The sequence below is a fragment of the Podarcis raffonei genome, chromosome 4, assembly GCF_027172205.1.
Source record: "Podarcis raffonei isolate rPodRaf1 chromosome 4, rPodRaf1.pri, whole genome shotgun sequence".
NCBI lineage: Eukaryota > Metazoa > Chordata > Lepidosauria > Squamata > Lacertidae > Podarcis > Podarcis raffonei.
This window is the reverse complement of record NC_070605.1, coordinates 36240969-36313057: the sequence shown is the minus strand read 5'-3', so window position 1 is coordinate 36313057 and position 72089 is coordinate 36240969.

Genomic DNA, 72089 nt, shown 5'->3' with positions numbered 1-72089 from the left:
GAACTACAATACCCAGAGTTCCCTGGGAAGAGAGATCAATTGATAATTGACTTGAGAATTGTAGGGAACAACTCAGCAGCCTTTACAAAGTACCATTCCCAGGATTCTTTGGAGGAAGCCCTGAACGTTGTAGGATACTGCTTTAAATCTATAGCTCAGCTAGGGCCAAGCGTGCTGGAGAAGCATAACAAAACTTATGATGCCCTTAAGGTAATATCTGGGAGGAAAGGCAGAGGTGGCAAGGTAATTCAATACAATTTAAAGCCACCTGGCAGACAAAGAAAAAACTCTGAAGCTATTTGCCGAAACTTTGATATCCACCATACTTTACAGGCACCATTGTTGTTGTTTAGTCATTTAGTCGTGTCCGACTCTTCATGACCCCATGGACCAGAGCACGCCAGGCACTCCTGTCTTCCACTGCCTCCCGCAGTTCGGTCAAACTCATGCTGGTAGCTTTGAGAACGCTGTCGAACCATCTCGTCCTCTGTCGTCCCCTTCTCCTTGTGCCCTCCATCTTTCCCAACATCAGGGTCTTTTCCAGGAAGTCTTCTCTTCTCATGAGGTGGCCAAAGTATTGGAGCCTCAGCTTCACGATCTGTCCTTCCACTCAGGGCTGATTTCCTTCAGAATGGATAGGTTTGATCTTCTTGCAGTCCATGGGACTCTCAAGAGTCTCCTCCAGGCACCATACTATGCCTGGAAAAAAACATACAATTCTGCTCTGAAAGAACCCCAACTTTATAGCCAATAGAGTTTTCTTATTACAAAAGTTTGAAAAACAAACTGAAGCAAGTCACTGCCTCAGAACTGAAATGAAGTTGGTCTTGTCCAATTTGGACCAAAGCAAACCCTTAAGCACTGAAGTGAGTCACAAAGCAAATTTGTTTTTTGTATATACAACTACAACATTACACTAAGGCATGTTTTAAAATTAATGTTTTATTTTGCATTTTAACATAATCTGTACACTACCCTGAAAGGCAGTCTAGAAATATGATGAGTAGGTATGTAATTTGGGGGGGGGGTGTTAAAATATATTTTGTTGCTATTAAAAAATTATTCCCTGCTCCTCAGTCTTCCTGTTTTCAGGACAGCCAGCAACTTCATCCAAATGTGCATAAATCTGCATGTACATGAAATAAAAAATTCTGAAGGAAGAACTTTTTTCTTTTTTCTTTTTTTACTTTTAAGATAACATGTGGATGTCTCTGAAGATGGTGTTGGTCTTCTGAAGATTTCAGAAGCACTTTTATTGTAAAAAGAAATTAAACTCCGCTACCCAGTTAATTGAGGGCACCTTTTTAGTGGTTCCTTTTTTAAAAAAAAGAATTGATTAATCTAGCTGTTTAATCTATTAGACATTGCAGTCCTAATAAAAATACATTTGAAACAGCAGGGCCTTTCACTTAGGTAATGAAGAACACTGAGAAAGAAGTCTGAGTGACAGCTGGAGCTACCACCAAGGACGCTGTCAGCGGTGGCCAAGCAGCATGTCAAATGAGGCCAGGTTAAGTAAAAATTAAAATTAAGGTGTGCCTTCTGCTGATAGCTATTGCAGCAATCCACTTGCTCAAAAACAAGTGTTAGTTGCCCTAGGGAGGAGGGCCACACAATCTGTCCTCACAGGTAAATTGCAACCCAAGAGACATGTCTTGTGGACTACCACTGGTGCTAGCCTTAAGTAGACAGCAAAAACAGTACAGTATGATTATTATTTTAGATTTTTGAGGTGCTTAATGAAAGCTGAGCTCAGCTTGAGGGATCACACATTGTGCAGCCTTGCAGTCCAGGTTAATCAAATCTACAGTATATTCAGATACTGCCTTCTCTAGGGATAGATAAATCTGTCCATTCACAGATTCTCTGTTTCTTGTTTTTCCAGTTTTAACTTCAGTTGCCTTCCAGTTCAGTTTACAATATTAAAAAAAAACTCATGAAGATTTGTCAGCATTTTAGTGCATACTTCTCCAGATGCACTTTTCAGACATTTCCCCCTAATATAATGCATTTTGTAAGTTACCCTAACTAATAGATGTATTTTATGTGCCCTTTCTTCAAATATATGCATTTCTGTGCACACTTTTGGTTGGAGAACTACACTGCAAAATTTAGGGAAGTGCAATTTAGAGAAGTTTGAATTAAGTAGGCTTGTGTTAAAATGCAGGGTCTCTTCCAACTCTACAATTCTATGGCAAAAATGTGAGCCAAAACAAATTCCTTTCTTATACCTCTTGATTTATGATGGTGTTGTTGGAATCAGGTATTTCATATGGTGGCACCTTCCCTTTGGAACGCCGTCCCCTTACATATCAGACATGTGTCACCTCTATTGTTTTTTCAGCACCTCTTTCAACAACGCTTCTCTGTGGACATTCTTATCAGCCACCTAAGAGGCTAGCAGACTGCATTTTCATCCTAGCCACCAAAGAGAGAAGCCCTTTCTTCTACAGCCACCATAAAAACACTTGCCTCTTTGTCATTGGAGTATCTATTGAAGGTTCTCTCTCTTTCTACAAACCTTGTTGTAAGTGGATATTTCCATCCCAATTGGTATCTGTATTGGAGTCAACATTTATTTTTTATTTATTTTGTATTTTGTATATAGAGCAGATGCGCAACTTATGTGGGGGTTACGTTATGGGGATAGCACATAAAGCCAAAATCGCTAGGAGTCAAGCGTGCCATGGCGGGTGGATGCAAAAGTTGTTTTTCCCAGACGCCTAACCCCTTTCCGCCCCCTTTTTATTTTTAATTGCCAAATGCATAAAGCGGAATACACAAGCTAAATGTGTGTAAGTTGTGGGTCTGCTGTGCAATTGTTTTAACTGGTTTTAAACTGTTGCTATATATACTAGTATTGTGAAATTGCTTTGAGATACTTATTGGGAAGTGATTCATAAAAGAAATGAATTTATAATAATAAGTATCGAAAGGTATGTGAGGGGAAGATGGAAGAGCTGAATCGAATACTCTATTTTCTTTTGTAAGCTGTGTTTTTCACATCAATACATTATTTTGCTAGAGAGGCATAAGGAATTAGATCAATATGTCATCAGGATAAAGGAATACTATAAATTGTTCTGAGCGTTCGGCATTTCTTTTACCAGTGGACTGAAAATTGAAAGGGTTTTTAATTTGCCTTCTACTCTCTGTTACCATAAGTTTAATTAGAAGGGTGCGAAATGAGTTCTACAAAGAGATAATGACTTCACAAATCATGCTTTTCCCAAAGTATATCAATTCTTTCAAATATCCACAACATGACGTGTTACATTTGAGCAGTCTAATATGTCAGCTACAAATTCTATCTTTCAAAATTCACACTTCTCCAAATTTCGTGATGCAGTTCTTCCAACTCAAAACTATGTTCAAAAAATGCTTATATTAGGGTAAAGCAAAACCGCATAGGTAGGTTAGGGAAAATAATGTCCAAAATTCATTTTATGAATTGGTTTGCAGTACAGTGGTACCTCGGGTTAAGAACTTAATTCATTCCGGAGGTCCGTTCTTAACCTGAAACTGTTCTTAACCTGAGGTACCACTTTAGCTAATGGGGCCTCCCACTGCTGTCGCGCCGCCGCTGCACGATTTCTGTTCTCATCCTGAAGCAAAGTTCTTAACCCGGGGTACTATTTCTGGGTTAGCGGAGTCTGTAACCTGAAGCGTCTGTAACCTGAGGTACCACTGTAATGTCTTAGGCAAAACTGCATATAAAAATTTGTGTGTTGGTAGAAATGCATGCAAAATTATCATGATTTTTTTTTTAAAAAAATCACAAACTGATGTGGAAATCTGGTAAACTGAATTTAAGATTGTGGGGCAAATGAGAAACTGAAAGAAACCAAAATTGATAGAATCCTCTATCACTAGTAAAAGCAAAGAGGGGCATCCTAGAAGACTATAGATTTTTTCATCAGATGTCATTGGTTGGATCATAAATCACTTGGTGCATTTCAGTTCTAAGGGCCCCACCAACACCTTCTTCACATTTTATACGGGTGTTCCCTAACAACAAGCCCTGGCTAAACAGGGATGTGTATCTTCTGCTAAAGGCAAGAAATGCTGCTTTTCACTCTGGTGATGTGCAACAGTATAGAGAAGCCAGAGCCAAATTGAAAAAGGGCATTAGGAACGCCAAAGCTATGTACTGCCGGAGGATTGAAAAACATTTTGAAAGCTCCGACCCTCGTCGAGTATGGCAAGGCCTGCGACAAATTACAGGGCAAAATATTAAAAACGAACTGGCCAGTAGCAGTGTGCACCTGGCTGATCAACTGAATCAATTTTTTAGTCGCTTTGAGGTGGGAACTGGAACTACCGTCACTACAGCATTGGCTACCAGCACATCATCAGAAACTACTACTGATAGACAACCATTTTTATTACAGACCTCTGACGTACAACGTGCCTTTCGGAGCATTAACATTAGGAAGGCAGCTGGACCGGATGGAATCACGGGACGGGTTATTAGGGACTGCGCTGCAGAATTAGCTGGGGTATTTACGGACATTTTTAACCTATCCCTGTTGCAGGGTTCTGTCCCTACCTGCCTGAAGACATCGATTATAGTGCCAGTCCCCAAGCAGTCAGTGGTGGTATCTCTCAATGACTATAGACCAATAGCTCTAACATCTGTTGTTATGAAATGTTTTGAGAGATTGGTGCTAGATCATATTAAGGCTGGTCTTCCATCCACTCTAGACCCGTTCCAGTTTGCATACAGAAGAAACAGATCTACTGATGATGCTATTTCCATCGCTGTCCATACTGTACTGAGTCATCTAGAACGACAGGGAACCTACGCAAGGCTGTTGTTTGTGGACTACAGTTCTGCCTTCAATACAATTCTGCCAGACAGGTTATTTCTTAAAATGACCAACTTGGGTATACATCAGAAGATCTGTCTGTGGGTAAGGAATTTCCTGACTGATAGGCCGCAGACAGTGAGAATGGGACCTCACTATTCTTCTACTCTAGTGTTAAGCACAGGAGCCCCTCAGGGATGTGTGCTAAGTCCCTTTCTCTATTCCCTGTACACATTTGATTGCACCCCACTGTATAAGTCCAACACAATCATCAAATTTGCGGATGATACAACGGTGGTGGGGCTCATTAGTGAGAACAATGAGACTGCTTATAGGAAAGAAGTACAGGGGTTAATTCAATGGTGTAAAGAAAACAATCTTATGCTTAACACCAAAAAAACCAAAGAACTCATAATTGACTTTAGGAGAAAGAAAAGTGTATTTTTACCATTGCACATAAATGGCGAGGAGGTGGAGAGGGTTGGTAGTTTTAAATACCTGGGCATTTATATCTCTGAGGACCTCTCATGGACTGCAAATATTAATATGGTTGTGAGGAAGGTGCAGGGGAGGTTGTATTTCCTGAGAATGCTCAGGGGACTGAATCTATCTCAGCACCTACTTCTGTCCTATTATCACAGTACCATTGAGAGTGTCTTAACTTATAGTGTATTATCGTGGTATGGGAGCAGCTCTGAAACGGATAAAAAAGCTTTACAGAGAATAATTAAAATTGCCCAGAATGTTATTGGGCTCCAACTACCAACCCTGGATGAGATCTTCACGTCTCGCACTTTGAAGAAGTCACACAATATCCTGAGAGATCCCACCCATCCTGCTCACAACTTCTTTGAACTGTTGCCTTCGGGCAGAAGATATAGGACAATGAAAACACGAACCACACGCCTTCTGAATAGTTTCTATCCAAGAGCTCTGATTGCACTAAATAATGATCTTAGGGCCAGTTGCAAGAAATAGCAAGCAGGAAGTAGGAAGGAATGAGATAGGTTTTAGGTTATGTTATGCCTTTAAATAGGTTATGTTATATTCTGGATTATGTTATGTTTTATAGATTATGTCTGAATAGGATGAGAATGTTGGAGATACGTGCAAATGTGTATGTGAACCCGGTCTTTGGGTGGGTGTTTGATTTTCGTTGTTGTGTATACTGTGTATATATGGACAATGACAATAAATTTATCTTTCTCTCTCTTTACAGATACCACATATGTTCCAGTTAACTTTTGTCTCAGATCCATTGCACTATAGCCCCTCCAAGGTGCATTCAAATGTGGAGTTCCATGGAGTATCCTTTGATACAGAGCAGTATGTCTGAAGTTGCCCAAGAATTGGCTTTACCTAGTTTTTCCTGGCTCCTTTTGATTGTCTAAAATAAGCAAAAAAAAAAAAAAATCCCATGCTAGTGAGAAGATAGCATTCTTCCTTTAGTCTTATTCTGAAAGGCATTGAATTATCATTTCATAGAAGTATTATTAAATCTCCCAATATTCTACATAATTTAAAAAGCTTGAGATGTAACAATACTGTAATGATTTTGATGATGACATATCTTAGCTATTAACTTGTAATTACCATAATTACTGAATCAATGGAAATTATCAAAGCCCCAATGAAAGTCGTTTTTGTTTATTTTTAAATGTACTTTTGTGGAACAGAGGACAGCAGCCGCACAATTAATTCTTAAATATTTGTATGATGGATTATGAATGAGATGCATGAAGGAGGAAAAAGAAAGAAATGCCTACTGTTTTTGTTGTCTTATATAACAGATTATGGGGAGATAGCATGAGAGTTTGCTAAGTGTAATGATATAGGCAAAATGCTGTTGTGCAGAATGAAATCATTATAAGCCAATGTGATTAGAGTATCTGTGTTTGAACATCCTTACAATCAAATTTCTCTCTCTGCACCCCCATAGCTCTTAAGCTTACCATATTATTTATTTCTTCAACAGCTTTAATCAAAAAAAGCTCCTTAAAAGTCGCATTTCATTTGCGACAGTCGAGGCCTGATGGTGCAGAAGTAAATCACAATGATTTTCATATCAAAGTGAAACATGGTCTTATAATTACTTAGACTGCAATTCTTAAGCTTCCAGCCCTAAGCTATTCCCATCACTGTTGATATGAATTTCGCGAGGCTGTAAACAAGTGGGCAATGACACAAACCATTGTTTGGGAGAGCCGGTGTGGTGTAGTAGTTAAGAGCGGTGGACTCGTAATCTGGTGAACTGGGTTTGCATCTCCACTCCTCCACATGCAGCTGCTGGGTGACCTTGGGCCAGTCACACTTCTCTGAAGTCTCTCAGCCCCACTCACCTCACAGAGTGTTTGTTGTGGGGGAAGAAGGGAAAGGAGAATGTTAGCCACTTTGAGACTCCTTCGGGTAGTGATAAAGCGGGATATCAAATCCAAACTCCTCTTATCAATGCCTGATGCTTCTCAAAGACTGAGGATGCCTCCAGACAGCGTTTATTGTAAGGTTGGTGCTCCTCATGCACACTTGTGTTTTGCTCTGCTTTGGTTTTCTAACAGCATCCATATGATGTCATTGTCATCAAAATGCCAGTCCCCACCCCCCAAATTAAAGGATTTTCAGGGGGGAACTGTAGTGAGGTGTTATGTGAAGTTGACAAGCAACTACAAGTTGTAGAAATGGGGCAAAAGTTGTCACCGTCCCCAGCGTTATCATTGAGCACATTAATTTGATGTGTTCTTCATTGCAAATATGGTTCTCAGTGAAGTCTCTGAGATGACTCCATCAGTCTTTCCCTGTCCTCTTCTTTTAGTAAATTATTCTTTATACTTGTGACTCTTTCCCAAAGGCAGGATATCTGGTCCATTGAAGATATATGCCTCTATATCGGAAATGTCTATGCTTTGAATGTACCAGCTTCTTTTCTGTAGAATTTTACTGTTGGATCATCTTACATATTTGTAAATCATTTCATGTTATCTTCTGTGTGTTTTAAGCCCAAACATCTGACAACTGAAATCCTCTAGTTCTTCCAGTGATCCTTCCAAATTAAACTTGGATCTTAGTCTTCTTTTCTCCTTTGTAGCTTGGGTGCAGTTTGAAAAGGATGCTTTTTAAAATGTCAAAAATCTCAGTTGCTCACTTCCAAGATATGTCATTCAAATCCTGTGTGAAATACTTGTTTTTCTGAGCTTCCCTATTTTTAAATCTCTCATCTTATCTGTGACAAAATGAGCATTTGCTTTTTGCATTGTGTTGCAGGGAGGTCAGCATTGTGCAAATGGACCAGTAGGAGCACTGGATTGGCTATGCCAGTGGGTTTGCAAGACACCAACCTTTCTGCAACATTCCCCCCCCCCTTCTTCCTGATAAGCAATAATAACCTACCTGCTGGGAAGCTAGCATAGCAGTTTTGGCTTCATCTAGACATGGGAAGGTCTGGGGGGGGAATGGGAAAATGGGGGGGGAGACCAGGTTTTTTCTGGTTTTTTCCCTTTGGGAAAAATGGCTTTGGGGAAAAACAGAAAAAAACCCTGGGGGGTTTCCCATTTTTTCTGGGGGTTTTCCAGACCTTCCCATCTCTACCCTCACCTGGTGAGCCACTTCTGTAAATGTGGTGTAAGTCAGAGGTTCTTAAACAGTGGCCCATAGACCACTGGTGGTCTGAAAGCTCCATTCAGGTGGTCCATAGAAATGTTGCTGAGGAGCCAGAAAAAATGGACACAAGTTCATTGGGAGGGTATGCAAAGGGTTAAGTTTAAAATACAGTGTGTCCAATGTTGGCTGGCAGTTGGTTATTACCAGACCATAACACTGGTCTGGTGAAAGCAATGGATTTTTTATATTCAGTTAGAGGATTATGAGATTGCACTTCTGATTGGTTTGCTAGATAGAAATTCTCAGTCACTTGTTGCATAGAAAAAGTGGTCTGATAAGGAGAAAGAATTCTATGCCCTCAAATCTGATTGGTTGAAGGGTAGGCTGTGTGGAACATAAATTAGTCTTACATGGTGTGAGAGAATTTGACTTGCATACCAAAAGGTCCAAGTTGGCATGTCCAAGTTAGGCTGAAAGAGGACACTGCCTGAAACTAGAGAGATCCATTGCTACTTGCTGTAGACATTACTGAACTAGTTGGACCAATGGCCTGACTCAGTGTCAGCTTCCCATGTTCCTAGTTTGCTTGTTTTAAAATTGTCTGAAAATATGCCTGGGGAAGCTTTCTTGTTTCTTTCATATCTTACCATTCTGAAACTTTATGTTTTTTGAAGGATTTGAAAGGAAATAAAGAAATATAGAAGTTTTCTACGGACTTATAAAAGACATCTGACTGAGCTCCACTGGGAACAAGGCTTATCTGAAAGGTTGCCAAGTGATTGTGGCTTCTACCTGTTTCAGCAGCTGCTATAGCCACCTGTGGAAAGTCCGTTTCCAACCATCTTTCAATGCTGCCAACACCCACCTGCTCCCTCCAGCAGCACTCAGTTTTTGCCTGGTCTGAGCATCCAAGCTGAAGAAGGGATATGTTCATCCAGAAGTTCCCATGTAAACAAGAGCAGAAAGGTTTAAACAAAATTACTTATGTTCTGTAAAAAACGACAACACAGTTTTCTCCCCTTACACACAAATTGCTTTTCCATGCCTGTGTCCTAGCCTTAGGCATGCAATGAAGTCAATGGCCTGTGACCAATAAAAAGAGCAGCAATCCATAATTCAGTAAGATCTTGCTCTCACTGCTCGGTGCTCTACCTTCACAAAGGAGCATAGTAAAGTGATGTTAAATAAGCAATTCATGGCTGAACAGCTACCAGAGTCCTCAAGCACCTGCAAGAATGATGACCACAGAAGACTACGCTTCCAACAGGGGGTTCAAAATGTGACACAGCATTTTTGAACCTGACATTTCATTTCAAAGGATGTGCTGTTCTGGACCCAACCACAACTTAAGCCATTCATAGCTGGCATGTATGTGCTACATATGTGCGGGCAGGTGCAATGAATACAAGCCTTTAAATATTCTGGCAGTTGCATGGGCTACTGTTGCAAGCCAGACCAGCCAGAGCCTTCCTGGTAGTAAAACAAAGGAATTTATGTGCCCATCTTTTGTCAGAACTTCTCAGTCAAACTTGGTTCTCTGGTCTAAACAGTGAAGAGACTAAACTTACTGCTGTTCCCTGCCAGAAATTTCCTCGCCAGTCTTGATGCAGACCTTGCAGTTGCACGTATTTCCCCTCACTCAGCACAAGCCCAGTCTAAAATTTGGTGCATGTTTTTTCTGGCACAAAGCATTTTAAAAGCTATATAATTCTAGTAAATGATCAATAACTGAAATAAGAGCCTGATTCTTCAGCAGAGACCTGCTGCAGCAACATCCCAGCAGGAAGGATCTTGCTGAAAACAGCAGAGAATAGGCTTTACTAATTAAGGAAGCATTACAGCAAGCTCAAGTCTGCTTGTGAATGTCTCCGTCTGTGATTCAATCAGGATCCAGAGTCCTCAGATTGCTTACATCTCTTTTTTATTCCAAACAGAAGACGCAACAGGCCACATTGTTCAGCATATGCCACTGGAAGTTGGGAGGTGGGCAAGAAAAAACCCTCACTAAAAATGGGTCCCAGCACATTCTGACCTTGGTAGGTTCTTTGACACCTACTGAGTTGCCTGCAGAAATCTAATCTTCCCCAGAGGTAAATAAATTTTGCATTGCCGAAGGGAATTGTTATGAGCCTTAAGATAAAGTCATTTCTGGCAGGCGCTGATTTAGCATTACCTCTGAGATGGTTTGATTTCATCAGCTGACAGAAATCAGCTCTTGGGAACTCTCCCCATCAATGCAACATTTCTATGCAATTATGCTCAGGTTCGGAACAGACACTGCAATGTGAGCTTCAAAGTTGATCAGGGTGCAGATAATAAAGACAGATACACACCTTCCCTCGTTACAAGCAGTTGGTACCTACAGGATAAACAACTATTTCAGAGAAGCAAATGGTTGCATTTAATAATTGCTGTTAACGTTTGTGTTGGCAGGAGAGGAATGAAAACTGCAGTGAGAAATGCACCCTTCAAGTGGCAGAAGTAATAAGGGGAAGCAGCAACACGTTTTATCATTTCCTATAAACTGGAGAATATAATCCAATCTTATCAACATAACTTTCTGTTTTTGGGAGCATGTGGTTACTTAACAAATTCAGTGATGGCGATACAGGACTGCAGCCACCAAAATTGTCCCATTAGTGCAAGGACTTTTGTCTGCACAACCTCCTTTCCCTCTTCTCTCACCATGTACAACCCATGCACCCACAAAGAGACATGTACATATGCTCTGGGGATTCCCCCAGCCCTCCAGCGCATATTTGGGGCAGCAGGGGAACACAAGCAGAGGGGAGGAAGAGGGAGACATGTTGTGCAGACAGAAATCCCATAGCTATTGGGATGACATTGATAGCTACAACCCAAAGTATTCTTTGCTCTTATTTACAACCAACTCACCACTCACGCCAGTGTGGTGTAGTGGTTAAGAGTGGTGGACTCATAATCTGGTGAACCAGGTTCGCTTCCCTGCTCCTTCACATGCAGCTGCTGGGTGACCTTGGGCCAGTCACACTTCTCTGAAGTCTCTCAGCCCCACTCACCTCACAGAGTGTTTGTTGTGGGGGAGGAAGGGAAAGGAGATTGTTAGCCACTTTGAGACTCCTTAGGGTAGTGATAAAGTGGGATATCAAATCCAAACTCCTCTTCTTCTTCTTCTTCTTCTTCTTCTTCTTCTTCTTCTTCTTCTTCCCCACAGCCTGACACTTGTTATGTGTGGGAGTATATAGGGGAATAAGGAGGGCAGTTGTACCTCCCCCCCATGACCCATAATCCCCATATTCCGAGCTTTTGTTTTTTATATATATAATTCTAGAATATTTAGAATCTAAGATAAGGATCAAAATGTACAGACATTCTTCTTCTTGATTTTTTGTCAGAAACTATTCTTGCTTGTCTTCTTTGCGCTGGAAAGATTCCTGTAGATGCCCACGATTTTATGGTTCCTTGTCTCTTCAGTCTGTACTAGCCCAAGAGGATTTATAGTAGTTGGTATCCTATACCTCACTGATCAGGATAAATCTGGAATAGGATTGCACTGGTAGCCCTTTGGTTGTCCCAATTCAGGTTCTGGTATCTGCCCAACATAGTCTGCAGTGAAAACTGACAAACAGTTTGTTGAGACTTTGTGAAATCTCTCTATTCTCTTTCAGTTGACCTTTCTCATCATCTGGTTACATGAGCAGGGAAAATCCAAGCAGATGTGGTTCACTGGAAAGGAAATATATTTCTTTATAAATAAATTTCAATTTATCAGTGTTCAGGGTTCTTTACAGAGCAACATAAGCAAAGAAGAGATAGTGTCATAATGGGATTGATTTTATATCATTTTGATCTATGCTTATATGCCCTCTGGGTCTTCAAGGTAGGGCAATCTGTGCATTTATGTCAAATTAATAAAACTGTTGAAAGAGATCAACCTAGCCTTCTTTGGTTTAAATCCAGTTCCTCTATATGGCTTCTCTTCCAAACCTTTTGTTGGACTGGTAGTTTCCAGTTCGGCACCATCCATATTGAAATGTGACAATGAAAACCAAACACAGTAGTATTCAGAGAGGGTCCATGGGCACGACAGCTGGTGCTCCGTGGAAAGAAGAGGTAAAGGGGTGAGGAGGGAAGAGAAAGGTGCCTTAAGACTCCTGCACCAAGTGGGAAAGGCACTTTCAATTTCTTAAGGACCTGAAAGTTATGCGCAGACCTCACTCCCTATCAAAGGCGTGGAAGGAGCTGCTGCTCACCCATCAGTGATGCCAAGAGTCTGTCCTGACTCATTAAGAACAATGAAAAGGGTGTAAGGACTGAAGGGAGTTCTCCACATAGCCCTGTAGTTCATGATCCGTTGCTGATGCGTGAAAGATTTATGAGCAAAACTCCCCGCTGACTGAGAATAAAACAGAATCTGGCTGGCTCCCAAGTACAAAATTGCTTCCTCCTCTCCGGAGACATATACGTAAAACAGATTCTTGTCAGATGGGAAATAACGCTGCATTTCTCCAGTTATTAGTATTTTGAAACAACAACAACAATGAAATAATTAATTACAGCAGTATTTTGGTTTTGAAAGACTGGGTAGCTTAATTTTAAGGCATTCATTCATTTGTCATTATTTTACAACTGAGTTCCAGTAATGTCTTTAATCTGTTGTCATTGAGCGGATAGTGAGCCACAAAAAAGACAGCTTCTGTTCAGCGAAGGCCAGATGCCATATTTGTTTATTTGTATGTCTAGCTTTTTCACAAATAAAGCAGGAGTGACAGGTCTAATATTTACATAAGAAAGTAAGGGGTCGTGAGCCCTGAGCTCTTCTTTACCTTACTTTCCCATTCATATGTATCTGCACAAATAATTTTGCTCTCTACCATCATATTGGTAGGTCCATAGAACATTACAATACTCTGTCATACGTGTATGTGGAGGAAAAACTTAAACACGGTGCAGCAGAGTTTCCAAAAAAATAGACCAGAGGCAATATTTCATCCAGCAGAGCTTTTACTTGTGCTGAAGGCAAATGAGTATAATGGTCAATAATCTAGTACATTCAGGATTGGCACAGTCCATAAAAAATCCAGTTGCAGCACTTACAAAAACTTATAAACTTAAGTTAACTGTACACCAGACCAGAAGGAAGAGAGAGAAGGAGAAAGTAAAACCCAGGCTCCTTCTGGCCTATATTTATAGTCAGCATGACCTTAGTTGCAAGAGATAAGAGAACCAGTTCAAACCAGCTTCCCAGAAGGTATAACCCAAACAATCATTAACCCTTCTGCGTGCTTCTCTCACACAGAGAAGCTTCTAGTAGCTTCTCGAATCCTCTTGTATTAATCAGAAAAGGAATGATCTCCACACATCAGATCAATACTTTCTGCACTAAGAAATGCAAACTGACATACTCAAGTTGAAAAGTTATCCAAAAGAAAAGAAAAGGGGGGCGGATCAGCAGTAGCCAAGACTTTAGAAAGGAACTCAGCTGGAGAATCATCCAAAGACTTTAGAAAGGAACTCAGCTGGAGAATCATCCAAAGTTGAAAGAATGTAGGCCTTGCCAAGCTAGGCAGGGCTGCTTCCTACCATTAGGCAGAGTTAGGCAGTCACTCCAGACTGCAGGTTGTGTGTGGCATGGAGTGACAGGAAAGAGGTTAGACCTGTGTTTGCCACATGACCTGTCCCAGGTGAAGGATGCTGTCCCTTCACCAGTGCTGACAGAAGATTCAACCGCCAATTCCATTGGCTTCTGTATGTGAAATAAGGGTGGGGGCAGCAACATGTCTTGGGTTTGCCCTGATCTAAAAAGGCAGATCCAGGAGCATTCGCAAATGTGAGCCTGTCTGTAAGTGACAGTGTGACATGGTTGTCCCTTGGTGATAATCTGGAGCCAGTAACCCAAAAGTCTCTCCATATTGTATGGATTACATTTCACTTTATCTACCTTCATTCATCTCATTATCGATCTCAGGCAGCCATTCACAGGGAATTCTAACCGCATCTGATGCTAAGGGAGACAAAAGAAGTACTTGTGAGTTGCTGACACCAAACTGTGAACTCTCAGCTGACCAAGAGACAAGATGGAGCACCGTGGAGCCCCACAGTACAAATCCAATGGGAAACAATTCTTCTTCCTTGGCGATCACTTGTAGCCGAGTAAGATTGTCTTCCATAAACACGGTTTTAACAATGAGTCTGTAAGTGACTGTGGAGGCCAATTCTGGATCCACACGTCCTTCCACAATGGGGACATTGGTTTCCAGGCGGGAGTTGATCATGGTGTGGATTTGCCAAGCGTGCCTTCCTCTTAGCACGTTTCTCCCTTGTGTCCTGAGTTCAAGTGTCTTCAAATTGGAGCGCTTGCAGGCCAGTGTTTCCCAATTGTTGGTGCTTATACTACATTTTTTAGATTTGCCTTGAGACAGTCTTTAAACCTCTTAGCAGGGTATCTACACACACATAAAAATGCTGTGGAAATGGTGTTTTTTTTTAAAAAAATGAAAAATACATTGAATTTGCCATAGCTCACTGTTACCATCTAGTGTCACATTTGTATATTGCACTTTACAACACACTTAAAATGTTTTATTTGTAGCTGTATAGCTGAGTCCTGGGTTTAGGAGTACAGCCTTAATCAAGTAATGAATTAAAAGTAATACAATTAGTCAACTAAAAGAAATATAATTGGGTGACAGCCTTCATTTTCTGGCATAGCAGTAGTGTGCACTGTTATTTTGCTAAAAAAGACATTTGAAAAGCTGAGCCTTTAGAAAGCTTTGTGCTTCTACCATTTTACTTATATTCTCATATAACAGCTGCTGCAATGTAAAGCTAGCTTGGGTTCTGTCTTTTCAATTGCAAATGATTATATCTGATAACGATTTTGTGTTTTTCTTAATGACTTCTAATTAGAAAATAGTTATAAATATGTGATTAAGTGTACTCACACTATTAAAATAATTATGCAAATTATGTAAGTGCAGCCCAGTCAGGGAAAAATTTGCATGAGGCAATTAATACAACACATCAACATTTATTCTATGCATGGGCAGCACTCTCTGTTTCATGAAATCTCATTGGAGAGATTTGAGAGGAAAACAAGGATTAATAAGGTACACTGAAAGAGATGTCACTTTTCTGGCCATAAGTAAAACAGATGCATAAGTATGAAAAAGGATACATGGAAGTGGGAGAGAATCATGAAGCCATGAAGCAGTTGAGGAAATTACAAGGCCAATTCACACTATCCCAGTGTGAAGGCAATGTGGGGATGAGAAAAAGAGAAACAAGTATGCTACTATATTGAAGCACTTGCATTACTGCTTCATTGGCCCAGCTTAGATGTGAAACTCTTGCCACACTTCTCCTAAGAGCCATGCTGGAAAACCTCTAGGATTTGTTAAACCACAATTTAGTGTTACATCTCAACAGGAAAACTGTGTCTTGATCTCCTACTACAAACTAGGACAGGCTTCCTCAAACTCGGCCCTCCAGATGTTTTGAGACTACAGTTCCCATCATGGCTAGGGATCATGGGAGTTGTAGGCCAAGGAGGGCCAAGTTTGAGGAAGCCTGAACTAGGATATCAAACCACAGTTTGATCCTGGTTTGTAGACCAGGATTAAGCAGCTATTTCCCAATTCAGATGTAATGGGAAACTGTGGCTTTACAAACCCCAGAGGTTTGTATTACAGCATACAAGAGAGAAGAGGAGAGGGAAGTGTGCAGGCAAGATGTTAATCTGAGTCTAATAAACTGGGCCACTGTGTGTTCAAGTCCTGTTGTTTTTTTAAGCGTAAAAATTTACTTCATTACCAAAGAGCTGCTCTTCTCAGGCCTTGGTGAAGCCTAAATAAAAGAGTTTGTTCATTTCATTTCAGTGGCATTTTCTATTCTGTACTTTTTGTTTTCTTTAGAAATCAGTGCCAGAGTGGAAAAAGTGGATACAGAGATGCTCTTCCCTCATTTGTCTAGTACTTCTCATAATACTAGCACCTGAGGTCACCCAATGAAGCTGATTGTAAAAAGATACAGTACAGACAGAAACTACTATTTCACACAGTGCTTCATTAACCTATGGAATTAGCTCCCTCAAGATGTAATAACAGCCACCAACTTGGATGGCTTTATGAGAAGATGAGACAGAGTAATGGAGGATTAAGCTATTGATGGTCACTGGCCACAAAGGCTATGCTCTACCTCCACTGTTGTGGAGTGTGGAGTTGCTGGGAATCACAAGTGGAAACAGTGCTGTTGCACTCAGTAGCTTTGGGACATCTCATAGGAATCTGGTTGGCTACTGTGAGAACAGCATAGTGGACTACATGGACCTTTAGCTTTGGAGTGAGGGAACAGCTTAACCTTACACTTTAAAGGAACAATAAGTCAAGTATTATTTTTTAAAGTCTCCCATCATGCCTTTCTTTATTTATTTTTTTAAATAGATTTTTATTGGTTTTTTCCACACATAATACAAGACAATACAACACAATACGAGACATACAAACATATAAACACGTATAATTTCTTAACCTTTCATTTCTTAAGCCTTCTTTCAGCGACTTCCCCTTACCTCCCCTTTCTGCATCCCTGTTATCAATTTTTTCAGCATCCCCTAATTTCAGTATAATACTTTCTTTCGATCTTATTTCTCATATCCAATTACTAATTACTGCAATTCTTTTTTGCATTACCCAAGACATTTTAGCATTCATTAATTTTACAACAGTTCTTGAGATAAATTTTAAACTTCTTCCAGTCTTCTTCCACCGTCTCTTTCCCTTGGTCACGGATTCTGCCGGTCATCTCAGCCAGTCCCATATAGTCTATTACCTTAGTCTGCCATTCTTCCAGTGTGGGTAGTTCTTGTGTCTTCCAATACTTCGCTAATAGTACTCTTGCTGCTGTTGTGGCGTACATAAAAAACGTCCTATCTTTCCTTGACACCAATTGGCCTACCATGCCCAGGAGAAAGGCTTCTGGTTTCTTCACAAACGTGCATTTAAGCACCTTTTTCATTTCATTATAAATCATTTCCCAGAATACCTTGATCCTTGGGCACGTCCACCAAAGGTGGTAGAAAGTACCTTCAGTTTCCTTACATTTCCAGCATTTATTATCGGGCATGTGATAAATTTTTGCAAGCTTGACTGGGGTCATGTACCACCTGTAAATCATTTTCATAATGTTCTCTCTCAAGGCATTACATGCCGTAAACTTTATACCGGTGGTCCATAACTGTTCCCAGTCAGCAAACATAATGTTATGACCAATATCTTGCGCCCATTTAATCATAGCTGATTTAACCGTCTCATCCTGTGTATTCCATTTCAACAGCAGGTTATACATTCTTGACAAGTTCTTAGTATTGGGTTCCAATAGCTCTGATTCTAATTTTGACCTCTCCACCTGGAAGCCAATTTTCCTGTCCCCATCATGCCTTTCTTTAAGCACCATGCAATGTTGCTGGAGAGGTGCCTGCAGCTCTTCCTGAATGGAAAAATAACAAGTCCCCAAGGCTTGACCCATGCAGAGGTTCTTGCTTCCCCTGTCTCCGTACTTCCAGATCTGCTCCACAAGGATGGACAGACCATCAGGCAAATGTGCAGACTTCCTTGGGAGGCTGGAAAAGCTAGTGAACAGAGTCATCGCAACCTCCCTGAGCATCCCAAAGGCTCCATAGATCCGTCTCGGTTTTCCCTATGACCTTTTAATATAAGTGTTTCTGCAACAATAGACCTCTTCATGTTTCATAGAAGTGCATTTTTACATTCTGCTCCTATTTAGTAATTACAGCCACAGCTATAAATGAGACAAGAAACAATTGCCCAGACCACAAGAAAAATTATGCTCCCTACACTGTAATCCAAAATGCACACAAGGAAACAAAGTTCCAAATGGGCTGAATTCCATTTCAATCCATCAATATGCTTCCAGTGCCTTCACAGTGGGAAGTTCCACCAAGCTCCTCTAACACATTTTTATTGTTATTGTTATGGCACCTTTCCTCCAGCCAGGACACAGAAGGCAGCGCTACGGAGATAAATGAGATTGCTTAGACTATCAAACAGAGAGGTGACAGGTTTGTTGCGAGCCGGGCAGCCAACCAGCAATGACGCAGCTTTTTCTCTAGGTTTTTAAAATCCGGGATGCATAACAATACAAATGAGCTATGCTTGTAGTATAAAGAGCTCTTCACTCTCCCCCGGTCTTCTGCTTGCTTCCTTAGGTAGCAAGACTGGCAATTGGAGCAATAAAAAGTGCTGAGGTAGAAAAACAACTCACTCTGCCACTGGGATGCTTTGCAGGTTACGACTGGCAAGATAAATTCTACAATATAACACAATACACCAAGCAGCAAATGACCCTCCTCTCTTCCCTTCCTCCCAGCCATAACAAACATAAAACAGCTTAATAGTTTTGTAGGGCTTTTCCTTGACGCCATATGCAACATGTTTCCTAAACAAGACTGGCAAAGCAAGGCCATTTTTTTTATTAAAGAAGCCCAGAGCTCAGTCATCTTTGTACACCCATGTATTTATTTATTTAGAAATGTTACGCCCTTTATTTCTATCTCTAGTGTCTAGTTCAGAGGTGGTGGGCAGCCCATTGCCTGCAGGCCACCCATCGTCTAATTTTATGTCATTTTGTTTCCCCTCCTGCTGAGCAACTGCACATCACAATTATGTGGCATCAGCCTCCTTTCCTGCATTGTTCAGCTGTTCCCAGAAGATCAACAACATGAGGGAAGGTTGAACCTTGAAAGGGGAAGAGCTGCATATCAAGTTACATCTTCATTCACAGTGGAGCTCAATTCATAAACACCACCCATCCATGCATACATACATACATACCCAAACAGCATGTGTGTGACTGACGGAAAGGGATGTGGGCTGAAAAAAAAGTGTGGAGTGATTGTATCCATTCAAACACACAAAAACCACACACACTGTGAATACACAAAGTCTGTGCAGTGTGTGAATGGATAAATGAATGAATGAATGAATGAATGAATGAATGAATGTGTATATGTAAGGCTTGGGAAGCCTTTGACTCATAGGAGACCTGTGAAGGCATTTTCCCCAAGTCATGGACCCCTGCCCCTCTCCATATTACATCAGGTGTTGGGCAAGTAAGCCACAACTGCAAAGAAGCAATGCTGATCAGCTGTTCCAAAAGGGAACAGATGAGCAGCCACACCCTCTTTTCCTCACTGCTGGATCATCAGGAGGGAACACCCTAAACCACAGACAATTAGGCAGTGGGCTGCATGTATTCAGTGGGCAACGGCTTGTCCAGTTCTTAAGTAGAATCAGAAACAAAGGGCATGTTTGTTGGACAGTATACCTCTTTACTGGGAAATGTGAATACTTCCTGGAAAATGTCCAAAATGTCATTGTGTACATTCCCCAAGACATACTGGAGAATGTGGAGAATGCCTGGAGAATGAACAAAATGCAATAAGATATGAACATTCCCCAATGAAGATTATTATATTGACTGAGAAATGTTCACAATTGATAAACCAACCATTGTTGTTATTATACAAATTAGCAACTCAACACACATTACCACAATCAAATGATTACACATATGCACTTACTATCTCACACTGTAACTAGCCTCAAAATGGCTTACCGTAATAGTATAAAACAACAAAATAGTATACAATAAATGACCATGAACCCTGTTTTTTGCAAAAAAAAGTCTATATAGATTGACTGAGCACAACAAAATGATCCCGTTTGGAGGGGTCTTATCCATAGTATTTCAGTTACTGTGTCACTTGCCTGAGATAGCGTGTCTGCTTTCAGGATGGAAAACTCGTTCCCTATGTGACAGTAAGAGGTTTCCTACAAACTCCATATTATTGATGGGAAACGCAGACTTACAGCAATTTCTTTCAGACCGTTGAAACTGATGACCTAAACTAAAGCACCCACTTCAGATGCATTAAGTATTGACAGAAACATAAACTGACAATACAATTTAGAGTGGATTTTCTTTACAATGCAGTTTAATGACAATTGGCCTTTCTATGCTAGTATTAAGAAAGATGGATATCTGAATTTTTGGGAAAGGTCATGAAGAATGTTCTATGGACAAAAAATCTGTGCATTCAAAATTGCATATTTGGAGCGTACCCAAATGCTTATTTTCCTGATGCTGGCATGTTGCTACCTTTCTGCCAGTTGTAACAAATGAGTAAGGATGAGCAGGTTTCCTTTGTGTCAGCACTGCATCCATACCTTGATTTGCCATCCTTCTGCTTCAAACAATGTCAGCCATTTCAGAACTAGAAGAAATTGCTCGGTTTTTAACTGGGCCAAAGTGGCTTGAGGCAACACTGTCCCAATACCACTTTCTGTGAGATTCTATTATAGGAGCCAAACACTATTCAGAGCTACGAACTGTACGTTTGAGCACTCAGCCCTGGGGAGAGGTTCCCAAAGCAGGCTATTAAGCTGCAAAGTTCAAGCTGTTTACTTTTATGAGATAGGGTGACCATGTGTCCTACTTTAAATAAGATAGTCCTCCACTTTAAGACACCTTCTGTTTGAAGGTCTGTCTGTTCCTCCTCTTCCCCTTTCTTTATTCCCTGTGTTTGAAAGCCTTTCTCTGCCATGGCAAGCTACGGCTGTTGTGCAGGCATTCTGCCTTGGCATTTTAGGGGGCAGTGTCATCATTGGGCTGATGACATTTCCACCAGCAATCACAACACATTTCAATTAATAGTAATTGACATACAGTGGTACCTTAGTTTTCGAACATCTCTGTTGACAAACATTTCAGTTTCCGAACGCCGTAAACCTGGAAGTAAATGCTTCGGTTTTCGAACACGCCCCGGAAGCCGAACATTCCACAAGGCTTCCATATTGAGATTTCCGTATTGAGGCTTCCATATTGAATTTTTGGTTTTCAAACATTTCAGAACACAAACAGTCTTCCTGAATGGATTACATTTGAAAACCAAGGTACCACTGTATCGTATTATTGAGCATACCATAAAATTAAACAAACCCACTAATAATTTGTGCTAAGGTCCAACAATTTAAGAGTTTTGGAATTCTGATGAAAACAATAAAAGATATTAAATAGAACATTTAAGAAGGCAGAAACCCCTGCTAGACCATGCAGCCATGTGCCAGAGAGAAAAGCTAGGGCCAGGGGTGCTTCCACACCTGAGTGTGGATTTGCCATGCTTTGTTCACTCACTTACTTGAAAGGTAATAAGCAGCTCTTTCAATTTATTCTTGATCTCAATGAGAAACTCAATACTAAGACCCATCTTGATGAGTGCAAAATAAACACCCTTTTATTCACCATTTGGTCACTGGGCTGGTGGCTGATTGCCAGATTGTTTCATGAGCAAAACCCGACACTGAAAAATAGTGCTGTAAGTATTTTAAGCTTACAAAAATATCAGGCTCACATTCATTCAAAGGCACGGTTATTCTCGCAAATTCCCACCTTGCCTTAACTTTTGATTTCATTTTCACATGCTATCCCTGCCCCAGCATTGGATGGTGCTCATGTAAATGCAGAGAGAGAGAGAGAGAGAGAGAGAGAGAGAGAGAGAGAGCGCAGATCTACTCCAACCACGCAAGGCCTCTAACAAAAACCCAGGTCTGGTCATCATGACTGAATAGAATTCCAAATGGACCGTCACTTGTAATGTGATAACAAAATCAGTTCCTCAGTCAAAAGGTCCTTTTTGCATCCCTTCTTCTATTCCTTTTGTACATGGATATAAAGATCAGAGCCATCTGTCTGAAAGAGATTTGGAATTCTGATGAAAACAATAAAAAGATATTAAACACTTTCTATCCCTCCCAAGTTTGTATTCAGTCTCTCCTTTTGTCAGGGCTGTAATCACACTCCCATCTGTATCCAAAGGATTTACGCAAACAAGGCTTCCTCTGTCAAGAAATCATAGCCAGCAAACGCAGTCACAGACTGCTTAGTCGTGTCAATTATTGTCCCTGAAAGAAGATGCAAGCTAGTATTTAGACATGTGTCAGTTTTATTTATGGATCAGACAGTCTTGCTGGAGTTTGGTATCATCCCAGTTACTGAAGCATACGGTATTGTACTTGTGTTCAATTGAGGGGGGAAATGGGAGGGAAGGCAAAGGAATAAAACAAAGTCTATGTGAACGGTAGAATAATAAAGAAATTCCTAGATGAAAATGAAAAGGCAAACTTTCGCTTTCGTGCAAATGGAGCATCAAGTGTATCTTGTGTCATGGGACTCCCTTGTTTGTATAGGAGCAGAGGCCAACATCTGCCTTCCATCTATATTTCTTTGGGGTCTTTTGTCATGGGTTGCTCAGTAGCCTTTTGTGCCCGACTCAGGAATTATCTTAGCCTCCTACAGAAACTAATCCTTTTATTCAAGCTGAAGAAGAGACTTCCCCAACCTGAAGCCCTCCTGGTGTTTTGGATTCCCATAATTCCCATAATTCTTGACCGCTGGCTATGCTGACCAGGGCTGATGTGACCCACCAAACCAAATGAAATCTTCCATCTACATGTTATGGTCAGTTGAGAAGTTGACAACTCTCTGTTTCATAGTCCTAGGCTCGTGGTGGGCTGCCATTCATGGAAGAAGGATTCTAATCGGCTCGGCAGGTCACAACTTGTACAAGGTTGATAGGCATACATCAGGCTTGCGTCACAAACACTCTTCCCAGAATATACACAGTCAGAATATATGTCCCCTGTGCCTATTCTTGCTTCTCCAACAAGCTCTCCCCCTCCCCCGATGCCACACAGTATTTCCTGTATCAAGCACACAGAGCAAGAAACCGCTTGTTTGCATTTGCTGACCACAGTGAGTTACTCACAACAGGTACATGTCCCAACATGGAAGCTCCAGAACATGCAAATAACTTTCTCCATCCACCTAACCTCTAAGTCAGGGGTAGGCAACCTAAGGCCCATGGGCCAGACGCAGCCCAATCGCCTTCTCAAGCCAGCCCATGGATGGTCTGGGAATCAGTGTGTTTTTACATGAGTAGAATGTGTCCTTTTATTTAAAATGCATCTCTGGGTTATTTGTGGGGCATAGGAATTGGTTCATTATTTTTTTTCAAAATATAGTCCGGCCCACCACATGGTCTGAGGGACGGTGGACTGGCCCACGGCTGAAAAAGGTTGCTGACCCCTGCTCTAAACTAAGTCACACCAGGTGCTTCCTCATTCAGTCCTTTTAGTGCCCCAAAGGAGGAAGCTGCATGCCTAAAAGCAGTGCAAGCATGGTTAGACATGTTAGCACCCTGTAGTATAATTTAAAGTTAAGCAGATATCTGCATGTGGTACTCTGCTTTCATTCAATGCAGGAAACTCGAACCCTAAGGGCATGCACACTTGGGTTTTCTCTACATGGTTTAGATCTACAGCCCCATTTCTTCTAGCTTAAGACCTGACAATAAATGTGTTGCCTGGGTACATGTGCATACCTGTACATCTGTTGAGAAGGACACATGATAACACCTTGGTTCCTACTTATACATTCTCACAGTGCCGTTTCCAGTAAAGTTCTAGGCGTGTCTACCCCAAATTCCAATGAGTTCAGTAATGCTTACACTCCAATATATGGACACAGAGTTGCAGGTTCATCTCTACCTTTTCTATCCGGCTTTCCTACTTCTCCAATTCAGAGTGAAGCCATGCACACACACACACACACACACAATCAAGAAAGTGCCTTGATTCATTATAGACCTACTACTACTACTACGATTTGCAAAGTTGCCTCCTCCCCACAAGAGTTCCATTCCCATCTAGAGGAGCCCCACTCCAGCCTGAAATGCACATCTCTAAAATGAAATTCATAGGTGCCACAGGCTAGAAGTCGATTTATGTGGAGCACTGTGGAGATTTGTTAGTCCACCACATTGCAAGAAGATTTACAGTCATCCTGGTTGTAATGTTTTTAGCACCATCAGTATATGCCTGGAAATTGAACATTCATTTAGTGCTAAGAGCAAAAACAAATTTCTAACAAGGAGCTCCAGAGACAAATGGACACTTTACGCTGAAATATTGAGCTCTTAGAAACACTTTGGCTTCCTCACAGTGGACTACGTATGTTGTGTTATCATTGTACTCTAAAAGGAAAAGAATCATAAGCTTTGTGATAATGTTTTGACAGGGAAAGGTAAATGTACATGAGTGTATTGGATGCTGTTGAATTCCATAAAAATGTGAATTTTCATGACAGTTTAGGAGATTAATTTTTAAAATGTAGTCTAAAAGCTGGAGCTGAAAACAGCATTCTGCCCCTCAATGAGCTTTTCCCTTTAGAGCTACTCAGTGGTTTCAGGGGCTGCTTAACTCCTGCCTTCTAACATGTGTCTTGGCTTGTTTGCGCAAATCTCACAGAACAATTTAGTGTTCAGGAAGCTGTCTAGGTGCATCAGCATTTTCTTTATGGCACGCTATGGTCTTGATAAACTAGGGCCATCCACCAAATCTGAATAGTGGGCGCTTCAAGGAAAACAAAAAGAATGACTTTTCACATAGTGTGTTCTTCAATTATTGCAATGGGATTGGTCTGGAGGTTGCATTTGGTACAGAACATGGCAGCTAGGTTGCTTGTGGGGCTGAACTACCACCAGCATATATCTCCTAGCTTGCAGGGTTCACATTGGGTGCCAATTTACTATCAAGGTGTTGGTGCTAACATATAATCCATGTACATTTCCATACCAGCTTATCCCTGAAACATTCAGTAAATTGCTGAGGTCTGTATGCTTGCCCTGTTCTATAGAATTGTATTCCCACTGAGATACAGCAGGCTCCTGCTATCTGCACTTTCTGGAAACAGTTGAGGTTTTTGACAGTTTTTGACCCAACGGGCTTTCCCAGCTGGATAAATGGGTCTTTACCATGAGTGTCCACTTGTTAGGGTTTTAGATTGAGGTTGAATCCTGACAAGACAGAAGTACTGTTTTGGGGGGACAGGGGGCTGGCAGGTGTGGGGGATTCCTGGTCCTGAATGGGGTAACTGTGCCCCTGAAGGAGTAGGTGTGCAGCCTGGGAGTCATTTTGGACTCACAGCTGTCCATGGTGGCGCAGGTTAATTCTGTGTCCAGGGCGGCTATCTACCAGCTCCACCTGGTACGCAAGCTAAGATCCTAACTGTAATTAATCCAGAATGTGGCAGCTAGACTGGTGACTGGGAGTGGACGCCGGAACCACATAACTCCGGTCCTGAAAGATCTGCATTGGCTCCCAGTACATTTCTGAGCACAATTCAAAGTGTTGGTGCTGACCTTTAAAGCCCTAAATGGCCTCGGTCCTGTATACCCCCATCGTTCAGCCCGGACACTGAGATCCAGCACCGAGGGCCTTCTGGTGGTTCCCTCATTGCGAGAAGTGAGGTTACAGGGAATCTGACAGAGGGCCTTCTCGGTAGTGGCACCCACCCTATGGAACACCCTCCCTTCAGATGTGAAGGAAATAAGCAGCTATCCTATCTTTAAAAGATATTTGAAAGCAGCCCTGTTTAGGGAAGTTTTTAATATTTAATGCTGTATTGTTTTTAACACTTGATTGGGAGCCGCCCAGAGTGCCTGGGGAAACTCAGCCAGATGGGCGGGGTATAAATAAATTATTATTATTATTATTATTATTATTATTATTATTATTATTATTATTATTATTTTATTTAGCCTTGTTTTAAATTTGTTGTATTTGTTGTATTTGCGGTTTTAACTGTTTTCAATTAATTTATGTGTATATTGCCTTAAGACAGTGGTTTAGAAGGCAATTAATAAACTAATTGTATAACTTCAACAACAATTAACCTATGAAACTTCCTACCACAAGGTGTGATGATGGCTTTAAATGGAAATTAGGCAAATTAACAGATGATAAGGCTATTAATCAGACGCAGACAGATACCAGCAACAGTCTTGATGACTCTACTATATCCAGGATCAAATGCACCAGTCTTCTGAATCCCGCTTTCTGGTGAACAACAGAAGAAAGACCTACATTGGCTCCCAGTACGTTTCCAAGCACAATTCAAAGTGTTGGTGCTGACCTTTAAAGTCCTAAATGGCCTCGGCCCAGTGTAACTGAAGGAGCTCCCCCCCAGACCCATTGTTCAGCTAGGACACTGAGGTCCAGCTCTGAAGGCCTTCTGGCCGTTCCCTCACTGCGAGAAGCAAAGTTACAGGGAACCAGGCAGAGGGCCTTCTTGGTTGTGGCGCCCATCCTGTGGAATGCCCTCCCATTAGATGTCAAGGAAATAATATTCAAGGAAATAAACAACTAGACTTTTAGAAGACATCTGAAGGCAGCCCTGTTTAGGGAAGCTTTTAATGTTTGATGTTTTATCGTGTTTTTAATGTTCTGTTGGGAGCTGCCCAGGGTGGATAGGGAAACCCAGTCAGATGGGTGGGGTGTAAATAAATTAATTATTATTATTATTATTATTATTATTATTATTATTATTATTATTAAAGGCAACATGTCTTGCAGGGGCTACATTCCAACTTGGTGAATCACAACTAGTGCTCAAGCAATGTGAACTTTTCCTAATTTCACCCAATCAGCACCTACACTTACAGGATGACGTCCCACAGGCTTCAAGAACACGATGCCTCACTGCAAAGTCATACAGCTAATATAGAACCTTTAAAAATAATAGAAATATGTAATAAAAAGGTAAAGGTACCCCTGCCCGTACGGGCCAGTCGTGTCCGACTCTAGGGTTGTGCGCTCATGTCACTTAAGAGGCTGGGAGCCAGCGCTGTCCGGAGACACTTCCGGGTCACGTGGCCAGCGTGACGAAGCTGCTCTGGCGAGCCAGCACCAGCGCAGCACACGGAAACGCCGTTTACCTTCCTGCTATAAAGCGGTACCTATTTATCTACTTGCACTTAGGGGTGCTTTCGAACTGCTAGGTGGGCAGGAGCTGGGACCGAAAAACGGGAGCTCACCCCGCCGCGGGGATTCGAACCGCCGACCATGCGATCGGCAAGTCCTAGGCACTGAGGTTTTACCCACAGCGCCACCCGCATCCCGAAATATGTAATACTATTGACCTATTCTTCATTCTGTATTAGATCTAAAGTACCTTAGAGACATGTGCTGACCCTGACTTTAATTTAGCCAATAGTTACCTCTCCAGTCGATAAATCGTGATGCTGAGTTCAATGCCAGTCAATATCTGCTTATTACTTTTAGAGTAAGAAGTACTGAGCATGAATTTGATTAATGGAGAAAAGCCTGTGGATTCTGCTATAGTTCTGTTAACATTGCAATTTTTACAGTGTGTGTAGGAGGGAGGGCTTTTCCAAATCTTCAGAGAAGCACTGGTTTGGAATGGGGGAGATTACATTTTATAATGACAATTTTTCAAAAATTAAAGATAAGCCTTTAGGATTCCCGCCAGATAATAGAACTGTAAGTGGGAAAAGCACACTAAATGTGGCATCTCTCTCCAACTGTAAATTCAGTTCCCTGCATTTCTGCAGCAAAAATTAATAATAATCCTGAAGAAAATCTGCCAGCCTTTTAGTGTGAAGTTCTCCTAGTAATCACATTTCTGTGTGCAGTTTTGACAAATCTACAACCTATGCTGCAAAATTTGAAGAGCAAATTTCAAACAATGGCTGGGTTTCGGTTCGCGTATTGTTTCGCAAAATGCGGCTTTGTAGTAGTAGTAGTAATAGTAGTTTGGATTTGATATCCCGCTTTATCACTACCCGAAGGAGTCTCAAAGCGGCTAACACTCTCCTTTCCCTTCCTCCCCCACAACAAACACTCTACGAGGTGAGTGGGGCTGAGAGACTTCAGAGAAGTGTGACTGGCCCAAGGTCACCCAGCAGCTGCATGTGGAGGAACGGAGACACGAACCCGGTTCACCAGATTACGAGACTACTGCTCTTAACCACTACACCACACTGGCTTTGGTGAGTTCACCTTTAAATGGGAGCCAAATCAAATTTATTCTCCATCTCTAACGCCTTTGCAGGATCCCACTTCTCATTTTGTTACTTGCTGGTTCTGTGGTTTTAATTTTTGTAACTCTCCTGGGACCATTCAGTGAAGGATTGGAGTATTATTATTATTATTATTATTATTATTATTATTATTATTATTAAACTACTTGCAAAATATGGTAGAATCTTATGAACGGGGGGGAAATTATAATGTTTCCTACCAATTGAGGGTGCTTTTGAAGCAGATTGTCACCGATTTTCAGAACTGCTTGTTATGGTTAAACATTTTTAAAAAACAAACCTTCTGAATAGACTTTCCTACTCAGTTAACCATATTCTTGAGGGAAAACATAAGGCAGTAGAATTATTAAAGAGCATGTCAGTAATGCACACATCTTTGTTATGTCAGCCCTTTGCCAAAAAAATGGGGGGGAGAGAGATTGATAGTAAAAGCCACTTAACTTTTTTCTTCTTTTGCAGAAATACACCATCTGCTACAGATAGTCTATCTGCCTGTGTTTGATGAATTCACACATATTTTAAAGCCCCAGAGTACCCATTTGAATGGAAATTGAACACTGCTTGTCACTTGAAAAGCTTTTCTTTCCCTTTTTTCCTGGATAGGTTTCACATTTGTTCAATTAAGTGTGTGTATAAGCAATACACTTTACAAAATTTATCCGCAAAATAGAGAGGACCAAAATAATTTTGGTGGCAGATGGCGCAGCTGCTGCTTTTGCAAAGCGATGTGCGGAAGGTGAGGGGACTGGAAATATTGCAGTACTAAGAATATCTGCAGTTTTCAAGCTCCTCTTTCATAATCCAGCTGTGCACAGGTAGAATTTATAGATCTGATCGAAGCAGGAAAGACAGTTGCTGAAATATTTATAAAAGTGCACTTTGCAACAAGTGAATGAATCACTGGCCCCCATCTCTGGATACATTACGTAACCAGTGAGCAAAATGAAACTTACATCCCAGCCTTAAGCATGCTTACCTGGAAGCAAGTTCCAGAGAGCTGGACAGAACATCTTTCCTGCTAAGATATTTGAGAATGCATCTGTGCTTGGAAGAAAATTGAATTCAGTTGAGTTTAACAAGGTGGCATCCCTAGTCACATATGTTGGCTGTGATTAGGGCTGATGTGTTTAGGATCAGGGTCTGAAGGGATCTGGACTTATGCTCTTATGTGCTTCATGGGGGGGGGGGGAACAACACACAGCAAGCCATTCCTTGCAATGCAAAAACTGAAATAAAAAGCACAATGTCTGAGAGTTGACTCTGGCAGAATCTGTTAGGGTAAGCCATTGTAGCACCCTGCTTGTGGTTAACGCTTAGCTGGAATGAAATATTCAACGCAGCAATAGAGAAATTAAAATAATAATTTATTTGTCAGACAAATAAATGATAGGCACAGTGGTATATGGTTACCAAAGCTCTGCCCATGCTCCAGCCCTGATGGCCAGCACTAATATTTCCTCAACCCAGACCCCTTGCTCCTCCTTTGGCTGCCTCTGTCCAATCAGCCTGGTTGAAATTCCTATTGGCTGTTTGCTAGAACCAATCATAAAAGATACACCCATTTCCTATTACCTTTTATGGGAGACAAAGAGCTATATTTCCTTCTATCTATAAATGGCAAACAAGTAGCCATATATCTTACATTTGCCTCAACAAGGCACCTTAATTACCAGATCACCTTTTGCCCTTGTTGCCCCTCCATTCCAAAATAGATGGCTAAAACAGATGCTCATTCTGTCTTACATTTTGTCTTAAACAGAGATCTTGGGTTCACATTCTCACACACCATCAATGAAATAAGAATCTAACATAAGAATCTAACATTTCTTACTTTCTAAATCCTTTGCATCATTACATTTAAGCCAACAAATCTCATACATTAACATAGATCCTTTTCAAAGTAAAACCTCTTCAATTTACACCCCCCTTTCCTGGCCAGCTGCTTTTCCCATTAGCTCTTGCCCTTTAACCTTAGGAAAATGTGGCTAAAGCCTCTAATGGGAGGCACATGGTATTATATTTTGTTAAACAATAAATCCTACTATTTACCAACTCTTAATTAGTGCTTTTGCAGCTTGATTGTATTCTGTTAATATGTAGGGTCAATAACCTTTTGCTCCCAGCCTGTAATTCCCTTTTACAACTTTGAGAATTTTGGCTCCTGCTATAAATCAGGGGGGCCCTTGTCCAGGAGGATAAACATCTGCCAAAGTCCTTAGCCAGCTGGTTTTTCTGCCTGGCATAAAAACATTTGCAAATCTTTAAGCTCATTTTAAAATACAGGCCTTGATCAGATGCCTCACCATGAGGACCATGTATTGCAAGTATTACTATATTGTGTTTTCGTCTCTGGTCTACGCTGTCATACCATATATTGTTATTGTGTAAGTATCATTATATAGTTTGCAGTAAATTTGTTTGTAAAGCTGCTTTTCTGGGTTCAAAAGTGGCCACTAAACCTCCGCTACACACCATTTGCAAGTCATGTTTGCAAGCCCTGATGAGAGCAAACTAAAACATACCCTCCAACATTTCTCCAATGAAAATAGGGACATCCCATTCCATAATGATAATTTTACTATTTATACCCCACACATAATTCATCATCATCATCATTTATACTCCACCCATCTGGCTGGGTTTCCCCAGCCACTCTGGGCAGCTTCCAACAAGATATCAAAATACAGTGGTCTGTTAAACATTAAAAGCTTCCCTAAACAGAGCTGCCTTCAGATGTCTTCTAAAAGTCTGGTAGTTGTTCTCTTTGACAACTAGTGGGAGGGCTCTGGCAGTGTCTTTTCTGTATCATGGTCTAACATAAACAGACCTTTTCAGGGCTGTTCCGAGACAGATCCCAAGGTGTTGGCTGCTATTAGAATACATTTCCTTGGATCTCCGGGTTCTGATCAATTTTAATACATTTCAGTGGAAGGAAAATGTCAAAAACAGTGCAGGAAATTATGCAGTTTTTATGTAATTTAAAAAAAAAAAGACAACTAGTGGGAGGGCATTCCACAGGGCGGGAGCCACTACCGAGAAGACCCTCTGCCTGGTTCCCTGTAACTTGGCTTCTCGCAGCGAGGGAACCACCAGAAGGCCCTCAGCACTGGACCTCAGTGTCCGGGCAGAACAATGGGGTGTAGACGCTCCTTCAGGTATACTGGACCGAGGCCATTTAGGGCTTTAAAAGTCAGCAGCAAAACTTTGAATTGTGCTTGGAAACATACTGGGAGCCAATGTAGATCTTTCAAGACCGATGTTATGGGGTCTTGGTGACCGCTCTCAGTCACCAGTCTAGCTGCCGCATTCTGGATTAGTTGAAGTTTCCGGGTCACCTTCAAAGGTAGCCCCACGTAGAGCACATTGCAGTAGTCCAAGCAGGAGATAACTAGAGTATGCACCACTCTGGCGAGATAGTCCGTGGGCAGGTAGGGTCTTAGCCTGCATAGCAGATGGAGCTGGTAAACAGCCGCCCTGGCCACAGAATTAACCTGCGCCTCCATGGACAGCTGTGTGTCCAAAATGACTCCCAGGCTGCGCACCTGGTCCTTCGGGGCACAGTTACCCCACTCAGGACCAGGGAGTCCTCCACACCTGCCCACCTCCTGTCCCCCCAAAACAGTACAAAAACACATCTTACTGCTTCCAACATATATAAAAACATAATAAAACATTTTTAAAACTTCCCTATACAGGATTGACTTCAGTCGATCCGGGAGTTGGATAACTCCCCACACCCTCCAATATTTCTCCAATGAAAATAGGAAGTGGGGGGCATTCTGGGATCAAATCAGAAACTGGGATGGCTTCTCTAAATCAGGGACATCCCTGGAAAATTGGGACACTTGGAGGGTCAGCTAAAATGGGTGTGCTGCTGACTGCTGAAGCATGGCAATAAGGGTAATGGCAGCAAGCCACTTTCAATAGATTCAGTGGTTGCTGGGAAATTTGGTACAGATTCTGCTAAATATCTGTCTCAAAAAGCCCCAAATTGCTGTGTGAAATATGAACACGATGAACTCATTTTGACCCCTCTCTCACCTCTTGACCATATAAGCATAGCCATATAAGTAAGGTATAATGCCAGGGTAATTGGCACCGTAAATGAGCTGCAGATGAAGCTGAGATATAGACTCTGTTCAGGGCACCATATAGCTAAGGCACCATATATCTACTTATGTCCAGAAACTGCAAACCTGAAGTGTGTTGCAAGTGCATAGCAAGTAATAAATTGTTTGAGCTGAGAGTAGCTTTTGCTTTTTATAAAAGAGAAACATCTTTCTGTTCCAATAATTCTGTATCAAGTGACTGATGTAATTGGGCTGATTTCAGGTGGCCTGCAAAAACTGCTAAGTGGTGTTAACGGCCTCATACACTTGATTAGTGAAGGCAAATTTTAATCAGTGGAACTGAAAATTGAGGTCACATTTTTTTATTTTTGAGACTATTTTGGTCTTCCGGTGCTATTGCAACAGGGAATGAAAAAGTACTAAACTTTCCTAACTATGTGTAAAGGTAAACTAAAGGTAAAAGGACCCCTGACCATTAGGTCCAGTCGTGGCCGACTCTGGGGTTGCAGCGCTCATCTCACTTTATTGGCTGAGGGAGCCGGCATACAGCTTCCGGGTCATGTGGCCAGCATAACTAAGCCATTTCTGGAGAACCAGAGCAGCGCACGGAAACGCCGTTTACCTTCCCGCCAGAGCGGTACCTATTTTATTTACTTGCACTTTGATGTGCTTTCAAACTGCTAGGTTGGCAGGAGCAGGGACCGAGCAATGGAAGCTCACCCCGTCGCAGGGATTTGAACCACCAACCTTCTGATCGGCAAGTCCTAGGCTCTGTGGTTTAACCCACAGCACCACCCGTGTCCCTAACTATGTGTAGTAACTTTTATTTATTAAATTGCATGTTTTCTCACCCTTCCTTCAGTATCTCAGAAAGACACCTATTTGCTTTTTGGGTGTGCACATTTATTTACATCTGCAATGCAATCCTATACATGACTACTCAGAAGGAAGGCAGGATAGCTCAGTCAATAAAAGCATGAGACTCTTAATCTCAGGGTTGAGGGTTCAAGCCTCACATCAGGCAAAAAAAATCCTGCATTGTAGGGGGTTGAACTAAATGACCCTCGTGGTCCCTTCCAACTCTACAATTCTGTTGAGTGTTTGGATTGTAGCCAGTAAACCAAAAAGATCAACAAAAAATGAGTAAACAATTATAAATTATTTAATTGGTAGAAAGACTTAATTTGTCCTTTGTGAACAAACTTACAATAAAGACCAAAACTCTTATCCATATTTTTATGGAGAGAGAGAGAGAGAGAGAGAGAGAGAGAGAGAGAGAGAGAGAGATTGAGAGACTGACTTGGTGGCCTAAATCAATCTGACTTGTAAAATTTATGTCGCCTAAGAGCAGTAGCATATATTATGAAGCAAATAAATAATGGGAGGTGGCATCTGCAGGACAGAATTGCAATCCTACACACATGCTTACCTGGGGGTAAGCTCCATTTAAAACACTAAGACTTGCTTTTGAGTAGAAATGTATAGAATTGCACTAAATGGTCGCTGAATCCTGCCTAGCTGACTGACTGTACCCAGGACCGGATTTAGGTTTGATGAGGCCCTAACCTATTGAAGGTAATGGGGCCCTTTATATGGCCAGCTGTCCTTTGTCAACAACAAATGGTCACTGTTGAATATATGCTATATGGTAATTTATGGACCTAATAGGTATCAAAAGCTATTTGCACATAACAAAATATGTATTTTATCAAAGTAATTGCTGAACTGAAATACAATTAAGAAGAAGTATATGAATAGTGAAATACAACAAAACACTGTTGCTATATGTAGGTTTTATTTTAAATTTTTTATATTATATTTTTGGAAATGTACAGTCTTTTTTTCCCTTTAAATTTTTTTGTGGGGCCCAAGAGAATGGGGCCCTAAACTATAACTTGTTTAGCTTATGTGTACCCTGACTGTACCTCGCAAATGCCCTCCAGCTAGAAATCCCTTGGGGGCATTTGCTGCAAAAAGAACAGTCTGCGTGCAAAGGGTAAACCCTCCCAAATACTGATTACACCAACCCCTTGACCTCATGCTCACAATATCTCAGTAAGCAGATTGGGGGAGCATACATTTGGCAAGTAATCCATGGCTGTGTCCTAGCTTTCTTTGGGATTGCGACCAAAATCTGCACACCAGCTGAGCTCTGATAGTTCATTTCATTTTATAGCATTAAAGATACACTCTAGATTTTCCAGAGTAGGTTACAAACAAAAATCATTTTTCTGCCCTATATGATTTGTACACTATTGCTTTCTTCCATTGTTCTATCCTGAGTCCCTCCCTTTTCCTGCCCCCTTCTTTTGCTCTGTCGCTGTGTTATAAGATACGCCTCAAGGGACAAGTTTCTAATAACATCCCCCTCTTATTCTCCAAGCATTTATATCAATTGCAACAGCAATTTTCAAATAATAAAAAAGTAAATTCACAGGACTGAACTTTATCTGAAGGGAACTCTGACTGTGGTAGAATTATTGCAAACTCTTATCACCTCCAGGAAATGTCTTTCGTTCCTAACTATCATCTCCTCATAAGTCATAAACATGCGTTGTCGTAAACACTACAATGTTTTAGAACTCCAGACAAGTCATGAAAAGTAAGTGTCTCGCCTTACTGTTTTTATGTCAAAGCATAATTCCATCTACACCTAAACTGCTGATAACTGCAGAGAGCCACTAGCAAATCACATAGATCAGCTCGGCCTGTTAAGATATGCTGCGGCTAATGTAGAGAGTGAAGAGATTAGTGTGGTTGTGTGACTCAGGCTACTCTCCTAGCTAGGGATGGGGAGAAGTTCAACATTTCAGTTCACATTTCAAGGTGAATCTGTCGAATTTGCTCTTTTCAAAACAACATGAGAACTTCATCACAGCCATCTTCCGAAATACACCCTTATCCAAATTTTGCAATGTAGTTCTCCAACCAAGCAATGCGCACAAAATGGCATATATTAGGGAAAACATTTATTGAGAAGTGGGTCCATTTGTTGTTGTGTGTTTGTTTTTTAATTTGAAGGCCTAGAACTCTGTGTAACTAATTAAGGTATTTGGTGCAATTTAAGAATCTTGTGGAAAATGTTGACCACTCTTTTTGTTGATTTGTGAGAATGTAACATTTGTCTTTCCTTTCATTGAAAGCTGTAAAGATGTAGTTGTTTGAAAGCATAATATTGTTTCCCATCTACTCTAATCTTTGAGCAGTGAGAGACTCAAGGGGTTCCAGCATTTACTCAGGGTTTGGCTTCCTTGGAATGAAGGTCAGCAGAGACTGTGGTGTTAGGCTATATGGTTAGGCTATATGGTTTTATTTACACAACGTGAAAAAGATCTTGTTTCTCCATTAGTCACAACTTTGGACCCAGTACAGATCAAAAACATGTCTCTCTGTCTGCAGCTTCAAGCATTCAGCTTTTCAACTCACACATACCCTCCACACCTCTGGCTATTGTTCTCCCACATAGCAGCTAGGTAAGGGGAAGCACCATTTATTTGTTATGTGACAACTTCTTTGGTTAGGCATGGTACTTAGCTACCCAGCCAAAACCATTAACTTGACAAAGGAACTGGTATGACAAGCTTGCTCTCCAACGTCCTCCCCCCACAGATACAGGATCCCAAGAATTGGAATGGACCCAGAGTACCATTCAGATGGACACACCCACCCATGCTCATAACAGTATGTAGGTTTATTTAAGGCTATGCATTCTTATCACCAGGGCTTTTTTTCAGGCAGAACTCACCAGAACTCAGTTCCGGCACCTCTCAGGCAGGTTCCGTTGCCATTCTAAGAATACGAGGGAGGTGTTTATGGTAAGTTCTGGCACCTCTTTTTCTAGAAAAATAGCACTGCTTATAATGTCTGTGTATTCTTGTAAAATATTCTCCTTCCTGCACCTGAGTCTGTCAGGTGTTGGAACAGGGAGAGGGGTAGCATAGGCAGAGGTCTGAGGTACACCCCTTCACAAATGCATCTTATAATTTGAGATTGCAGCTGGCAATAATTTCTTGACCTTCCTCTTATCACTGTTTTCCTTCCCTTGCTTCTGTAGAGAAAAGCTCTGAAAACTCCCCTGCCTCCCAGTCGTGCATCTCAAACTGTTAGTCCAACACATTAAACCAGCTAGGACTTTATTTTGACCAGCAGAAACATGAGGGCAAAGGTGTGTGACTCCAAATGGTTTGCTTCTGACCCTAATTTTTCACCTTCTTTTTGGCTAATCGCAGTTTTAATTATCTACAAATTTGTACTTACTCAAAGGCTAACATTCAATTTATCTATGGAAATGCAAGGCACCCCATGTAAAAAAGAGATTTGTCAAACCTTAATGAGATCATTATTATTCATGCTAAATGTAGTTGGAAATGCATTAATAGCAAAACGTTTCTCTCCATTTCCAGAATGCCAGGGGACAGAGGTGACAAAAATATCTGAGTGTGGGTAATAGCTTTGTCATTTATGCCGGAGCTTTTCATACAAAACAAAAAGGAAACAACTTTTCACTACCTTTTGGGGTGCAGGGGAGGCGGGGAGAAAATCTGGATGCACCAGAGCAAGTTACAAATCATTAAAAAGCCCTACACTCTATATGTAATGCTAAATGCAAGTGTTTAATGTGCACAATTTTAATTCCTTAAATGACAGCTACAGGGAGGAGCATAATCTAGACCACAGCATGTGAGGAAAAGGGTTTTTTTAACTCTTTCCCCCTGAGCTGCATTCCCTCCAACCAACCCCCCTCCTCAGAAGCAGCTAGACAACCCAGGATTATATTTATAGTAAATTGTGATTATCACCGGCACAAAGGCTCTAAAAGCATTTCGCATTATCACTTCCTCTAAAAGCAAACTCAGGCAGTGAGCGCTGACAGAAACAAAATAGGAGCATTGAGAAACACAACGGAGGTGTCAGCATGTTCAGGAGAACCCTGAGATTTGCTTGCTTAGAAAGAAAAAAATGTTTTAAGAAAATAAGGAAAGGTGAATGCCCAGTGAGTACTGCACATTCTGAAAGCCATTGAATTTAAGTGGGGCAGGTCATGGGAGTTGAATGCCCTGCTCAGAGCAAATAACTGGGTGGAACTCTGAAGAGGATCACTCTGTTAAAAAGGGAAGATATAGGCCAATGTTTTGTTGCTCATCCCATTTGCAGATCAAAGGTGGCAGCTTACAAGGTTGATGGTTGTTTGTATGATATTGCAACATCCCGGTGTCACACACGTAGCATCCCAACGTTATGTGCATGATGTCAGGACGTTGAGAGGAGCTAGGGCAGGGCGGCGGCATGGCTGGTGGCTCCTGCTCCACCTCCTCCTGGTGTCACCACCAGTGGGAGGCTGCTTTGACCTGCCTTCCCCTCTGTGGCAGGAGGAGAAGGAGGAGAAGTAGCTGGCCACTGGAGCTGCACTCCAACCGGCTCCCTGCTTCATCTCCATGCTTTTGGAACATTGGGAGAGCAGCCCCAACCCATAAAATATAGGGGTGGCCCCTCCTGCAGCTAGTTATCAACTCATTAGGTGGCCTTAACCAAGTCTCTGAACTTCAGCTACACTCTATAACTTGGGGGTAGTTGTTGTAGGGATTACTGAGAGTGTATCTGAATCACTTTCAACATACAGAAGCAATATGCTACTGAATAGCAGAATCTGCATGAGAACAGTGTGGCAGAGCTGTTGCCTTCATGTCTTCTTGGGGGGCTTCCAGGAAGCTTCTGTGAAACAGCTTTCAAGACTAGATGGCCTAATCTGTCAGGGTTCTTTTTATGTTCTCAACTACTACATAGATGCTAAATCAATCTGAAAATAATGGGGGGGAAAAGACTAATGGTTTTAGGCTAAACAAAATAAAAAAATTTCCTTAGAGAACAGCTAAGTTTGTTATTGGTATGGGCTTTCGTGTGCATGCACACTTCTTCAGATACACTGAAACAGAAGTCACCAGACCCATATATATATATATATATATATATATATATATATATATATAGTGAGAGGGTGGGGAGGGGTATTACTCAGAAGGGTGGTGGGAATGGGTGATTGGCTGATAGGTGTGGTAAACCCGTTGACGGCTGTTAACGACGGCAATTGGTCTTACAGGAAAAAGCAAGGGGTGAGATGGTTTTAGGCTGCAACCCTATACATGCTTGCTTGGTTCAGTCACCACTCTGATTGCTTGGGTTGGCCTGGAATTGTCCCAGGTCAGACTGGAGCCATTCCCTAGCACCAGACTGGACTCTGAATCACAGGGGGGCAAGCACAGCCCTGGTTCTCACCTCTGAGTAGATATGCATAGAAATGCATTGTTAGCCATTATTAATAAAATCCATAGCAACTTACATATTGGACTGCTGCATTTCAAAATACCCCACAACATGGAAATGTGGCATGTCATGCTGCAAAATCCCAAATTCTAGATAGATGGATGTCATATGGTCTACCTTTTTCCCTTTTAAACCATTTTCAGCAGATCCTTCTGTGTTTAAAACTACCCACAGAAGCATAGCTGTCCAGACATCAATTCCCTGTCAAATCAAGTGGTGAAAACACCATTATTTGTCTACTGAACACATCTAGAAAAGTTTGCCATTTCTTTGAATGAGTCGCAAATGAGTTTTGACAGCATTTTGCAAAGAAAAGTTGATGGGCCAGCCCTCTGCTTTTGCGGGGAGGGACTGCCACCTGTTGGAAATGAACACAAACTACAAAAACAGCCTGTTTGCACTGTCCTTACGGCAGCAAGCATTGCTGCATATTCCCTTGAACAGCTGCTGCCTTCTGGAGTAGGAAATAATGTGGTACATGGACTAATAATCTGTAAAGCAGTTTCCTCTGGGATAAGTGCTGCTCTCAGGGCAATAGAGGGAGTTATGGCCAATGTCGCTTTTGTCAAAGGGCAGCTCCACATATCATCGCTGCAGAAAACACAGAATATGTGGACACCATACTTGCATGTACATGCATCCTTAAATACCTCTGTATAAACATCTAAGCACCTTGGCCCATTCAGGTTTCTAAACATGCGTAGAGTTTTAAAGATGTGTGTAAATGAAAGTATGAAAACTACGCATTCTGTGTTTACTACAGACAACATGGCTGTAACACTGGTAATCATAATGTATGGAGGTCTCCTTAAACATCTTTTTTCTGTTTATTTGCACATGAATTTAGATTTTAGAGGGAATGCACACTTGTTTAACAACAAACCCACACATTTCCCCCATCCCCAAAGATAATGGACTGTATCTAACCCCCACAGTAGGCACAATTAGGCACAGTAGGCACATCTTAACAGATGTCAGTTAGCAAAGTCCATTAATTTCAATGAGTCTACTCTGAGTATCAGCAACATTGGATTCAACCTAAAATCTCTATTGCATAATTAAATTTGAAGACTTAAGAGCCAGGATATGAATGCGGCAAAATATACTGGACCTCCACTGCTATGTCTTAATTAAAAGACTTTAATTAGCACACAACATCTGAGAGGAAGGCACTACCATAATAAAACAAATTCTCTTACAAAGTAAAAATACAGAATTAACAGAACTAAATGGCACAAAAAGGGGCCAAATTGCCAAGATGGTGTTGATCGCAAAGAATCAGATCCTCAGTTCGGAGGAATGCCTTTCTTCACGCAAATCTTCAGATCTGTTTTATTGTTCAGTGTGCCTAATAAAGCAGTAGGCTGCCTTCCCACTTACGTCTCATGGCAATTGCCTGAAAGTATAAGCAGAATCATTGGTTTCACCCCCAAATAGAGTGAAGTGGAGCCTTAAGATTCCGCCCACTTGCTGTGTTCAATTGCCCATCCTTCAAGATGTTACGGACTCCCACCTGCACGTGTGTGAGAAAGGATTAGTTTTCTTAATCCTGCTGAAGAACAGTTGCTTTGCAAGGATGGTATCTCTCTTACACAGTAGATTTATTTTGAACTACAGGAGCTTTATCAATCTATTGCTGTGGGTATATCACCCAAACGCAAACAGTTAATAATATCTAGACAGGATGGCCATGTGCCCTGCTTTCAGGAGAAGGGCTATTCAGTCCTCTATCTGAAGTCTTCCTGGTCCAAGTCCCTTTCAGAAGAAGCAACCATAACAAGGGCCTCAAAGTTGCTCATTGATGGACACCAGCTAGATCATCTGATCACGCTCTTCCCCACTATGTGAGATGAAATATGTTTCTATTTAATTTATAGAGATTATTTCTAAATCTGCATGGAAATTTTATGTGAACCCATGTCCACTTTTCAGCTCTTTTGGAGCAATTTCTGCTTTTTTGATTATGCTTAAATGGTTGCCCTACATACAGCAAGTGCCATAGTCATTTATTGTGTGCAATTTCTCCTCTCCCTACAGCTTCATAGAATCGCTGCATTCACCTGCTATCTGAATTCATTGTAGGAGCAGGTCTCTGGTCAAGCTGCATTGTGTGATTCATATAAAGCAGCACCAGGCAAGCCTTTCAAAACTCACTTGTTGTATCTGAAGAAGTGTGCATGCTCACTTCTGTATCTGAAGAAGTGTGCATGCACACGAAAGCTCATACCAAGAACTAACTTAGTTGGTCTTTAAGGTGCTACTGGAAGGAAAAAAAATTTTTGTTTTGACTAAAAACTTACTAACTTGGAATCTTGTTTTTCAGCTTGGTTCAGGATTCCAGCATTATTTGGTGCTGTTCTGCTGCCATCCAGTGGTCAACATCTCAATTGCATCAATTTCAGGTAGATAAACTTGGGTGACATTCACACCACCCGTTTTTAAAGCACGTTTATATTATTTTAGAGGTCGTGGCTTCCCACAAAGAATCATGGGGACTGTAGCTTGCCCCACACAGAACTACACATCCCAGCATCCTTAGCAAACCGTAGTTCCAAAGATTTCTTTGGGGAAGCCATGTGCTTTAAAGTTATGGTACAGATGTGACCTTAGTTATAGGTGCCATTGGAAAAATAACTCTTGTTGCTGTTATGCTTCCAAGCCATTGTAAAATCAGAACTCTTAAAGCTAATATGAAGATCTGCTGGTATATTACTCACACAAGAATGCACCCTCCCATTTTTAATTGTATTGCTCTCAACCAAAGTATTTGTCCGAAGCCCCAGGTGTCTGCCACGATACCATGCTGATAAAATCACAGTAGTGAACGACTCCCTTCTCTGTGTCCTCTGAAACTGCTAGCAAAGGGCTACATAGTGTAAATCCTATGAATTGCTTCTGTGGTCCGTAGCTAAGAAGAACACACACAGCTGATTCTGAGCAGTTTTCATGTCATCTTGCATTTGCTGCTCACTGATATCTTGACAAAGGAGGGAAACTGCTGGCAGAAGATATTGAGTAGGGACCAGATCTTGTCTCTCTGAGCAGATAAGGAGGTCATTTGGCCATGAGCAGGAGCAATGATTCAATGAATCAAACCTAGAATTTGCCAGGTAAGATGGCTGAGTTAACAAATGTGTGCTGTCACAACTATAAGAAACGACGCCTCTCTTAAAAGCATGTGCAACTGTGGTATATAATTCTCAGAAGGTCAGGATTGCTGCCAGTTTCTCTTCAGCCTGTTAGCAGGTTCATATTTCACTGCAGACATTTCCGATTTTCACACTAGGTGATCTTTTGACCCAACCTTTCTTCTTCTCAGCTATGAAGTCGTGGACATCATCTCATCACCTGTATTTCTCAATAGGCTTGACAATGATGACCAGAACCTTATTCCTTTGGTCTCTATGTTGAATTATTGTTTGGAAATTACATGTTCTGCCTTGATCCGAATTACAAACTGGCACATTGACATCCTCCTTATATTTTCACTTACCTGTACTCAGGCATCAGCTCCTGATCGCAGATGCTGACATCACACCTAAAGTAATTAAAAGAAGAAACCACCCACTCCAGATATTAGTATCTGTGCATCTGCCCTTATCTTGAAAGGGATATTTTATGGATCTGCTGTTGGTTTCCTTTTAATGCATTTCATGCCTGCCATTCCATTTCCTCTTTTAAATATGAATCTTAATGCTATTTTTCTTAATTATTGTTTACCTTGTTTACCTTGAGTGAGAACTGGCAGGAGGGTGCTATATAGAGTTGTAAAATATAATATTGTTTGTTTAGTTTTGTATCTCCCCCTTCCTCCTGCAGGTGCCCAGGTTGCCAAACAACAAATGATAAGAATAAATTCTACATCAGTTCTCTTCCGACCTTCAGCTGAGGTTGGGTTTTCTCCACTCCAATGAGGAAAAGTATCTCACTGGCTTTCTTCTGAGGGAAGGGGTCATCTCCTCCTCCCATATGTGGCCTGTTTGGGGCCAATAGCCTTGGTGGAGGATGTCAGGAGTTCAGCCTACACTCGAGTAGGACCCTGGCAGAGACACATGCCCAACTGGCATGTTCTCTTCCTCCTGGTCAATCGTTCAGGAGCTTCAAAAGCTTTCTTCAGCCTGAACATCACAGCGACTGATGCCAACCGACACCGGCACACTTAGGGATCCGCAGAGTTTGCGCATCATGCGTAACAGACCTCAGCAGCTCAGCATTTTGGCTAATCTACTTTATTTACATATAAACACACACGGAGCACTGCAACATGGCTCCCTCTCTCTTTAGCATCAGGCAGCAAAGAGAAAAAGAACGAAGGACAATAGTCCCACTTCATGGAACACAGTAACACAAACATCCTGTCTCTGTCACTTCCCACTCTGTGGAGTCAAAACATACACCATCATGTGATAGACAAAAATCCCATGACTGCAATCATAGAGCAAGAATTCTAACAGAGGAAGCTTGCATAATAATATATTGCACATAATGCTCTTCTCCTGAGACTTTCTTTTCTGCTTTGTGGTGGCACCTTACCCTCCCACCCTTGAGCAGAGTGGGCTTAACCAATTGCCAGATGGGACTGAGTAGGAATTGTTTAAGTGCACTCTGATGTTTAGGTGCTCCTTTTCTCCCTACTTCATTCTCCCCCAAATTTGATTGGGTGGGGCTTAATTTGGCTGTTAGGTTTAATTGGCATTTAGTGTGTGTAAGGGAAACCAAAATGCTTGTTTACAAAGCTATTGTACTACCAACCTTACTGTATGCTTGTGAAATGTGGGCCACTTATAAGCACCATCTCCATAGTCCATAAACGGTGTCTCCAAAAAAATTTATACATCACCTGGGAAGACAGGCAAACTAATACCACTGTACTGGAAGAAGCAAAGATCACCAGTGTTGAAGCAATGATTCTTCAACATCAACTTCGTTGGACTGGTCATGTTGTGTGGATGCCTGATGATCGTCTTCCAAAGCAACTACTCTATTCCGAACTTAAAAATGGAAAGCGTAATGCTGGTGGTCAACAGAAGAGGTTTAAAGACTGTCTCAAGGCAAATCTTTAAAAAATGTAGTATAAACACCAACAATTGGTTGTTGCTATGGCAAATTCAATGTATTTTTCAAAACGTTTTTTTAAAAAAGCATTTTCACAGCGTTTTTTATATGTGTGTAGATTCCACCCTGCTAAGAGGTTTAAAGACTGTCTCAAGGCAAATCTTTAAAAATGTAGTATAAACACCAACGATTGGGAAACACTGGCCTGCGAGCACTCCAGTTGGAGAACAGTCTTTACCAAAGGTGTCATGGGGTTTGAAGACACTCGAACTCAGGCCACAAGGGAGAAATGTGCTAAGAGGAAGGCACGCTTGGCAAATCCACACCATGATCAGCTCCTGCCCGGAAACCAATGTCCCCACTGTGGAAGGACGTGTGGATCTAGAATTGGCCTCCACAGTCACTTACGGACTCATTGTTAATGTTAGGATATTTCCGTTCCACCTTAAACAGGGAGCAGGCTGTTGTTTGTCACAAGCCTGCGTACTTCCGACGCACAGGAAGTTTCTGTTTTGTATATAGCTTTTGTTTTCTCTCTGCTGCCTCGACACGCAGGCAGGCAGTCATGTTTTCCTTTGTTCTGACCAACGCTGAATAAATCTGTAAGATATGCTCTCCTGGGTGAATCTTTCATTGTGGAAACTCTGCGAAAAGGGCGTGCATGAGTCCTGGAATATGGACAGCTATTTCTGAGGCTCGTGTCGCTAATTGACCGATACTGTTTCCACGGGAGACTGGGAGACGACGTGGAGGCACGATGGCCTTTGTCTCCCTGGCAGTATCCCAACAGTTAAAACCATGTTTATGGAAGACAATCTTACTCGGCTACGAGTGATTGCCAAAGAGGAAGAAGCGTGTGAGTAAGCACTTTAGATAATGACCAGCGCCTTGAGGCATGTTGGGTAAAAGGCTCTTCACTAACTTAGTGTGACTTAGGTACTTTCTCATTCAAGTATAAACAAACCCATCTCTCATCCCTCATCCTAGTCCAGGAATTGTCATGGCTGCTGAACAAAGTGGGGGAAATTTGATTCAGTTCTCACTGAAAAGTGAACCGGCCTAAATCACACTTTCCAAAATGATATACAAACTGAAACCCAATCATCTCTGAAATTCACTCTCCTCCATATTCTGCAATGTAGTCCTCCAGCCAGGCAATGTGTGCAAAAATGCATGTACTAGGGTAATATAGGCATATAAATGCATATGTTGGTGAAATAACATACAAAAATGGATTGAATGAGGGCCGAATCAGAAACCTAGAAAGACACAGGCCTGGCACCTTTTACCATATGTGGTGGACATGCCCTAAGGATAAGGACTTCTGGGAAAAGATCTATAATGAGTTAAAAAAAATGTTGAAATATACATTTGTAAATAAACCAGAAGCCTTTTTACTTAGAATAATTAGGATTGGAATTGCCCAAAAAAGTTGTTAGATTATTTTTGTATGCCACTACAGCGGCAAGACTGCTATTAGCAAAAAATTGGAAATCTCAACAGTATGAACGGTACCAACGGTAGAAGAATGGCAAATGAAGATGTTGGAGTTTTGGGAGCTGGCTGACCTGACTGGAAGAATCCGCGAACAGAAAAAAGAGGAATACCAAGAAGATTGGATGAAATTTAAAGAATAGCCAAATACAGTGGTACCTCTAGATACAAACGGGATCCGTTCCGGAGCCCCATTCGCATCTAGAGGTAAACATATCTAGTGACGGCACGTCTCCACACTGACGCGTCGCTTTTCGTTGCTTCTGCGCATGCACGTGACGTCATTTTGAGTGTCTGCGCATGCGCAAGCTTCAAAACCCGACGCGCTCTGTTACTTCCGGGTTGCCATTGAGCACAAGTCGAACGCGCTCAACTTGAAGCAAATTTAACCCGAGGTATGACTGTATTGTAATATAAGATAATTAAGAAGATACTTGAAAGTATTAAACAGGCCTAGGATTATAATATGAATGTTGTATAGTAAGATGGAGTTAAGACAATAAGAAAAGAGATGAAGATAGTAAATGGAAGGAACTGATTGTAATAGAAATATGTTTGGGAGAACTGTTACAAGGGAACATAATGAAATTCACTTAGGGGGGATTTGAGGAAGTCACGTAATAATGGAATTTAAAATGAATATAAGAAAGAATATGTGTTTTTATTTTTATTTTTCTTGTAGTATTGTAATGTGTTTTGTTTTGTATGTTTTATATGTTATATTTGTTATAGACGTAAAAAATCAATAAAATTTTTGAAAAAGAAAAAGACAGAGGCCTTGTGGATGGGTGCATTTTGTATCTGAGAGATAAGCCAGTTGCCTGACTTCTGATGCAGTTGCACTCCCTCTGAGGAAGCAGATAGGTAGTTTGGGGATATTCCTGTTGTCACTTGAGCCTCATGTGGCATCTGTGGCTAGGAGTGCCTTTTATCAGCTTCAGCTGGTATGACATTCCCAGATAGGAATAACCTGACCACTGTGGTCAGGGCTGAATTAACCATTAAGCAACATAAGCGTGTGTGTGTGTGTGTGTGTGTGTGTGTGTGTATTATAGGCACCAAAACCTTTTAAGTGCTCAGGGCCTCTAAAGGTCTTAATCCAGCCCTGATGGTAGTTCATGCATTGGTAACCTCAAGACTGGGTTGTTCCAATGTGCTCTGTGAGGGACTGTCTGGAAGCTTCAGCTCATGCAGAATAAGAAGACTAGAAGAGCTTGGATTTGATATCCTGCTTTATCACTACCCTAAGGAGTCTCAAAGCAGCTAACAATCTCCTTTTCCCTTCCTCCCCCACAACAAATACTCTGTGAGGTGAGTGAGCCTGAGAGACTTTAGAGAAGTGTGACTAGCCCAAGGTCACCCAGCAGCTCCATGAGAAGGAGCAGGGAAGCAAACCCGGTTCACCCTATTATGAGTCCACCTCTCTTAACCACTACACCACACTGGCTCTCAGCTATCAGAAGGATGTGACTAGACTGGTGACGGAAATGAACTGCTACCAATCTGTGACATCGGTGTTAAAAGACCTGCACTGGCTACCTGTCTGCTATTGGGGCAGGTTCAAGGTGCCTGTACAAAGCTTTAAATGCCTTTGGCCCAGGATACCTTAAGGACACCTTTGCCCTGTACACGCAAGTTCATTGAGGGCACATTATTTGTGTTTTGCTATGTGCCGGAAGCATGGCTCATGTCACCAAGGAGTCATGCTATCGGTGTTGTGGGACCAACACTGCAGAACTGACAGTGCACAAGACAGGCACCATCCCTACTGTGTTTCAGACACCTGCTCAAAACTGCTTTATGTCAGGGGGCCTTTGCATTGCTACACCCTCACCCTTTCCGCACAGATGTGCTTCTGTTCCCCATGATTCGCCCTTGCAAACAGCAGGAAAGAACCGCGTATACCGCCCCAAATTTTGCCACTTTACCCCCATGATTTTCTGAGCAAATGGACTTGCCAAGGGGTCTTTTCCTGTAAGGGATTAGCTCAGAAATGAGGGCTGAAATTCTGCTACATTCTGCTAGGTTTCTGGAACTTGAAGACCCTGCGGCACTCTGGTAGCAGCTGTGTAGGTCAGAGCAGAGCCACTGCGATACAGTGCCTCCTGCTCCTAATCCACAGTGCCTCGCCAGGAGGGTACTGTACTCAATGGCATCAAAAACAGCTGAGAAATCAAGACGAATCAATACGGTCACACTCCCTCCATCTTTTTCACAATAAAGCTCATCAGTCAGGGTGGCTAATGCTATTTCATGTACCATTTCCAGGCCTCCAGCCTCTTCTCCTTCTCCTAATATGCACTGCTCTGTCTTCCTTGCTCTCAGCCATCCACCAGAGGGCATGCAAACTCCACCTGCCTTTATTAGATCAATGTGGAGAGTAACAAAACTAGCAATCCCCCAACTATTTCCAAAAGCTCTTGCTAAATTTCCATCTTTGTAATTATAATAGGAAAACAACCATGCAGCTCTAATCTTACGTTAATGGGGGGCACTATTGCTGGGTTCATTTTTCTGTTTCTAGAAAGGAATGGTTTTCTGACTGCCAAAGCTTCACTTGGGTTTTGTTGTTATTGCATTTCCGGCCTCCAAGTGGGGGTATGTAAGTAATATTGCATTTTATTATTCAGCCTTTAAGCTGAGCATTGGTCCATCAAGCTCAGTGTTGTCTACACTGATTGACAGCCATTTGAGTTTCAGACAGGAGCTGTCCCTCCATGCGTGGAGATGCCAGGGGTTAAAGGTGGCACTTTTTGCATGCAAATAAAGTATCTGCTCTACTCTGAAGCCGCCTCTATAATATCAGTATTTTGCAGGAGGGATTCAAGCACACATCAGAACTTTAGGTTTGTGTATTTGAAGTGGGATTAAAGTCCTCTGTCACCCTAGCCCACACAAAAATCCACTTTTTCTATTAAAAAAAAGACTTTTTGCAGTTTGTAAAGGAAATGCAATGAAAAGTGTGGGGTGAATGGGAAAACATTTAAACACTCTGCAAGCAAATCGGGATAGATGCAGGATGAATGTTTATTGTAATATAAACCACCCCAAAACAAAGGCTCAAGAAATGCTCAATGAAATATGATACTTGGAGGGACTCTGAGCCTCAGAACTTCTCAGATGTCTACACAGGCTTCATCCCAGCACATGCAATTTACACATTACCTGGCTGGAGAACTGCATCAGAAAATCCAGAGAGAAGTGTGAACGTTGACAGGTAGCTGTATTTTGGTTCTCCTGTTGTTTCTGGATGTGTGGCTTGCATAGGTTTAAAAATGAACAGAGCTGATTTTTCCCCCTATCCCTAATCACTGCCTAAGACTAGACTAGCCTTCCTTCCATAAGGATCATATGCCAGCCTAGGCAAGACCTGCCCTCCAACACCACAGGCCAATACCACTCCTGCAGACGACGTAGCTCCTGCTTTGAAGAAAGTACCAGAGCTCCACTTCCCCAAATCCCTGTCCCTCTACACCCCTGAAATTGACCTTTTGTCCATTGACCTTTGTCACTTCCAAATCAAAACAGCTCAACATTCCTCATAGTTTTGCCTGATCTGCTTTGCTAATTACACGCAGGGTTGCTCCCCGTTATATCGTCTATCAGGAGCCCTTGGCCCTCTTCTCTACAAAAGCAGGAAAAACGTTCGCTTCCAGAGCAGGACTTTGTTTATGCTCTTTTCCAGAACACCCCACCCCATCGACCTTTATAGTCGTTCAATTAGAGCATTCATACCCTTCAAGTATTATTGCTTTGGATTAGTAAATCATACACAGTGGAGCACTTTCGTAGGTACAATGTGTGATAGGTAAATACCTTCTTGGTACACATACCTTGGCATTCAGAGCATGTAATCTGATTAGTTCTTTTTGTAAACGTGCTGGCAGCAATTATGGGCAACTCTTACCGGAATACCCACCTACAAAGCAATTATATAATCTGTGCCACTTGCTTCACCTGTTGGGCTTGTTCCGAGATATGCTCTGCTTCCAGCTAAGCAAGGGATTGAAGAGACATACTCTTTGGCTTCGTTTTAATTAAGCATCTCAATTAATCGGGAGTATTAAAAGGCCTAAAACTATACAAAGCTTCACCAGTAAACCATAACAATGCAGTCATTAGCCGATCAAGTATGCAGAACAACAATTCTGGGTGGATTTGCAAAACAACATTTTCATGTGCTGATGTGGGCTGTTACAAGAAAGCCTGTTTGTGTGATACTTCCATGTAGGTTGACAAACTGCCGTATAGGAGATAGACTGCCAATATGTGCAGGTGGCAGGCATCAAAAGTAGAGATCGATGCTTCTGAGGAGTTCGTCAGACCTGTATTGGATGATGGCTAGCAGATCAAAGCAAATCTAAACAACACTGAGAAATAGATTAAACATGTATTCAGTACATGTTTGTATTGAATAGGTGATAGATTTCTAGAGTTATTATCTGTGAATGCCTCTTGTTCTGATGTGCCCATTCTGTGGATGTGCCACACTGAGGTCTAGGCTGAGAAGATGGAGTTGGGTGCCAGTGATTCTATCTTACGGGCAGGGGACTGGGCTAGATAGGGTGTAGATTTATGTGACTCAGTGAAACAGCTCATTCATTATGACTAAGTCATTTGCTAAACCACCTTCAACTTTGGTTTTCCATTATGCAAGAGGGGAATGTTTTTTGTTGTTTTTTTGTTTGTTTTGTTTTTACTTTGGCAATGTGGTGTCACAGGTCCCCGGAGTTGGTAGTATTCATTTCATTCATTCTTGCAATCTTTTTTCAGTTGACTCCACTCAAAGATAGGTTTACAGAGCAGGAATTGTCAACCTTTTTTTGTACCAGGAGACACATCTTAAATTTGAAGAGAGTGTTTGGAGTCCCAGTCACAAAACGGAGGTTGTAGACTCTCCTTCCTTGGAGATTTTAAAGCAGAGGTTGGATGGCTATATGTCATGGACGCTCTAGCTGAGAGTTCTGTATTGCAGGGGGCTGGACTAGAAGACCCTCAAGGCCCCTTCCAACTCTACAGTTCTTTGATTCTGTTATCTGTATTTTAATATATATATATATTATATTGCTTTTAGCTTTTCTGGTTTTAATTTCTGTAAGCAGCCTTGATTCCTGGTCCAGGAGAAAGGCAGGATATAATAAATATATTATCACTACTGCTACTATTATTTTCCCACCCCACTGGCAAACTACACACCCGTGGGAAAGCCACAAGTGTGGCATGAACACCAGAGCTGTCTCTTAGTCATGATTCCCAGCAGCTGGTATGTAGAAGCACAGTACCTTTAATCCTAGGGGGAAGGGAGGAGATGAAACAGCCATCACGACTTCACCCATATAAGTGAATTGCAAGAGGTAGTTCTCCGGCCAACGGGTGTTGTCCTCAGGGAGTCTCTCTCCACCCAGTGTCTGCCTGACGCAATGATGGAATTTGCTAGTACAGATCTACACTCTGATGGGCTGGAGCTCAAAGGCAGAGCACAAAGTTCAATCTGCAGCATTTCCAGGTAGTGCTGGAAAACACACCTGCCTGAGAGCTGCTCTTCTGTTCTTATGAGGATGTTATGGGATGTGCTTTAAGATACCAAGCGGGTGGTGGCTGAATCTGTTCCTGGTAGCCTGTTTTGTGTGTGTGTGTGTTTGCAGGGATGGGGAGGCCAAGATGCATGTTTTCCTCCTATCCAGTCTGTTTTCTTTCTTTCTTTCTTTCTTTCTTTCGAAGTCATATAAAACACTTGATCAACAAAAAGCTCTCCAGGCAGTGTATGAGCCCCAGTCCAATTAAAAAACAAGATGCATGAAACTATCACCACTGAAAACAAATATAAATAAAGGCCAATATACAGTACATAGAAGAGGGCCTTTTTAAATGAGCAATGCAAAGAAATAGAGGGAAACAATAGAATGGGGGGAAACAGAGATCTGTTCATGAAAACTGGAGATATGAAAGGAATATTTTGTGCAAAGATTACCATAATAAAGGACAAAAGTGGTAAGGGCCTAACAGAAGCAGAAGACATCAAGAAGAGGTGGCAAGAATACACAGAGGAATTATACCAGAAAGATATGGATGCCTCGTACAACCCAGGCAGTGTGGTTGCTGACCTTGAGCCAGACACCCTGGAGAGTGAAGTCAAATGGGCCTTAGAAAGCACTGCTAATAACAAGGCCAGTGGAAGTGATGGCATTCCAGTTGAACTATTTAAAATCTTAAAAGATGATGCTGTTAAGGTGCTACACTCAATATGCCAGCAGGTTTGGAAAACTCATCAGTGGCCAAAGGATTGGAGAAGATCAGTGTACATCCCAAACCTAAAGAAGGGCAGTGCCAAAGAATGCTCCAACTACCGAACAATTGCACTTGTTTCACATGCTAGCAAATATATGCTTAAAATTCTACAAAGCAGGCTAAAGGGTATTGTCAGGGAACTGCCATCGGAACTAGAGGAGGAGGCGAGGCCCCACAACGATGCTGGAGAGGGGCCAAGCAGGGAGAGAGGCAAGTCTCTTGTTGGGGAAGAAAATCAGCGCTACACCAGGGATAGAGGGGAGCCAATGGGGGAAGCAGAGAGCAGGCTCCGGGACTCTTCACTGGACACCAGCGGGGAGAGCACAGGTCCTCCGCTACCCACGCCCTCCCTGCGCAGAAGACTTCCGCGCAGGGAGAGTAGGAGGAGACTGGGCGTCAAACAACTTTTATGTTGGAAAAGGTTTAAGAAACGCCCACTGACGGATTCTGCCAGCGACTGAACAGCCACGGAGTGGATGGCTGTCCAGCGAGAAATGGTTTAACCAGCCAACCTAGCCCAGAGCGGTGGCTATTTACACACAAGCAACCCCTAAAGCCATTACAGGTATGTGGACCAAGAACTCCCAGAAGTACAAGCTGGATTTCGAAGGGGCAGAGGAACCAGACACCAAATTGCAAACATGTGCTGGATTATGGAGAAAGCTAGAGAGTTCCAGAAAAACATCTACTTCTGCTTTATTGACTACGCAAAAGTCCTTGACTTTGTCAACCACAGCAAACTATGGCAAGTTCTTAAAGAAATGGGAGTGCCTGATCACCTCATCTGTCTCCTGAGAAATCTCTATGTGGGACAAGAAGCTACAGTTAGAACTGGATATGGAACAACTGATTAGTTCAAAATTGGGAAAGGACTACGACAAGGCTGTGTATTGTCTTCCTGCTTATTTAACTTATATGCAGAATTCATCATGTGAAAGGCTGAACTGGATGAATCCCAAGCCAGAATTAAGATTGCCGAAAGAAATATCAACAACCTCAGATATGCAGATGACACAACATTGATGGCAGAAAGTGAGGAAGAATTAAAGAACCTCTTAATGAGGGTGAAAGAGGAGAGTGCAAATTATGGTCTGAAGCTCAACATCAAAAAAACGAAGATCATGGCCACTGGTCCCATCACCTCCTGGCAAATAGAGGGGGAAGAAATAGAGGCAGTGAGAGATTTTACTTTCTTGGGCTCCGTGATCACTGCAGATGGTGACAACAGTCACAAAATTAAAAGACACCTGCTTCTTGGGAGAAAAGCGATGGCAAACCTAGACAGGATCTTAAAAAGCAGAGACATCACCTTGCCGACAAAGGTCTGTATAGTTAAAGCTATGGTTTTCCCAGTAGTGTATGGAAGTGAGAGCTGGACCATAAAGAAGGCTGATTGCCAAAGAATTGATGCTTTTGAATTATGGTGCTGGAGGAGACTCTTGAGAGTCCCATGGACTGCAAGAAGATCAAACCTATCCATTCTGAAGGAAATCAGCCCTGAGTGCTCACTGGAAGGACAGATCCTGAAGCTGAGGCTCCAATACTTTGGCCACCTCATGAGAAGAGAAGACTCCCTGGAGTCTTCCCTGATGTTGGGAAAGATGGAGGGCACAAGGAGAAGGGGACGACAGAGGACGAGATGGTTGGACAGTGTTCTCGAAGCTACAAACATGAGTCTGACCAAACTGCGGGAGGCAGTGGAAGACAGGAGTGCCTGGCATGCTCTGGTCCATGGGATCACGAAGAGTCAGACACGACTAAACAACTAAACAACAACAATACATAGAACTGCCATTATTAAAAACAAAGATAAAGTTAGTAAAACTTTTAACAGATATGGTAACTAAATTATGTATCTGTTGAAACAAAGACATTTTCAGCAGGCCTCTAAAACAGTATAGGATGCCTACCTAATGTCAATAGGCAGAGATAATGTATTCACCCCATAGTACTTAATGATAGCCCCCAAGGATCAAGCTGCTTTTCCCCACAAAGTGGCTGTAGCTCAAGCTAGACTCACCCTTTTCAGAGTTCTGACTGATGGCACAGTGTGACAACATGACTGCAGAACTGAGGAACTGGCTTTTATATATAAGATTATTGTGTGACCATAGCTCTCATCCACTGAGCGGGTCTATAGAAAGGAAACAAACATTGAGAGACAACAGATGGGCAGCATCACTGCAGATGCTACAGATGATATACAAGGAAAGCCGCTGAAAATAAACTTAGCTCTGTTTTGGTGTCTGATTCACAATTTCTCTGGCTGGCTAACATTTGGCAACCGATTTCCAGCTGACATGTTTGTGATGGCTGAAAATATATATGCACCAGGTTCTGCTCCTCATGGTAAATGAATAACACTGCTGGTTACAAGTTTCACAAACTTTGTTCTTATCTGTTCCATGTTTTCCATCTTTGTTTTGATATATTTTGGAACATGCCTGGTCAATAAATCCAGACTTCAAAACACACATTGCCCCTGTTAAAGATTACTGTGCTACTTTAGGGTTGTACTGCAAGCAGAAGAGGACTCGAATCAGAAAATTGTGAATCGTAATAGACTAGCTAGACTGATAGTGCATTTGCTTTCTCAAAAATTATTCCATCTCTTTTTCCTTTGCTTTTTTAGGTTGCTCCAGTTTTCTTGCTAAGATGGTAGGAAAGGATCTACCAGCCTCCAAACGGTCTGTTAAAATGCACATCTTGAAACTCCAGAGCTGTCTCTCCCTACATTCTGTTGGAAATTCCACGTGCTTTATTTATAGCCCTTGGTTGCAACACTTCGGACAAGCTTCAGCCAAACAGTACTGAACTTCAGCTGAGCAAATCCAGCTCGGCAGTCAGCTAGGAACCAGAGTGAGCAGGATATTCATTGCGTTGCGGTGGTACCTGTTCAGCCTGTCCTTCAAACCTTTTGTACCCACTCTGTAAATAAGTGCTTTGGATACCACAGAGACCTTGTGCAAATACAGATTTACAGTGTAATTGTGAGCAAGAACTGGGGACAAAAAGTACTGAAGGCAAATCTCTGCAAGCACTATGGGACCAGAGAACTGCTCCCCCTGTACCCTTGGGTTCAGAGTGCCTTTTTCTATGCCAGTTGTTGCCGGTCCAGATGGAATAGCAGGATCATTTGGCAATGATAAGCTACTATCTCGCCAAAATAGAATCATTATCTCCGGGCTCCCAGAATAGGAAGTACATCCTTTTCCTGTTGTGTTTTTGCCTTCAGTGCTACCATTGCTGTTGGAGGCTGGAGGAACACACCATAATAAGACAGAAATGGGGAACCTCCAGATGTCTGGGATTCCATCTCCCATCAGTCCTCTGCCAGCATGGGCCATGGTGGGAGTTAAAGTCTGGTTACATGTGGAGGACCACAAGTTCCCCATCCCTGCCCTAAGACATTACAACTCTTTAACTGTTGCTAGTGTCCAAGCCATCTTGTTTTTCCCCTCCAGAGTGGACACACCAAGATTCTCAAGGCCCATTTATTGAGCCTTCATCTTGATTAGTTTGTGCATAGTTGCCATGGAGGATATACAGTGTTGCTGTTTATTGAACGTTCATTGAGCAGGGTGTTGTTTGATTTATTTGGACAGAGTTTGCACGGAGGTTATGCAATGTTGTTGTTCAATGAGCATGCATGCTGATTTGTTTGTGCAGGTGTTATATGATATTGTCCAGTGTCACTGTTATCCCACTCTTTTCGATACATTTTGCCATCACTTTTCTTACCACACACACACAAAAAAGTCGTCCCCCCTTTTTCCTTTGGAAGTGGGCTTGTTTTGCAAGAGGACAAGATCCACTTTAGTGGGGCAATCTAAATTTGTCCTGCAAAATAGAGACAGTCTGGAAACGGCTCGAGGTTTAGGATGAATAGTCAGGGCCTGCTGCTCCTATGTAGCTGCTCCTTGAAGTGATTGCCTAATGATAGGGCCAGCCCTTCTCCTAGCATATTTACACACACACACACACACACACACACACACACACAGAGAGAGAGAGAGAGAGAGAGAGAGAGAGAGAGAGAGAGTAGCTGCAGAAGGCTGAGTGGGTGACCAGCGAAGCTGTGACCAGTGATTTCTCCTCTCCAAATCACCACTGCTGCCAACCACCAGCTGCATTCCTCCCTGCAAGAGAAAAGTTGTGGCGTTCCAGGCAGAAGAGTAGATTTTGAGCAAATGCAGAAAATAGAGGCTTTAAGCAAGCCCTCCCCTCACCCCCAGCTGGCCTTTGGCTCAAAATTTTATCTTCTCTTGGCTGCTGCTTTTAAAAAGTCAATAGGAAGAATTGTGGAACTGTCCATCATGTATTGTTTGCCTCAGACACGGCAAATAGGAAAACCAGAATCCAGGCAGAGTTGGCAATACATCCCAGACACCGGAACACAAATGAACTATAGAACGCCAGCCCTATTTCCAGCTGGTTAATGGGCTACTAAACAAACTGAGCAGCTTCTGGGAAAGTGTAATATAAAATAGTTAGCACATACTGTTATCAGCCTTGAGCCAAATCTATTGATAGAATAGAGATTCTACCACCTCATCTGGGGTGGGGTTCATAATAAAGCTTTTCCTTGGAATGGAATAAATACTGCTGATCTGTGTAAGGGGGGAAATCCAACATTACCGTTTACAAGCTAACAGTTTCTGTGTGGTAGAACAAGAAGCTGCTCTCATTTCTCCTTTAACTACAGCCAATTTCTTCAAGCCACAAATGTGACTGGGCAAGCCAGCCTTCTCAGCTCAATGCCTCAAGATGTTTTGGACTACAACTCCCATGCTGGCCTGAAGCCCCATCTTGGGGAAGGTTATGCTAAGTTAGTGTTTGCTGGGGAATTTCATACCACCCCCCAACAACCGTACTTACTATGTGGCCAAGGCTTTTAGAGGGTCAGACTAGACATGGTATTAAATGTGTTTTTTGCATTTAAGGCAGAGGGCTTGTAGTTTTTTAAAGGGAAAATAGCTTCAGCTGAGGGGTTGTGATAATTATTGTGATGGAAGCAGTAGCAGAGGCGGGATTTTACCCTTTTCTCCCCTGCTTCAGATCTGTAATTGGAATTTGCATGCAGAGGAAATACCCATTGGCAGAAGTACCTGCTTCAGGGGAAGGGGTCTCCTTCAGATCACAGCAATGTGGAAAGGGTAAAATTTCACAAACTGCCACAAATCCTGTTCAATGGCAGAGCATCCGTTCTGCATGTAGAATGTTCTAGGTATAATTCTTTGGTGGAATTGATTTATTATTTTAATTATGTACAGATTTTATAAGTTAACCACATTTTGGCAAGTAATTAATTAATAAATCATCATATAATTAATAAATAAATCAATAAATCATATAATTAATAAAGCATCATCATTATTCCTGGCATCTCCAGATAGGACTGGAAGACACTCCAGCCAGAAACCCTGCCAGTCACTATAGACATTAATAAACTGGCTGCAACATTGGTAGGACTTGGAATAAGGCAACTGTCTACATTGCTTCCTATCAGCCCCCCGCCCCAGCAGATGCTAGTGTTTTCCCTTTTCGTTTTTATTTTTAAAAACATCCATGTTAAATGAAAGTGTGCATTTAACACCACATTTTATCTGGTCCTTACCTGTTATTGAATACATCTTAATTTTTAAGGGATGCCTTACTATAGGGTTGATTTAACATGGCATTGAGGAATGCAAAGAAAAAGCCATGCATTCGGTAATAAAAGAGGCATTAGCTTGGCCAGATTGGAGATGGCCCAAGGCATTTTGGTGTCATTAAATCCAAATGGTGCCCCATGGAATAAGAGAACTGAAAATAATGTCAATACATTTCACATCTGGCAACCAATATGCCCCTTTGGTTTCAGATAGTACAAGGGCAAACAAGTCTAAAAAGTCCAGGCACTGGCGGAGGAAAGGGGGGCGGGGGAGCGCACTGCCCTGGCACAATCAGGGAGGGGGTACCATCACAGCTGCCCCCCTGGACATGTGCCATACACACCCCACCACACCGGGTGCCACGCCTTTGCAGGCGGAGCATCACGCCCCCAGGAAACGCACCACGCCCCCACGGGCGGGATGTCACACCCTCGGGATGCGTGCCAGCCACGCCCCTGCCTGCTCTCTGCCCCCAGTGCCAGAGCATGCAGCTTCACCACTGAGCCCAGGACACAATTTTAACAGCCCTCTAGCAGCTATGGTGGCTCATTTACCAGAAGTAATGTATTTAGCGTTTCCTCTGGAAGTGTATACTCAATTCTCACCAAACTAAGCCTCCTGGTGTATATTTTGCTCTAAGAGGCTTAGTTTGGTCAGAATCGAGTATAGTCATACCTTGGAAGTCGAATGGAAGTCCATTCGTGTAGAGATGTTCTCTTTATGTGCCAGTATAGTAAAACACTGGTTCTTTTCTGTGGCATTCTGGGAAACTTTCCTTAGCTACTTTCTTAAGCTTCTGAACCTTAAAATCTTTCTCTGCTTCTCTCTCTCATAGACACGCTGTGTAAAGATGTGCCAGGCACACACAAATTCCATTCTTTGCATTCCACTCTTTTTTCACTCAGGTCACATTAAGTTTACAATGATCTGTTTTCCTTCAGTGTATAATTAATTAGTTGTTCTGTTTTCCTTCAGTGTATAATTAATTATTTGTTTTTATATTCTGATCATAACATTAGTAATTGATTTAGACATAATATAATCAATCATAAATCTAGGTGGATTAAAAGCTTAGATACTTGTCAAAGGTCCATTAGCAAAAGACCCTTTGAAGAATTGGAGATTAATGGATTTTGGGTAACCCCTCCTTATACCTATGTTAACCAATAAGGAACTAGCCTCTTTGTTTGTATTTTAACCAATCAGCCACTAACATATGAGTGGCCATGCTTTTGTAAGATTCAATAAAAGAGAGACACAGATGGGTTTCAGGAACGCTCTCTCAAAAGGCAGCCTTGGAGCTCAGCTGAGGATCTCAAAAACACCATCCGCTTGTTTGCCTTGATTCGAACGCAATTCAACATCTGGTGACCCCGACGTGATTTCGACGAAGTAAGGTACCAGGTCCCTTGCAGAGCTAGGAAACCTCATACTTACCCGACTGGAAAAAAGTCTCAGCGCGCTATTTCATAAGTATGGGAGGGAATCTGACTAAAGGTCAAAAAGCTCACGCAAATGAATTATTTAAATTAGTCAAGCAAAAGGGGGATGGTGTTCAAATTTCCTTAAAAGAAATTGAACAAATGTTAATGGAAATAACGTTCCAATGTCCATTTTATGTAGACAAAGGGTCTCTGGACATAGAGACCTGGCAAAAAATTGGAAAAACGCTTTTTTCTGAGCCAAGGGCTCCGATCAATTGCCTGCTCACTTGGCAAAAATGTGCAAATGCTATTGGTAAATTAGGATTGTCGTCTTCCTTACTTTCTACACCCCTTGCTTCAGCACCTAATCCTCCACCGTACCCACAAATCTTGCCTCCTTTGACTTCACCCTCCTCCTTCCCCCCTCATCTCGAAGCAGCTCCGTGTCAGATTACTACAATCCCCCTCTCTCCCCCTTCTCTGCCTGCCACTCCTCTGCCGATGCCTGTGAGATCTGCAGAAGCTGCATCTCAGCCTGTCGTTTTTCCTTCTCCCCCCCCCCGGTGCATTCTGTTGTTCCAAATGTTTCTGGGGTCGTCCGTGCAGGAATTTCTGAAGCCAGGCAGGAAGGTCTTTTATCTTTAGAGGAACAGTCTGCATGGTCTGGGGAAATGCCGTCACTTTTCCCTTTCACTTATCAGCCTATCCCAGGGACAGCACAGCAACAGGTATTTCATGATAAGCTTCCTTATTCCATAATGAAGGAATTCAGGAAGGCTATCTCTGATTCAGGTCTGAAATCTTCGTATGTCATGGGAATTTTGGAAAGTATATCAACTTCTTATGTAATGTGTCCTAATGATTGGAAAGATCTTATGCATATGATTTTATCCCCTGCACAATATGTGGTCTTTGAAAGTGAATTTAAACATAGTGCGATAGCTCTGGCTGATCCAATGCATACAGCAAGTCAACTTTTTGGATCTGCCCCATTCGATAGCTTGGCTGCACAAGCATTATTGTCAGCTTCGCATTTTAGCCGCACTGCGACCTGTGTCCAGCGCGCCATTCGTAAAGTCCCTGTCTCAGGGCAGCCTCTGAACTCCTTTGTAAATGTTAAGCAGCAACACTCAGAGCCTTACCATCAATTTATTGATAGATTAAAAGAATCAATCTCTAGACAGATAGATAATGAAACAGCTCAGAATGAGTTGATGAAAAAATTAGCCTTTGAGAATGCTAATACTGATTCTAGGAAAGTGTTACAATCTGTCATAAGTCGTTCAAAATATAGTCTTGCAGATATGATACAATCATGTACAGAAATAGGGAGTCAATCTCATGCTATGTCTTTACTTGCCACTGCAATCCAAACTAATAGCAGGCCTACAGGTAATTGCTTCAATTGCAAGCGCCCTGGCCATTTTGCTAAGCAGTGCAGGGCCCCTGGCGGAGGTGCGAATAAAAATACTACCGCAAATACTACTACCAGACCTTCAAAAAAATGTCCAAAGTGTGGAAAAGGGTATCATTGGGCAAATCAATGTAGGTCTCAGGGAAACTCCTTAGGGGCCCAACTCTCAGGCCCGGAAAATTAGAGAGTTCCCCACCCTTAGTTTCTGCTGTTGCAAAAGTTTCTAAAATTGTGCCTTTTGAATTTGCTGTTGATTTGATCAATCAAGAGACCAAAGGCACTGCCTTGCCTGGTGAAATTGTGCTCATGCCTAGCCAAATGGCAGGTCCACTCCCTTCTACAGTCACAGGTTTAATTTTGCCTAAATTTTCTGCGGCAAAACAAGGAATCCAGGTTATTCCAGGTGTTTTACATCATGATTATGTGGGCACCATTATGATACAATTCTGGAGCTTTATGCCAATGCAGTTAACTAAGGGTGAGTCTTTGGCACAATTGGTAATGCTTCCTTCTCCACCTAATGTCGTATCAGCTATTGATAATAATTTGCACGAGCTCTCTTCTTCTATTCCCCCACAGCTACTGGCTGTGACACAGAGAATTGGACGACAAAAACTTCTTCGTAAGTATAAAATCAATGGAAAAATTATAGAAGGCTTGATTGACACAGGTGCTGACGTTTCTGTCATTTCCAGTAATTGTTGGGACCCCACATGGCCCTTAGAATCTGCTCCTACAGTGTGGGGTGTGGGTGGTAACCAGACTTCTTGTAAAAGCGCACAGTGGTTACCTGTCTCTCTGCCAGACAGCTCTGAAATTATTGCATATATTCAGCCCTGTGTGCTAAACATCCACCTCAATTTGTGGGGAAGAGATTTATTGCAACAATTAAATGCTACTATCCAATTAAATGAGTAAGCTTGCTCTTCCCCTCAGCTGGAAATCTACTAACCCTGTATGGATAGAGCAATGGCCTCTTACTGGGGAACGATTAATTGCCTTAAAACAATTGGTCAATCAGCAATTACAGGCTGGCCATATTGAACCTTCAGTTAGTCCTTATAATACTCCAGTTTTTGTTATTAAAAAGAAATCAGGAAAATGGAGATTATTGCATGATTTAAGGCACATAAATAAAATCCTTGAACCCATGGGGCCTTTGCAATGTGGTCTTCCCAATCCAAATGTGATTCCACATTCTTATCAATTGGCTATAATAGATTTGCAAGATTGTTTCTTCTCTATCCCCCTACAGGAGAAAGATCGTATATACTTTGCTTTTACTGTACCTGTAATTAATAATTGTCAACCAACTGAGAGATATCAGTGGAAAGTTCTCCCTCAAGGAATGTTAAACTCCCCTACCATGTGTCAATATTATGTTAATCAAGCCCTTAAGCCTTTCCGTCTTCAGTATCCACACCTTCTGATTTATCATTACACGGATGACGTTCTGATTTGTGCTCCGTGCCTTCCCCCTCATTGGAAACAGGATTTAACAACCTGTCTGTCATTGTATGGTTTAAAAATTGCTCCAGAGAAAGTCCAGGAAACTTCTCCCTTTCAATATTTGGGACACAAAATGATGGCTAGCTACTCTATTCCTATAATCCCTGAACTACATGTTCCTAAAACAATGAAATATGTTCAGTTGCAACAATTGCTGGGTAATATTAACTGGATAAGACCTTATTTTAAAATCCCTCTTGAAGTTTTGCGACCGCTTTTTTCAGCCTTAAAAGGCCATCAATTTCCTGGTGAGCAAATCACCTTGACACCTGCTCAACAGAAAACAGTTGCCCATCTGAAGGAACTCATGAAAATTCACTGGGTTGATCGAGCAATTCCTAATGTTTTGCCCGATGTAGTCATAATGACAGATGCTATCCAACCTTTTGCAGCCATTATCCAGATAGGACCATCTAAAGTTCACATAATTGAATGGATGTATTTACATCATACACCAAAGAATACAGTAACTCCCTTGGTGGATCTCCTTGCTCAGCTTATCTGCAAAGGGCGCCGTCGTAGCAAAGCGCTTTTTGGCACTGATTGTAATCAAATTATTCTGCCTATGCCTTTAGAGCAATGGGAAACTGCTCTCTCCAATAGCATGGATTTGCAGTGTGCATTGGCTAACTTTGTAGGTCAAATAGATTACCATGTCCCTGCAGACACTCGCTTGCAGATGAGCAAACAATTTTCCCTGTCATTCTTTTCTATTCTGTCTCCTACCCCTTTGGATGCCCTGACTGTCTTCACTGACGGGGCTCCCACTAGGGGAGTCGTTGCTTGGCAACAGAACAACGAATGGCAAAGTTTGTACACTTTGCCTCAAAAATCTGCTCAGCGTGCTGAGTTAGCAGCTGCTGTCAAAGCTCTGCATCATTTTGCTTCACAACCTATTAACTTAATAGTTGATAGTTTGTATGTATCAAATGTCATAACACGCATACAGGGCAGTTATGTAAGTCCTTTACTGGATGACAACTTGTTGAGTCTTTTCCTGTCCTTGCAATTGCTTCTTTCTCGTCGTTCTCATCCACTTTTTGTAGTGCACATTCGCTCCCACCAGCCTTTTCCAGGTTTTATTTCTGATGGAAATGCAAAAGCAGATTCTTTGCTTAAGATTCTGCCTGTTTCTCCTATAGAAAGTCATGCCTTTCATCATCAGAATGCTAAAGCCCTTAGCCGCCAATTTCAAATTCCGTTGGAAGCGGCACGTGCAATCATTCAGCAATGTCCTCAATGCTCTAATCAGATTGGCCATCCCAGCCCTGGTGTTAATCCCCGTGGACTTCAAGTCAATCAAATATGGCAAATGGATGTAACACATTTTGCCCCTTTTTCACCCTGGAAGTATCTGCATGTCTGCATTGACACATACTCAGGTTTCCTTTGGGTCACCCCTCAAAGGGGTGAGCAGGTTAAGCATGTTTGCAATCATCTCGTTCGTACCATGTCAGTCATGGGCAAGCCTCATTCTCTAAAAACTGACAATGCCCCAGCATATTGTGCAAAAGGCTTTGCTCAGTTTTGTGAAACATGGGATATTCATCATTTGTTTGGAATCCCTTACAATTCTCAAGGTCAAGCGATAATTGAACGTGCGCATCGCACCCTTAAATCTGCGCTGAACAGGCAGGAAATGAAGGCCGGAATTCCAACCTCTCTCATTGCCTGAAAAGCATCATCTGTTTCACAATCGATATAGTCGCAATATTGAATTGTCTGATGATTGTGATGATCTTGTCTCTCTTCCCAGTAGGTCTGAATATATCTCTTTAGCTGTTTCTCTCTTAGGTGTTCCAGGATTGGCTGTACGTAATAGCAGAAATATTAACTCTCTAGCTTGTTCTGCAGCAAAAGCCCTGAATTTTACTTCTCAAGCACTTCACCTTCTCAACACAGAGCAAGCTGAACTTCACAATGGTTTATTCAAAAACAGAGCTGCTATCGACTACCTTCTTATGCTTCATCATTATGGCTGTGAGCAAGTCGCAGATATGTGCTGTTTTAACATCACTGACAATTCCAAAGCCGTTCAACGTCAAATTTCTCATTTGCAAAATCTTACCCATCATATTAAACAGGACATTGGGTTCTCTGGTTTCTGGGATTCTATTTTTCAGTGGTTCACTGGCTGGTTGCCTAATTTTACTTGGCTTCGTAGTCTTTTTTATTATGCCATAATAATTGTATGTATATTAATTTTGTTCTTTTGCTTCCTCCAATGCATTCCTAGCCTTACAAATCTTTTCTCTCGCTTTTTTTCTCCTCCTGACCCACCGAGTACTCTCCTCGCTGACTATTATTCGAAATGGCAACGCCAAAAATAAACAAAAAGGGGAAATGTGGGTAGAATTATTTTGGGATTTACTGGCAAACCAATAATCCTGAAAGTACTCTTGCCCCATCCACCCTCGCAGTATTATTTTGGGATTCGATGGCAAACCACTGATCCTAAAGCACTGCTGCTTCATTCCACAAGTTGCCTTATTTCGCAAATAAGAAAAGAAAGGAGGAGATGTAGAGATGTTCTCTTTATGTGCCAGTATAGTAAAACACTGGTTCTTTTCTGTGGCATTCTGGGAAACTTTCCTTAGCTACTTTCTTAAGCTTCTGAACCTTAAAATCTTTCTCTGCTTCTCTCTCTCATAGACACGCTGTGTAAAGATGTGCCAGGCACACACAAATTCCATTCTTTGCATTCCACTCTTTTTTCACTCAGGTCACATTAAGTTTACAATGATCTGTTTTCCTTCAGTGTATAATTAATTAGTTGTTTTTATATTCTGATCATAACATTAGTAATTGATTTAGACATAATATAATCAATCATAAATCTAGGTGGATTAAAAGCTTAGATACTTGTCAAAGGTCCATTAGCAAAAGACCCTTTGAAGAATTGGAGATTAATGGATTTTGGGTAACCCCTCCTTATACCTATGTTAACCAATAAGGAACTAGCCTCTTTGTTTGTATTTTAACCAATCAGCCACTAACATATGAGTGGCCATGCTTTTGTAAGATTCAATAAAAGAGAGACACAGATGGGTTTCAGGAACGCTCTCTCAAAAGGCAGCCTTGGAGCTCAGCTGAGGATCTCAAAAACACCATCCGCTTGTTTGCCTTGATTCGAACGCAATTCAACACATTCGACTTCCAAAACATTCGGAAACCAAAGCACGGCTTCTGATTGGCTGCTGGAAGTTCCTGCAGCCAATCAGAAGCCGTGGAAGCCCTGCTGGATGTTCAGGTTCCAAAGAATGTTGGCAAACCGGAACAGTCACTTCCGGGTTTGTGGCGTTCGGGAGCCACTTCTAGAGTTAACACTAAATACATTATTTCTGGCAAATGAGCCACCATTTGCAGCCTGAGAGTGACTGCCCTGGGTCAGATTTTGTTCTCCCTTGCATTGTGTGTTTTTTCAGCTCTACTTTCCAGTAGCGCAAACAGCAGGTTGGCTGGAAAATCCAGTACATGTACAGTGGCCAAATATTTGTTTAACAGAGTCAGCCTTGCTAGGACTATTGTAATTTATTCAGTTGTTCAAGCAGGAGGAAACAAAGGAAGTCTCCATCCACATACAACTATTAGCTGATAAGAACTGAAGGCATGCTTTCCAGGGAGCACACTGCTTGTTACACCTGGCTTCCACGGAATTGCTCACTGCTGATTAAATCAGCATCGCCATATCAGAAGGAATGCTGAGGAATTCTGTGCCATCTGTATTTTTAAGCAAAGCAAGCTGATTCCCACGCTCTTGGGGCTGACCTCCTGATTTGCCATACTGAGGCCTTTGTTGCAGCTTGTGGGCTAGAAAAGGGTGCCTGGTTTGCATACACTCCCTTGGCCTGGCCGCCCGCCCACCGCCATTTCCTGTTCTGCAAGCACTGCTGCCATCTTGCCGCTGCAGCAAGTTTGTCAGCAGACCCTTACAGGGATCTCCGGTATGCTTCTGGGTCACATCATCAGAGCAAGGCATTGGTAACAAGGTGGCCCTGTGGAGGAGCTGCGCTGCTGCCATTTTGCTGCGGCAAACACTGCTCACAGTTTAACAGTAGCAAACTGGCTTGATTTGAGGAAGGATCCCACATTCCTTAACATCCTTTGTGAGAGTGAGATACAAACCCCCCAAGTGTTCCGATTTTCCAAGGACAGTGGCGATGGCTGCAGAGGAGCATCCTGTTGCCTCTCCATGGCCGCTGCTGCCAACCTTTCTTTCCTTTTTTCTTCTTTTTGCTCCTGTCCCTTTTTTGCTTCAATGTTATTTCCTTTATTCTGGTGTATTATAAAAAGATACTTTGCATCAAGCATGAACTTTTGTATAACTTTAAAAAAAATGAGTATGAATAAAAATCGACATTTAAAAACCAAAAGGACTTTCCCCAGACCAAATCCACTCCCAAACCACACCTATCACCCCCCACAAGTGTTTTCCCTGGGTAGAATGCTTCCTTGTACTCTTATAATGCTGCTTGCTTATCTGGATAGAGAGAGAAACTAGCCTACCGTGCAAAGGTAAAATTTGTATTAATGGCTCTGGTCACTTTTGCCCCGGGCCCTGCCCACTCTGAGAAGGTTGCGTAGAAGGAAATGTGACCCTTAGGCTGAAAAAGTTCTCTCAACTCTGCTCTACTCTTCAAAATGTAAACTCAACATCCTTATTTCTGACCTTCACCGTGATTTCCATGCATGATTTACAAAATGAGAAGAGTGATTAACAAGTTGTGTTGAACTGACAAAATGTTGCTGCTGCGGGGTTTTTTCCAAGGTTCTTAATTTATCCATGGAGGAAAAAACATATTCCGAAGGCATCCCTGCCAGTATGAGTCGGGAAATAGTGGTAAGCCTTGGAACCAGCGCTGGATAAATGCTGGCTGAAGTCAAGACTGCCATGAAGAAAAAACACACACACATTGTGCAATTTGGGGATTTTCTTGGCTGCAGGCCATGCCCTCGCCTGTCAATTCCGTAAGCACTTTCTGCTTCACACAATCTGTCATCCACATCATTCCCCCTGTTTCCAATGCTGAGGGTTTGAGTCATGTTACTTAAACAGCTGAAATGGCAATAGCCATTTCTGAACAGGAAGTATCGGCATGGCAACATTTTGTTACAGTTGGAAGGGGCTGCCCAAAGTGTCATCTGGTCCAACCCCCTACAATGCTGGAACCATCGCTAAAGAATCCCTGACGGATAGCAATCCAACCTCTATTTAAAAACCTCCAGTGAACGAGAGGCCACTACCTTCTGAAGTGCCCACTCCCCACATCAAATGGGGGGTGCCTTTTGTGTGGTCGTGCGCAGCCCCCCAGATCCCAATGCTGCTCCCGGTAATACGGGCTGGCTTCGCCCTCCCCAGGCTGGATACCTGGAGGTCTCCGCCTACCTCAGCCAATCGCCCAATCCCGCCTAGGGAGGCATTGCCAGGGGACCGGCCAGGTAGGGGGAGGGACCACCCTGCACTTGATGTACTGTAGTTGCCATATTCAGAGCTGGGTGTATGATGAAGCAACACAACATCGTTGCTTTGTATGGCACCTTCCAGGTTTGCACAACCTCTCTTTTTCTGTGATTTTTTTTTTAAGTGGGTTAGCATTCAATCCCTGCAGGCCACAACATTTCTCGCTGCTGACTCTCACAGTCGTCAAGTCTCTTGATGCATTCATCTTTGCCTTTGTCCATTTCCATCACCTGAGGACAGTATAGACACAGCCTCAATTTATTGCTCATATAAATTATAAGAAATGCAACAGTAGTAGTGGCACTGTTTCCACTGTCACATCTGCTTTACAGAGGGTCCACACAAGGCGAGCTACTTCTTTAAGCCTTACTGTAGCCGGTCACAATAATGCAACACACACACACAAATACACACGCCTCCACCACCACCACCCTGACTGCCACTCATTATCCCTGATCATTGGCCATGCCAACTGGGAGTTCGCATCTCAAAACATCTGGAGGGTCATGGATATCCCATATAGCATATCAGAGCTTAGCTTTTAACAAAGCATGTTGTAATTTGCCAGTGGCAGGAAATGCACAAGAAGGACTGCGTGCATTCAAATCATAGAATCATAGAATCATAGAGTTGGAAGAGACCACAAGGGCCATCGAGTCCAACCCCCTGCCAAGCAGGAAACACCATCAGAGCACTCCTGACATATGGTTGTCAAGCCTCTGCTTAAAGACCTCCAAAGAAGGAGACTCCACCACACTCCTTGGCAGCAAATTCCACTGTCGAACAGCTCTTACTGTCAGGAAGTTCTTCCTAATGTTTAGGTGGAATCTTCTTTCTTGTAGTTTGGAACCATTGCTCCGTGTCCGCTTCTCTGGAGCAGCAGAAAACAACCTTTCTCCCTCCTCTATGTGACATCCTTTTATATATTTGAACATGGCTATCATATCACCCCTTAACCTCCTCTTCTCCAGGCTAAACATGCCCAGCTCCCTTAGCCGTTCCTCATAAGGCATTGTTTCCAGGCCTTTGACCATTTTGGTTGCCCTCCTCTGGACACGTTCCAGTTTGTCAGTGTCCTTCTTGAACTGTGGTGCCCAGAACTGGACACAGTACTCCAGGTGAGGTCTGACCAGAGCAGAATACAGTGGCACTATTACTTCCTTGATCTAGATGCTATACTCCTATTGATGCAGCCCAGAATTGCATTGGCTTTTTAGCTGCCACGTCACACTGTTGGCTCATGTCAAGTTTGTGGTCAACCAAGACTCCTAGATCCTTTTCACATGTACTGCTCTCAAGCCAGGTGTCACCCAACTTGTATTTGTGCCTCTCATTTTTTTTTTGCCCAAGTGCAATACTTTACATTTCTCCCTGTTAAAATTCATCTTGTTTGTTTTGGCCCAGTTCTCTAATCTGTCAAGGTCGTTTTGAAGTGTGATCCTGTCCTCTGGGGTGTTAGCCACCCCTCCCAGTTTGGTGTCATCTGCAAATTTGATCAGGATGCCCTTGAGTCCATCATCCAAGTCGTTGAAAAAGATGTTGAATAAGACCGGGCCCAAGATAGAACCCTGTGGCACCCCACTAGTCACTCTTCTCCAGGATGAAGAGGAACCCTTTGGGTTCGGTCAGTCAGCCAGTTACAAATCCACTGAGTGGTAGCATAGTCAAGACCGCATTTTACCAGCTTCTGGTAAATGATTCATGAGTTCAATAATTACTGCTTTCAGAAGTAAGAGTTCAGCCTAAACTGTCACAGATCCAGTAGGGTTGTCATATGCCCCCATGGAAGCCTGCAGAAAAGGAGATGAAGGTTGTGGTAGCCAGAGAAGGTGAAGTCTTGTGAAGGTTGGGCTGTAACTAAACTGAGACCAGGCAAAGGCTGCAATTTCCAAGTTGTCGTAAAAACAGAATTAGGCATGATTTGTGGGGAGGCAGCCTCTCTAAAGCCTCTCACCACGTGCTTTGGCCTCATTTCAACTGCACAAGCAGACATAAAAGAAAAGAAACCTGGCTAGACTAGTATTTGTGAAATTGCAGTAAAAAAAAAACCTCTTACCTTTGTTATATAATATCCTTTGCCATTTACTAGAATGATAGCAGTATTTCAGCTATAAAAGTAGTCCCCACTTCTAGGAAAGATGGAGGCACCTGTGGACTTTTCCCTTCCATGCAATATCTAAACACTGCTAGGTTCTTGCTTTCTCTTTAGCCTGACCATTGGGATTGTTTGCTTGTTTTGCACTGACAAGGGCCTCCCACCCTTTACCAATTGCACTTAAGAATGGCTTCCAAGTTTGCACCTCACCAATCTTCTCAAGTGTCTCCAGGGAACAACAGAGAAGTTGTGTGTGAAGACCCCCAAAACCACCCCCCAAAATAAAGACACAATAGACACAGAATTTAGTTTAAGGTTTTTGGCATTAATTTTGGCCACAACTTTATTGATTATAGCATGTGAGTGGTTGCTTAGGCATTGGTTCCAGACTACCTGAACCTGCACAGTGGCAGGAACATGACTGACACTGGGCTCCACCATATGTCAGTAAGGAAAAGCATCCTGGGGGAGTGAGAAGCTGGCTCACAGCTCACCCCAGATGCTCCCAGGGGGTCTGGCGTGGCCCTAGCCCCTTGACAGGGTTCAGAGAAAGGCAAGGTGAGCCCCTGGATTCCTTTAATGGAATTCCCTAGCAGCAGCAATGGAGGGACAGGCACAGCCAACCACGTCCCCTCCGCAAAACATTGAACCAATGCCTTACCGCCAACCTTACAATGTTGTGACGATTTGTTACACGGTAGGCAAAAACCAAGTGGCACCAGCCAAATGGCAAAATTCCTACCGGGCCCCTACTCCAAAAACAGACAACCCCTAGAGAGGCATAGCAAGGCCAAAAGAACAACCCTAAATATAGGGAGGGAGGGAGGGAGGGTGATCTGATGCACATTGCATGAAAGAGAAAGCTCCCAGCAACATGCAACAGCTTAAATAGCCCCTTGGTAGCCAATAGACGACCCAACAGGCCAAATTTCTACCCCAGCAACCAAGGGGCAACCAATGGGGTGTTGTGGCTATCCAAACGGTCCCACCCCACAACAAGGAGGCAGTTTAGGTGATCTAAACTTCCACGATGGAGGACACGATTTGTGGGACTACAAAAAGAGAGAGGAGGGACCAATATCTCTGTCCTGACTGCAGCACAAAATGAGCTCTGAAACCTGGACAAACCAGGCAGGGCCACTTTTGCACACCAAGGGGAGCTCATGTGCCCTAATGTTCCATCAGTGCTATTTGGTCATGTCCATAGGGCATGTCCAGAAAGCCATGGCATATGCAAATGGAAAATCATTTGGGGGATTACGAACATCAGCCTGTCTGAATCACAGCTAATTAGTGACATCAGTTTTATAAGAAAGAATGCTGGCTTTGATAACGGCTAATTTCTCCAGTCCAGAACTGACATACAAAACCGCAGGAGCAATATTAGCTTCCAAGCCATTAATTTTTGTGCCAGACTCAACAACACCTGGATAGTTTATAAGAATCGCATTAATAATGAGAGTCATAAAGGAAGAGATTTATAGCTCCTTGTTTGCAACATGTAGCTACAGTATCAAAGCTACATGGATTACGTCGAAATGTTCTCCCTTCCCTGCCTCAAGGGTCCAAAGGAGAAGCTGTTCTCACCCACCCACAGTTTTACGCAATGAATGACTCAGCTGCCCTCACCTGTAATAAAGAGATCCATTTAATTTGTTTATAGCTAAAAGTAAAAGTGTGCTAGGATTTCAGAACAGCAGGAGCGGCCAACAAGGCTTCGGAAATTTCCACACACATAGTTTTGGATTTCAGTAAGATCCAGGTATCATATTACCCATTGTGTGTTGATCCTATGAGTGGAAGTTCAGTATAAATTAACATAAACCAATTCACCCATTGTGCATTTCTGTGCTAATAAGAACAGATGAGGGAAAGTAAAAGGGTGGCAGTTTGCAAAGTTTCCATGTGTGGATTGTGAATTCTAATCTATGTGAATAAATATGCAGAATTGGGAGTGATAGCTCACTCCAGAATAACAAATCCAGAACATACAGTAATTGTATAGTATGAAGCCAAGAGCTATTTCCAAGAGTTACACTGATGTCAAAAATGTGATGAATGTCAACCTTCATATTGGGTGCTGACAACTGCATTTAGGTAAATGTAAGTTTTAGGTAAATGTAAAATTTAGGTAAACAATTCAGGGGAGGATCTCCGAGTTTTGTGACATTCACACCTTCTTCTGGGATTATCAATATTCAGAAGTAAACATTAAGAGTCACATAATGATATATTTTTAATGGCTTTTGATCAAAAGACCCACTCTCAGAAGGGGTGGGTAGAAGGTGACTCTGAGAATTTTTCTGAGAATTGTTATAAGAATTTTATTTTCTCAAACTTCCCCTAAATGGAGAGTTTCGGGGGACTTTGGACAATATTTGGCGAAATGCTCCTCTCCCCATGACCACACAGCTTTTCCACCTGTGAGCAAGCTGGAGAATTTCAGGTGCAATTATGAATCTATATTTTCAACCCCATTCACTTTAATTTGCAGTATATAGTTTCTTTTTTGTTTTTCGTCTAGTTTTTCAGAAATGTTATTGAATCTTGTATTTTTCTTGTTTTCGTGTAAACTGCTTGGAGATTTTTAAAATTATATTAAGTGGTATAAAAATCATAAGTAAATAAACTACAGCTCATTAAAATAGAAGGAAAACCTTGCAGTCTCAAACTCATAGCCATGATAGAAAAACACACACGCCTGGGAGCTGTTCAAATAAAGGTAACAAGGGCAAGGTGTCCAAGGCCCAGCATACCTGAACAATGGAGCCAATGTTTGGTTGAGGAAATACAGTTCAGTACAAGGATCATGTTGACAGTGTCCTACAAAGGACTGAGCCGATTATCTGAGGCATGCACTTCCCTTTCTTTTTCAAAACATTTCTTAAGAAGTCAAGATCCAGTTTAGCCCCAGATTAGGTGGGGCTGTGGAGGTTTTATTAAGGTAG